The sequence below is a fragment of the Malus domestica genome, chromosome 03 (assembly GCF_042453785.1).
Source record: "Malus domestica chromosome 03, GDT2T_hap1".
Taxonomy (NCBI): Eukaryota; Viridiplantae; Streptophyta; class Magnoliopsida; order Rosales; family Rosaceae; genus Malus; species Malus domestica.
In genome coordinates this window covers 36,009,560-36,077,682 of record NC_091663.1, presented here as the reverse complement: position 1 = coordinate 36,077,682, position 68,123 = coordinate 36,009,560, and the positions used below count along the sequence as shown (strand labels likewise).

Below are 68,123 nucleotides of genomic sequence, written 5' to 3'. Positions count from 1 at the left end.
ACATCTTTGCTATGACTGGGCCAATTACACACTAAACCTTAATGAAAACACATAAAATGCAACAAGGTTAAATTACACACTAAACCTTAATGAAAACACATAAAATGCAACAAGGTTAACATAACTGACGAGATAAATTTTTAAACATTTTGCATCTTTATGTGCCAAGTAAATGACACTTATGTACCCTTTTTTCACTAACTTTTCACTATTAAGGACGAAAAAGTACCTGAGTATAATGCTCAACACAGTGGGCATTTGTCAAGAGTTTCCCGTCACCAATCATAAAAGCACTGCATAGAAAGGTTCAGATTATAAGTTCTTTAGAACACACAGGCTAGTGAAAAGGGTGATAGGATAAAAGTTCAAAACTTGCCTGCCTGTACTTGTATATTGTCTTTGTTTTTGCCATGGAAGGGAGTAGTCAGGCGCGGTATGGGTGCAGTAAACCTAAATAAATAATTGTTAGCGACCAACCAAATCTGCAGATTTTGATATTAAAAGTGATAAAATAGATGAACACCAAACTCCCATGGAACAACACTATAACAATGGAGAGCAAATGGTTTGTTTGACAAAAACAAGTACAATTCATTCCGGAGCTTCTATTAGAACCGACATCCCAAACAAACGCAAAGTGGTAGAATAGCTCAATAACACTGAAGAGAGGATAGTAACAATACTTGGAAAAGCTCAGCACCTAAGTGACATAACATGCACCACGAAGCTCGTACACGGATATAAACTACTCCAAATATAAACTTATGAAGAAACTAGAACTTTCTCAAAGACACAATGCATTACAAATTCAATAACCAAATCTGGAAGAAGGGTAAACAACATTCACCTTGACAACGGCATTGAGAAAATCAGCATCCTGGAGACTTTTCGGTTCAACCTGAAACGAAAATCAACACAATTTTCAAATCCAATCAGTGAGCATTTTTCCAAACCCGAAACTGAATCATCACGAAACGAATTCAGTGCAACAATTATCAAACCTGCTGCTCTTTCTGATCAACTACGGACTCCTTCCTCTCTTTTCGTTGCGTTCCGAACGCTCTGTACGCCACCGATTGGGACTTCCCCTTCTTCCCTCTCTCATTTCCGCTAAACTTACTGGGAACGCCTTCTCTCTGCATTTCCCAAACCAAACACAATCACAAACTACTTAATTACAAATACAAAAACGCACAAACGACGCCGTATAGCGGTTAGGATTTTACCTCCGGTTGGTATTTATCAGCGGACGGCGGCGACGACGACTGCGAGCCTTTTCTCGAACTGGAAGCTCTTTCTCTGTTGCTTTGGCCGACGGGCTTAAGAGCGTGGTACTGGTAGCTGCCGGAACAGAGCCACGTGGCGAAGAAAGGTTGGACGGAGACGGAGGAGCGGAGTTTAACGGTGGAGGTGACCGCAGAGAAGCAGCAGTTGCCGACCGCAACGGCCATTTGAAAAATGGAAGCTCGGAGCTCGCTGCTGAAAGAAGGAGGTTTTTGGAAGACGAAGTTACTGTTTTGTAGGACCACGTTTCATTTCCTTATCCGTAAATAGTTCGACTTTTTTTCGGGCGTGGATAATTTTGTCAGGAAAATGACAATAACTTGAAAACTTTGCGTTTTAGCGAAAATAATAAAAAAAATGTTGTAAGCGAATAATACTAAAAGTGACTTATTGAAATAAAAATATTTTTAACGTTAAAAATAAAAATTACTATAAGTGTTTGATTAAGACTCTCAATTTTGACGCTGTGGGTACGGAGAATTCCGGCCTGTTTATCTTTGGGTTGGTTTAGATACAAATGGGCTTTGAGCTTGTGGTTATTTGTGTTTTCGAATTGGGTCTAAAAATATTATGTCGTAACAACACTCTCTCTTGGGGTTGGCATAATTCGGTTTAGATTAGTTGCAGACACAAATTGTGGTCATATTATGCCATATACGAATTTGATCGGGTTTTAACTCGCACTATGAGTAAACACCGAGCCAAATTGAACTATTGTTATGCAGTTCGATTCCCCCAGCTTTATGGTGTTCGATGCACAAGACTTGGCATTAGGCTTGGCATTTTGGACCCAACCCGTTAACCCGACCGGACCCAACCCGTTAATATTTATATTTGGATGGATGCTTAACGGGTCGGGTCGCTAACGGGTGAACCCGTTAACAACCCGTTAAATAACGGGTCACTTTGGGTCAACCCGTTAGGACCCGTTAACACCCGTTAGCACCCGTTAGTTAAGGATATTTTAGTAATTTTAGTAAAGTCTTAATAACAAAAAATAAACTTTATGCAAAAAAATAATAATAATAATTGTTCACGGGTGTTAACCGGTGAAATAGGTCGGGTTCGGGTGACCCGTTAGCTTAACGGGTTGGGTTTGGATGACCCGTTAACTTAACGAGTCGGGTTGAACCCGACCCGTTTACAGGTCTACTTGGCATCTATGCCATCCGCGATGCAAAGCGCGCATAAGGTTATCATTTTCCCTCTATATTCCCAAAGGAGTTAGGGAGGGGAAGTGTAAGGATGTGCGACGCCCAGGCAAACGTGCCCTCAACCTAATAGCTTCGAGCAAACTTGCATTCATATAATCGATCTAGAGCTGGTAAATGGATCGTGTTTTTATCGTTTTTGTGTCATTCTCATTATTTTTATGGATCGTGTCGTGTCAAACTCATTATCTTAATGGATTTTTAATAGGTGAACTAATTGCGACTCGATTCATTATGAGTTGTGTCGTTTCATATTAAGTTAACCAGTCATACAAGAAATTGAAATGCCAAATGTCTAGACCTGACAAATAAGTCATACTTGTGTCATTCTCATGTTATATCCACTATTTTATGATAGGGGCGAAGCCATATGGGTTCCAGATGAGGCCTAGGCCTATCCTAAAATTTTACTAATATATATTTATTGTCTGCTAAGTTTGACAATAAAGAGCTTGTGGTGCATTGGTTACTAAGATATATTTATTGGGTGCACAAGATTTGGCTTCTTCCACCATCTCATGGGTTTGAAAGTTGTTGTCAATAGCTTTTTGTTTCACCGTATAAAAGCTAATTCCTTTTTCCGTCTCTTCGTATAAGACAGTTCTATACAAGTTAAAGTAAAGTTCAATTAATTATGTTGAAATTAATATCTCATGGTAGTAGTTTTAAGTTATGATCTTATATTTTTGTTCGAATCTTGGTTTTTTATTAAAGCTCGTAAAAAGTTTTATCCTTATGATATAATTATCAATATTTTTTGTTAAAATTTTGAAGCCTCGTCACTCTTGTTTCATAAATTTTCCATGCAATAAAAAAAAAAACCTTAAAATTTCTCCAATTAATTATTTGCTATATTTGATGTAAATTCTTTTATATATCTTAAAGACTCATTCTGAGACGAATTTCTAGCTCTGCCACTAATTTTATCGGATTTTCAACAGATGACCCAATAATGATTCGACTCGTCAAACGATTATTACTGAGTAACTCAACAATGACTTGAATCGTTAATAAATTAGCTCAAAACTTATTATTTTTATATCGTTTTATATCAAATTAACGAGACATGGACTAACTTTCAAGCGTATTAACATAGTAATGGTTATTTTTAGGGTTGCGTCTCGCATAGCCCAACCGATACGTATATGGACATTACACACGTGTCTACTACTGAACTGCCTAGTGTTGTCGTGGGGTTTGGTTCATCTGCAGGTGGTCGGTGGGGTGTGGGGCCACTGGCTGGTAATTTCAAATACGACACGATACAGACGTTGACGATTAACGGAGTAATGGAGCCGACATTTCCATTAATGCCCCGCATGCTTAGAGGACATGTTCTTATGAGTTATGACCGATTCATCGTGTTAATTTCTCCTGTCTCTTCCCGTCATTTTACACGGCCTCAAATATTTCTCATCTGCTCCGTTAACCTCCCTTTGCTCTGATTAGTAAGTTACTTCGGCCATCTCCAATCGATGGTTAGTCTTCTGGTTCTTCAAGATTCTTCAAAATATTAATATTTTAGTAAATAGTATAGGGTCATATTTGCCTTCGTCTTCAACTGAGGGTCAGAGGGTCAAATGGCTCGTTTTAGCCATTTCACAAAAAAACCGTCTTCAAGCCAAAGGACAAATAGTTCAAGAAATTTTTAAGAGAGTTCTATTAACATTTCTAAAAAATACAATAAAAAGGAAACATACGACACGTTGAAACCAAGCAGCCGGTCTAATTACTGACGCTTAATCTTCATGCAAAAGAAACACACTATTTAATTGATTAAATAGTGTACGAAAATCTGTAACCTCCGCGACGGCCAGGATTGCGACACGCAAGCGAGTAAAAGGCGACGGGGAGGGAGCATGCAAAAAGAAGCGCATCGGACTCATCGGCGCAGATTAGCAAACATCGCCAGCCAGCACAGCACCGACAGGAACGATTCGTGGCTAATACGAGTGTAGAACTGTGAGAGAGAGAGAGAGCGAGTATAGAGAGAGGGTGAGTGAGGAGAGAAGGAGAGAGAAGCGGCGTGAAACGACTGGGTTGTGTGGTGCTGTGAAGTGTGATATAGCAGTGGAGGAAGAGAGAGTGTGATCAGAGAGGGAGGCGGTTAAAGGAAGCAGGACACATTTCGGTGGACGCGATCCTTTTACTAATTTCTCACCATCTTTCCAACTATCTGCAACTTTTAGTTTTTTTTAGACGGCTGGAGAGAAATATTTTATAAATAGATATGGCGCTGAGGACTGCTGGAGTGGAAGGGTTGCCGTACACCACCTCCGTGAATGCTAGAGAAAGCAGCGGGTGTACGGACGCCGCCGCGGCGCCGGCAGCTAACAACAACCAAGGTGTGAGAGTTTTAACGATTAAATGTGATGCACGTTGACCATGATTAAATTTTAGGGAAGTTTAACGAAAAGCACCTGGTACTGTTCACTTTAATGAAAAACCACATGTTTACACTAAAAAGTTAATCCTGGTACTATTCACTTTACCCTTTATTTTGTCCTTATCATTAAAACTCAAAGTTTTCAAGCCTTTTTCATTAGTTTTCCTTAAATTTTAATGATTGGTTTTAGTTTTCAGCATGAATGTGTGTGTGTGTGTTTTTTTTTTATTGAACAAAAATATGTTTGTTGTTATGATTCTAATTTTTAATTATTGAAATTTGAATCAAAAGCGCAAAACTTCAATAGGGTTCTCATGGTTTGAGAGTTTTGGCCTAATTAGATTATTAGTCTTTGGTGACAGGGTAGTCGAAAGATAGTTTTGTGGTAAAAAACTTAATATTTAAAACTATGTAGTGAAGTTCGTTAGGATTTAAGTCCAAAATTAAAAGTTCATCAACTCTTCACTAATTTTTATCATGTGAGCCTTACATGTGTGATGCTAAAACGGAACTCTCCGCTAATTGTTAGCGTGTGTGGCTTCATAAGGGGTTTAAATCCTAACTTTTTACCACAACACTATCTTCCGACTACCCCATCACCACGAGACTATTAATCCAATTAAGCAATTTTCATTTTATTATAAATATTAACTTTTTTGTATTTGTTGTTGTGATTTTTCTGTTGAAGCAGAATGTGATTTGAATTTTTATGTTAGGTGAGAAAGATGATTTATACCATCAGCTATGGCTTTCATGTGCCGGGGCGAATGTTTACATTTCCCGCCCCGGCGAGAAGGTTTTCTACTTTCTTCAAGGTCACATGGAACAGGTTCTTTTCATCTCTCCGTGACCCTTGATACCTTCTTTTGTGGCGGTTCCACTGTCCCTTAAGGCCATCTCTAACCGAAGGGTCCAGAGGGCCAGAAGGCCGAAAATAACCCTAAAACCGTCTCCAACTGAGGGCTAGGCCAGAGGGCTCTGGAATCTGGGAGGGCCCCACAGGATCGGAGCGGGCTGGAGGGCTGGCTGGCTAGCTATTTTTTTTTTTTAATGTTTTCCTATTGCTGTCGGTTATAACCGACAACATTAAAGAAAGAATTTTTAATACTGTCGGTTATAACCGACAGTAATAGTTATTCAAAGGCAAATTTTTTTTTTAATTACTATTAGTGTCGGTTATAACCAACACTAATAGTTTGAATTTTTTTTAATATAACGGCTAGTAGCCGTTGTATTAACTTTTTTTTTATATATATATATGAATTTAAACTTCTTTTTTTCCCTTTTTTTTCCTTTTCATATGAATCAAATTTTGTTTCATATTTTTTTTCAATTCTATTTTACAAAATTTGTTTCATATTTTTTTTAAATTCCATTTTTTTCCTATAACTTCTATTTCACAAAATTTGTTTCAATTTTTTTTAAATTCCATTTTTTTCCTATAACTTCTATTTCACAAAATTTGTTTCAATTTTTTTTAAATTCTATTTTTTTCCTATAACTTCTATTTTACAAAATTTGATTCATATATTTTTTTGATATAACTTCTATTTTACAAAATTTGTTTCATATTTTTTTAAATTTCATTTTTTTTCCTATAACTTCTATTTCACAAAATTTGTTTCATATTTTTTTTCAATTATATTTTTTTCCTATAACTTCCTAGGCCATTTATACAACATTAAATTAAATTAAGTAACATGAAACAACATTAAACAATATGAAACAACATTAAATAACATTAACCAACATATAAATTATACAACATAAAAAAACATTTAGCCGTTAGATTTGAATTTAAATTGTAGTTTTTAAATAAGAAATTATGTTTGGCCCTATGGCCCTTTGGCCCTCGGTTGGAGATGGTTTTTTGTGACAGGGCTAAAACGAGCCCTCTGGCTCTTTGGCCCTCGGTTGGAGACGGAGGCCAATATGGCCCTGTACTGTTCATTTAAATATTAATATCTTGGGGAATCTTGGAGGGCCAGAGGGCTAAAACGAGCCCTCTAGCCAGCCTTCGGTTAGAGATGGCCTAACCAGTTTTTACCTAGCCAATGGTGAAAACTTTCAGTTATAGTGTTATCTTTAATGTACATAAGCTTCTTTGGCATCGTTATAGTTTCGTTACGAATTATAAATTTCAATCAATCCTTTCGATTTTTTGAATGAGGAGGTCCAAAGAGATGACATGTTTGCTTGTTGATCTGGAATAGGTCGAGGCATATGCAAACCAAGACGGTAAATTGGAAATGCCAAGATACAATTTGCCTTCCAAGATCCTCTGCAATGTTGTTAGTGTACAGCTAAAGGTAAATCATTTCTCTCTTCATGTGTTCAACAAAATGCGCAATTGAAAATCCTAAGGCTCGCGATTGATCTGAATTTGGTTGTTGTTGTACGATAACACGACTCATTTGCAGGCTGAAGCTCACACAGACGAAGTGTATGCTCGAATTACCTTGCTTCCTGTGATTGAGGTTAGCTAATGAGTGCTCCGATGACTTTATTTAGGACCTCGTAGGAGATTTACATTATTTATCCGCTTTGGAACTTCTTCCTCTGACGTTTTGAATGTATAACATATGTGTACTGTTCTGGCACCTTGCAGGAAGACCAGCTAAGTGTAGAGGAAGAAAATACTCCAACCTTGCCTCGGCGAACCAGTACACGCTCCTTTAGCAAGACACTCACCCCGTCAGACACAAGCACCCATGGTGGATTCTCTGTTCCAAAACGAATAGCTGATGAGTGCTTTCCACCTCTGGTCGGTATCCTTGTCTTTCCATCTAAGTAATACCCATTTGAAATGATATGATACACATCTGATAAGAAATAAAGTCACCAATTAAACCTTTGCTACCAGTTCATCCACATGTTACAAATGTTTTTGCAGGACATGTCTCAGCAACCACCGGTACAAGATCTGGTAGCAAAGGACTTGCAGGGATATGAATGGCACTTTCGCCATGTATATCGAGGTATCTTTACTACTCATGCATGGTTTTCGCTTAACCTTCTCAACTGGATTCATCATATAAGACTAATCTTAAACTTACAATGCATGCCCCATAATGTAGGTCAGCCAAAGAGGCACCTGCTTACTAATGATTGGAGTACGTTTGTGGCTGCAAAAAGACTTGTCGCTGGGGATGCATGTATCTTTGCGAGGTATGCTCTCTCTCTCTCCCTCAGTTAAAAGGTTAATTGGTCATCAGTTCCAGTTACGTAATGAATGGATTCTTGCTTCACAGATGAGAAAATGGAGAACTGCGTGTTGGCATACGCCGTGCAACCATAACACAACACACTGCGTCAACTTCTCTTATTTCTGGCCGTGCAACCATACTTGCCGACGCTTTCCATGCAGTTTCTACCGGCACCGTGTTTACTGTGTACTACCGCCCATGGTAAGCTGTTTGATCCTATGAGCTAATAATTTTTAGCTTGAATGCGTACAAGTATCATTTGGTATATACTAGTATACACATTTTCTTGGGTTTTAAGCATGAATCTTTTTATGTATCTGCAGGACGAGTCCTGCTGCATTCATACTTCCTTTTGATCAATACATGGAATCAGCCGAAATTGACAATTCCATTGGAATGAGATTCAAAATGCTTAATTTGTTGTAGAATATTTAATTTGTTGGGACACATGTTTAAGTACAAATGTGATATGAATATTTATGTGCTAGAGATCATGTAATAATGAATGTTCTAATGATTTTGGATTTGTCTAAATTTTTTGCAAGAGATGATCTATGAATGATGTTCTAAAAGATACATGAATCGAATTAAAATACATTACAAAGTAAACCCTATAAAAACATGTTTATAGTTGTGTAAAAAAAATAATATCACTGATCCGCCTTGTAGGCCATCTCCAGTGAGAGAGCTAAATGTCTAAAAGCCAAAAAAATGACCTAATTTGTCCAAAAAGTCATCTCTAACCAATGGCTAGGGTATAATTCTATTAAGCCCACTAGACCATTATTTGGCCTAAAGGGTATCAGTATGACCAAATGTAGCCCTTATGTAGCCATTATTTGGCCAACCGAACGAGGGTCAGAGGGCTCGTTTTAGCTCTCTGGGCCTCCAAAATATTAATATTTTAATGAACAGTACATGACTATATTTGCCTCCATCTCCAACCGAAGGTCATATGGCTCATTTTAGCACTGTCACAAAAAATCATCTTCAACCAAGGACCAAACATAATTTATTATTTAAATTTAAAAACTACAATAACTTAACTTTATAGGAAAAAAATGATAATTTATTATTTTTTTTTTTTACAAATTTTGGCCGAAAAAAACTGTTAAAAAATAAAAAATAAAAAATAACAGCTAGCTGACGTTAGCTAGCCATTGTATTTGAAAATTTGGCCTACCATTCCTATTAGATATAACCGACAGGAATAAGTATAATGTTGTCGGAAATAATCGACAGGAATAATGAAAATTATGGCTCGGCCCAGGGCTAGATGGTTGGCTGAGTTAGGCCAGTCGGTTGGCCTTTTGGCCATTTTTTGTCTAGTGGGGCCCATAAGCCCTTTGGCTTAGCCCTCGATTAAATACGGTTTTCGGGCTATTTTCAGCCCTCTAGACTCTTTGGTTGGAGATTGTGTTAGCCCCTTTTTGGGGGCTTAACTCATCAGTTGCAATAATTGATTCAAATTTAACAGATAGATTTGAAAACATCAAATGGTAGTTTAATTAAATTAATTTATAAATGTAAAATATAAACTTATAACTAATAACTTATTGAGGAGACCATATTTAGTCATTAGGTTAGAGATGGTATGTGAGTATGACCTGACATTCTTTATTTAAAAATAATTTCACGGGCACGCCCTCATGGTTTTGTTTATGAGAACTCACGCAAGCAGAACTTCTTAGTGGGTCACCCATCCTATGAATGCTCTGGTCCATTTCTCGCTTAACTTCGGAGTTTCTACAGAACCCGAAACTATTGAGCTCCCAAAAGGTTTCGTGCTATATGGAGATGAGCATGTACATATAAGGTCTAGAAGATCTACTCCCCTGGAGGATATGAGATCTAACACAAATAGTAACTGATGAAAACTGACTGCATGATGTACGATAAACAGTTAAGATGTGAGGATTATTAGAATCCTACAAAATGGATCCGAAAAAGAGCCTGGTCCATGTTAAGATGGCCTTAAAATATATGAAACCTAGATTGAATGCAACTATATATTGAAATTTGCAGTTATTGGACCGCCTGCCACAACAAAAGTCGTACGACATCCAAATACTCATTTTCAAGATCCCCTCAAATGTTTAAATGCCGCGTAAAATAAGTCAATCGAATTAGAAATAGTCTAACTATTTGACATTTAGCATCATCATTTTTTATGTATTTTTTGGGGAATGTATTGTGATTACATTTTTAGGATAACTAATGAAAATGATTCGAAAATTTTGAGTTTTAACGATAATGACAAAATAAAGGGTAAAATGAAATAGTACCAGGATTGACTTTTTAGTGTAAACAATTGGTTTTTCGTTAAAGCAATACCGAGAGCTTTTTGTTAAAATTCCCTAAATTTTTTGGTCGTAATATGCAAATAAAATGTTTGCCACTTTGTTGTTTCATCCAGTTAGTGATAGGTCAATTACGAGATCAAATCTTCTACATTCATTTTGTATATGTTTCTACGTGGCCTCTATCTTTGATGTTAAGTTTATGACAACAACGTAATAGAAGATAAATTTATTAACATGTGTTACTCAATAATAGAGATCACAAAGAAATCACACAGAAAATAAATGCATAAATTTTGATCATACCACGACGTTTACCAAAAAATAAAAAGGAAACGTACAACACATTGAAACCAACCAGCCGGTCTAATTACGCCAAATCCCCGCGATTAACTGACGCTTAATCTTCATGCAAAAGAAACATGCTATTTAATTGATGAATAATGTTAGGCAGATCAAAATTTTAAACTAAATTTGTAATCTAAATGAAATGTCACTAATAAAAATAAACACAATAATCTACAATTAATTAATGATTAAATCATCTACAACCATATTATTCGATTTGTAAATTTAGTTTAAAAAATTTGATATTCCTAACATTACTGTTGATTAATCAACTAATTAATCAAGGAAAGGACAATATAATTATTTCTAGATACACGGTGATTCTCTAGACGGCAGGGCTACTTCCTGGCTTTTACGAGACAAGGGGGACCCACGCGTACGAAGATCTGTAACTTCCGCGAAGCGACGGTCAGGATTGCGACACGCAAACGTGTAAAGGGCGACGGAGAGAGATGCATGAGAGATGAGGGGGGCATGCAAAAGAAGCGCATCGGACTCACCGGCGCAGATTAGCAAACATCGCCAGCCAGCACAGCACGGACAGAGAACGACTCGTGGCTAATACGACTGCAGAACTCTGAGGAGAGAGAGAGGGTGAGGAGAGAGAGAGAGAGAGGGAGGGGCACACAAGGCCTGGCAGGTGCAGGTGTACGAATCGCACAGGCACTTGAGAGAGAGAGAGAGAGAGAGAGAGAGAGAGAGAGGGAGGGAGGGAGGGAGGGAGGGGCAAAAAGTGCAGGTGCAGTTGTACCGAATCGCACAGTCACAGGCAGTAGAGAGAGAAAGTGTATAGAGAGAGAAAGCCGAAAGCCGAAAGCTTCTCTCTCCTCTCTTGCTGCTGCAGCCATTAAGCGTTACAAGGAACCGAAAAATCAACGCCTCTCTAACGCCGTCAGCGTTTTTCCAGAGAGAGAAGGAGAGGAGAGAGAGAAGCGGCGTGAAACGGCCGGGCTGCGTGGTGGTGTGAAGTGTGATATAGCAGTGGAGGAAGAGAAAGTGTGATCAGAGAGAGAGAGAGAGGAGGTTAAAGGAAGCAGGACATTACGGTGGACGCGGGTACACCCGATTCTCAACGCCTATTTGTCTTCTTTCTCTCGAGCTCCTTCTACTAATTAATTTCTCACCAATTTCCCAATTTTCTGCGTTTTTTCTTCGCAACTTGTGCTTTTTCTAGACGGCCGGAGAGAAATATTTGATAAATAGAGATGGCGCGGAGGACTGCTGCTGGAGTGGAAGGGTTGCCGTCCACCGCCTCCGTGAATGCTGTAGAAAGCAGCGGATGTACGGACGCCGCCGTGCCGGCAGCTAACAACAACCAAGGTGTGGAGCTGAACCGGTGACCTCTTGCGTTGTTTTTACTGTTTTAGTCTTAGATTTTTAAAGTTAATTACTAATTTTAATTTTAATTTTTCTTAGATTTTTAAAGTTAATTACTAATTTTAATTTTATTTCCTTTTGTAAATGTGATGCACGTTGACCGTGATTAGATTTTAATGATTGTTTTTAGTTTTTAGTATGAATATGTTTTTTTTTTATTTTTTTTTATTTGTGATTCTAATTCTTAATTATTGAAATTTGAATCAAAAGCGCAAATCTTCAAAAGGGTTCTCATGGTTTGATTTTCCTTAATTTTCTTTGGCCTAATTGGATTATTAATCCCCTGGTGATAAGGAAGTCGGAAGATAATTTCGTGGTAAAAAAATGGGATTTAAACCCTGTAGTGAAGGATTTAGGTTCAAAATTAAAGTTCAGTCAACTATCAGCTAATTTTTTGCAGGCTTACCTCACATGTGAGGCTAAAACGGAACTATACGTTAATTGTTAACATGTGAAGCTCCACATGGGCTTAAATCTTAACTTTTTTATTACAAGACTATCTTACAACTACTCTATCACCACCGGACTATTAATTGAATTAAGCCATTTTCTTTTTATTATTTATATATATTAACTTTTTTTGTATTTGTTGTTATGATTTTTCTGTTGAACCAGAATGTGATTTGAATTTTGATGTTAGGTGAGAAAGATGATTTGTACCATCAGCTATGGCATGCGTGTGCCGGGGCGAATGTTTACGTTCCCCGCCCTGGCGAGAAGGTTTTCTACTTCCTTCAAGGTCACATGGAACAGGTTCTTTTCTTCTCCCGTGACCCTTACCACCTTTCTTTTGTGGCAGCTCGATTGTCCCTTACTCTGTTTTTTCCCAGTCAATGGTGAAAAACTTTCACGCAACCCGGATGTTACTATGCTAGTATACCGTTTCTCTAATGTACATAAGCTTCGTTCCCATCATTACAGTTTTGTTACGAATTATAAAATTTCAATCAATCCTTTCGAATTTTCGAATGACGAGCTCCAAGTAGATGACATGTTTGCTTGTTGATCTAGAATAGGTGGAGGCATATGCAAACCAAGACTGTAAAATGGAAATGCCAAGATACAATTTGCCTTCCAAGATCCTCTGCAATGTTGTATGTGTTCAGCTAAAGGTAAACCATTTCTCTCTTCATGTGTTTAACAAAGTGTGCAATTGAAAATTCAACGGCTCATGATTGATCTGAAGTTGGTTGTTGTCAAACGATAACACGATTCATTTGCAGGCTGAAGCTCACACAGACGAAGTGTATGCTCAAATCACCTTGCTTCCTGTGACCGAGGTTAGCTAATGAGTGCTCAGATGACTTTATTAGGGCCTCGTTGGAGATTTACATTATTTATCCGCTTTTAGAACTTCTTCCCTTGACATTTTGAATGTATAACATATGTGTACTGTTCTGGCACATTGCAGGAAGACCAGGTAAGGGCAGAGGAAGAAAATACTCCACCCTTGCCTCGGCGAACCAGTACACGCTCCTTTAGCAAGATACTCACCCCATCGGACACAAGCACCCACGGTGGATTCTCTGTTCCCAAACGACAAGCTGATGAGTGCCTTCCACCTCTGGTTGGTATCCTTGTCTTTCCATCTAAATAACACCCATTTGAAATTATATGATACACGTAACACATCTGATTAGAAATAAAGTAACCAATTCAATCTTTGCTACCAGTTGATCCACATGTTACAAATGTTTTTGCAGGACATGTCTCAGCAACCACCGGTTCAAGATCTGGTAGCAAAGGACTTGCAGGGATATGAATGGTGCTTTCGCCATATATTTCGAGGTATCTTTAAATTCAGACGCTCTTAAACATCCATCTGTGAAACTAACTTGTGTAATTATTAGTAGTTCTTATAAAACCGGAAATCAAATGCACAAGTTTGGTTGTTATTGAACTGATGTTGCTTTAAAAAATTTAGAAATTCCTCTCATCACGCCAAGGGAGAAAAATGCAATTTCCATGGTTGGCTGATTCTATGTAACACACAATAGTCCAACCTACAAACAAGTTTCTGCCCATGTAATCGCCTTTACAGTTACTATATTTTTTTACCTGATTAACTTCTTAGGTTTTCGGAATGTGGTTTACTACTCGTGCATGTTTTCCGCTTAACCTTCTTCACTGGATTCATCATATAAGACTAATCTTAAACTATGCATGCCCCATAATGTAGGTCAGCCAAAGAGGCACTTGCTTACTAGTGGCTGGAGTACGTTTGTGACTACAAAAAGACTTGTTGCTGGGGATGCATGTATCTTTGCAAGGTATGCTCTCTCTCTCTGTGTTGAAAGGTTAATTAATTATTCTATAGGAATTTCCTTTTAGTTATTGGTCTTCAGTTCCAGTTACCTAATGAAAGTAATTCTTGCTTCACAGAGGAGAAAATGGAGAACTGTGTGTTGGCATACGCCGTGCGACCAAAACACAAGACACTGCATCAACGTCTCTCATTTCTGGCCACAGCATGCAACATGGCATACTTGCCAGTGCTTTCCATGCCATTTCTACTGGTACCATGTTTACCGTGTACTACCACCCATGGTAAGCTATTTGATCCTATGAGCTAATAATTGTGAATGTGTAGAAGTATCATTTGGTATGCTAGTATACACGTTCCCTTAGGCTTTAAGCATGAATCTTTTCATATATCCGCAGGACGAGTCCTGCTGCATTCATAATTCCTTTTGATCAATACATGAAATCAGCCGAAAATGACTATTCCATTGGAATGAGATTCAGAATGTGTTCCGAAGGTGAAGAATGTGCAGAGAAGAAGAGGTAATCAAGCCATGACTCGCAAATGCAAGAATGGACGGATAAAAGTTACAGTAGACATTGTTGATAATATATCTACATTTCCCCCATTAAACAGCCGTTATCTTTTGACCAAACATGTTATTGTCTGAAACAGGTTGGAAGGTACTATAATAGATATCGAAGATAACGATTGCTTGAGGTGGCCCATTTCAGAATGGAGGTGTCTGAAGGTACCCAAGTTCCATTTTCTGACCATTTCAATCTGAAACTTAAATAACTCTCTCTTAGCATCTTTTTCTGGTTATTCCATTGTTTAATGTGTCCTTCCAGGTGCGATTGGATACTACATTAGATACATGCTTGCATTCCGAAAGGCTTTCTCCTTGGAATATCATACCTCTCCAACCTAAGAAGAGGGCACGTTTACCTGATCCGCCATCCCCTGGGGTTTCTAGCTTGGGCAGGAAAGGTCAGTAACTCTCATATATCTCTTTGTGGAAAGTTTGTCTAGATTTCAGAAATGCTTCATTCTTCAATTCAGTTTTAATGGAATTTAGCTCAGGATTCATCAACTTATCTCTCTTTTTCTCTTATTAGGTTCATTGGTGATTTCAATTGAGTCCACACCTCCAAGGAAAAAAAAGGTCTTTCAAGGTCAAGAAACTAGTGATCCACCTGCTCATGAACCAGTTACACCAAAACAGATATTACTGCCACAGTTCATCCCACCCCCAAATCCTGACTGGGACCACACAGATTTGGGATTGGAAAACAATCTCAACGTTCCAATGAACGACCCATTTTACCAATGTCCTGGCTATCCAAAAGCTCCAGGCCTTACTAACCAATGGCCACCAATGTTTGGTTTTGGAGTCTTTGACAGTGGCACGTATAAAAGAAGCATGTCAGTTCCAAATATCAGCTCCTCGGATTCCCAGAATTTGAGAGCCTTCGAACTGAGGAGTGAGACTCAATCGCCACTTGTCGAACAAAAGAGTACAATGCTTTTTGGAGTCAATATAGTTACCAGTCACCCCGAGCTCCCTTCACCACAAGTTGCCAATTCTATTGAACTTTGTAGTCCTTGTTCTATTCCTCCAATATCTCATTCAAGTGTTTCTGAAACAGTCCAGCTGTCAGAGACATCGAAGAGTATCTCTGGCGTTTGTTCTGAGAAACAATGCAAGAAATGTAGCTCCGTCAATAACAGGAGTTGCATAAAGGTAAATGATGTGTAGAACTTCTTCTCAGTTGTCTTTCCAAACAAGTTGAAGAAAAAATTGAGCTAATTGAATTGTATTTATTGTTTCACATTCTAAATTATTCAGTCAAATTATACTTTGGTGATTGCACTAAAGATGTATTTGTATGTTTACTTAACAAGCAAGCATCCACATAGGGTGGAGTTGATTGCTGAAGGCTAGCTAATCTTGCCAAGATTTCGACGTTCTTTCAGGTGCTCAAATATGGAGCTCCTGTTGGAAGATCGATTGACCTCACGCGCTTTGATGGGTACAACGAACTCATTTGTGAGCTTGACCAGATGTTCGATTTCAAAGGAAGCCTGATCGATGGAAGCAGTGGATGCCAGGTAACCTACATGGATGACGAAGGAGACAGGATGCTGATAGGAGATTACCTGTGGCAGTTAAGAACTAGTACTCATGCTGTGACTTTAAGTTTGCCATATCTGTTGTGCTTTACCGTCTGATCTGTTACTAATTTCATAATCACGCTACATATGCAGCGAATTCCAGTCCATGGCGCAGCGATTGTTCATCTGTCCGAAAAATGAAATGCCGAATCCAGGCTCCCCAAATGCAGTATCCATCTAAGTCTTCGCCAAGAGGTCACATGTGTTTATCTGTTCATATCAGAGCGTGCAGCGCGAGAGAGAGACATGGTATCGACAAACATGTCTACTTGAAACATCAATGCGCGCATTGCGGTATGTATGCCAATGCAGCCGCGACAATTTACTGTTCAAGTGTAGGTATGCAGTATCAGTATGCATATTGTTTAAGTTAAACCAAAAGCTTAAAACTGTAGTTTTTTGCTGTTTGAAGAATGCCTAAGATTGTTGTGATGTAAAAGTTCCAGGCAAATGCTCAGAACAACTGTGGAACTATATGAAAAGTACCATATTTTACCATTAGATGATTGTTATTTTTTACTGCATAAGCACCTTCAGTTTTTAATTTAATTTACCTAAATTTTTTTAGAGGTATTTGTTGACTTCTCCGATGAACTTTAATTTTAACCAATTACTCTCCTAAACTTTTATAATTGGCCAACATTTATCCCCTCTAAATTTTTATAATTAACCAATTTTGCCCTTGAAGTTTAATTTTATAATTGCAAAAAGGTAATTTTATCCCTAATGTGGACAACATATTATTTTTTTCTTTCTTCTCTTTCGTTGGTTCACTCCGTACACTTTTTGCCTGAATTTTAGGGTTTAGGTGGAAGCTAAAGTTCAAGACGGAAATTGCCCAATAATAAAAATTCAGGGAAAAAATTAGTCAATTATAAAATATTAAGATGATAATCAGGTAAAATTAAAGTTAGGAGAGAAATTGACGATTCTTTACAAGTTTACGGTAGAAATCGGCCCAATATCCCAAATATGTCACTCAGTGTGAACTGAGAAATGATATTGATTTCAAGTTATCATATTTCAAATATTTGTATTGAGTACGTATTCATACTATATGTTGGGGCCAATACCCCAATAACCAGACTCTTATTTAACATATTGGGGCCGGGTTTGGCCCACCGGCCCTACCATAATCCAAAAAGGATCAAAACGAGCCGCCAACCATTTTCTCACCACAAAATCCAACACAAAAGGAGGAAAGAAAATAACCCAAACCCAACCTCCCTCCCCCCCCAACCCAAAATCTAAAACCATGAAATCTGTGTCTCCAGCCCGACCAATCACATCCCTTCGAAAACTCCCTCCCACCTCTACCTCTTGCTCGAAAATCTCCGCTCTAGCCAATGTCGCTACGCCTGCGCTCAATTTCCGGGTTCCACGACACCCGATTCACCGGCGGAATGATATCCGGAAGCCCCAAACTGCTGTAAGATCTCAGTTTTCTTCAAACCCACAGAGCAATGAAGACCCAGACGCCCAAGTTCAAGACCTTGTGGTCCCACAACATTGGTTGACCCCCTCAAGGGCCTTGGAGGTATTACTTTCTATTTTTTAGGTGCTTGGTGGTACCTTAATTTATCGCTCAGTTAGTTTAGTCTCATGACAAATGATACTGTTAGCGACAAATTCTTCACCTAGTAGTGTAAGTGCAATAGTCGAGAATAATAACAGTCAGGTGCAATAACGATTGTAAGTATGCTCTCGAAGCGCGCATTAGTTTGTTTACTTTCCTGACAAGTGATAATGTTAGAGAGAAACTCTTCATCTATTAGCACAACTATGCTCAATAATAGCTGTATAATAATAGGGTTCGTTTGAAGGTACTTATAAAACGACTGAAAAAAGTATGCTCTCGAAGTGCGCATTAGTTTGTTTACTTTCCTAACAAGTTATAATGTTAGCAAGTGCAATAGTCGAGAATAATAACAATCGGGTGCAATAACGATTGTAAGTATGCTCTCGAAGCGCGCATTAGTTTGTTTACTTTTCTAACAAGTTATAATGTTGGCGAACAACTCTACGCCTATTGGCGCAACTGCGCAATAACCGCCTTATAATAGTAGGGCTTGTTTGAAAGTGCTTTGAAAATTATTAAAAACGCTTTTGATAAAATTGTTTTTTTTTTTTTTTAACAATTCTTAATAAAAATGCAAATGAATCCTGAAAAAAACACTTAAAGTGATTTTGGGAAGTGCTGAACCAAAAACGCTTTCAGTTATTTTAAAAGCACTTTCAATTTTCCAAACGAGCCCATAATCAAGTGCATTAATGGTTGGATACATGGTTTTGATTCAAAACGAACTTTTAAGTAATTTCTTATGAAAGTGAGTTTGGTGGGACTTATGTGTGCTAACCATTTTATTTACATGAATGAAAATTCAGGAATCAGAGTGGCTGAGGGTTACTTTGCACAAGTGGTTGGACGACGAGTACTGCCCGGAACCAACCAATGTCGAAATCAGCAAGATTGCTGCTCAATCATTCTACAAATCTTTACTCCAAAAACAGACGGATTTGGGTGAGATTTTGTTGAAGATGGCCATAGAATTGGAATCCATTTCGTACCAGGAAAGCTTCCACGGCGCGTTCTCGTCAGCCAACACGGCCGTGAATTTGATTTCCCAACGGATAGAGCAGGCCTAATTGTCACTCAGTCCAGTTCAAGGTTTTCAAAATTTATCTTGCCCTGCATTTCCTATGTAATGGTAGTAATGTTTTCTCGAAACGTCTGTCCTTTTAAGCAGTAAGTTTTCTGTAAAGAACGGACATCCCGCAGAGAGAATCTTCGATATAATGAATATATGTGTATCTCCTTGCAAATAAGTAGTGACAATGGATGAATGCTTAATGCACCTGATCTGGTGCAGGAAATTGCAATATCTTGAAAGATGTAAAACCTCCATCCACAACTAAATTATGGCCACTGACGTATTTAGCCTCGTCGGAAGCTAGGTAAAGTGCAGCGTTAGCGACGTCGTTGGGTTCACATTTTGCGCCAGCCAAGACGCCTGCTTTGTGCGTTAGTTCTATCAGCCGTTGTCTATCAACCCCCGGGAAAATTTGAGTCATTTCCTCGATCACAAACGGGGTTGGAATCGCAAATGGCGATATGCAATTGACTCGGATTCCATGCTTGCATAGCTCTGCAGCCACGGACTTGACAATGCCAATGACGGCAGACTTGGACACGGAGTATGTGTGCTGCGCCAGTCCTCCCATCAGTCCCGTCACGCTGGCTGTGCAAAGAATGGAGCCAGTTTTGCGCGGGATCATCACGCGCGACGCGTGCTTGATTCCTGCCACGACTCCTCGCACGTTGATGCTCATGACGCGGTCGAATGCTGTAAGATCGAGGTCCACGATGCTCGGGGGAGTGTAGCAGGGCACCCCGGCATTGCTGTACATAATGTCAAGCTGGCTATGTTCGGAGACGGTGAAATCAATGGCGTTGGAAATGTCGGATTCTTTCGTGACATCGCAGGCAATGAATGCCGCGTTTGGACCGAGCTCTTTCGCTGCGAGCTGCCCGAGCTGCTGTTGGATATCGGCAATGACAACTTTGGCGCCGTTGCTGATGAACTTTGACGCGGTTGCCTTCCCTATGCCGCTTGCTGCTCCGGTAATCAGCGCCACTTTGCCTTCAAGCCTGCTATGTCACACATAGAACCAAATCAACGGAAGGGCATGCATACGAGAAATGTAATCAAATCGAAAAAAGGGTATTCGGGAATTCGAATAATTCATCCAAATATTCCCGAATACCTACTCGATTTTTTGCCTACCTTGTAGGCTGGGATGAAAATCCCTTCTTGAAGGTCTGAGAAGCCAAAGGAGCTCTTGAAATGGCGACATTTTTCCTTTTCAAACTTCAAACAGTTAGCAACATAAATCCAGCACACCAAATTTCATTCAATGGAAATAGAAAACCTCAGCCACAAAAAAAGAAAAATCAACTTTAAACAAAGGAGGGATAAACAGTAGTAATTTTGGAAATCCTGGTGTCGTTGGCTAGAGCAGTATGCACTCGTTATATACTTCAATTTGAATTCCCGTCTCCATAATAAAGATTAGATTAATTAAAATGTCGCTCGAACTTATAAGGAAAAGGGAAGAGAAGCTTACCTGAAGGCAACCCTGAGCATATTTTCTTTTTTCTTGAAGAATTAAGATGGGGTTTATGTGATACTTTGAGATCAACTGGTTCAACTTCTTCCTTTCACTGAATTCCTACCTTTCTTCAAGTCATGTCCAGCTGTTGATTTTATATGCTTTTGGTTGTGGTTGGAACGAAAAGTGGACGAGTCATGAATGTAAGGAAGACTCAAAGAAAAGCAAAGAATTCTAATGGATTCGTCCACATGTGCACACGTGGTCCAATAGCGGCGTTTCATCTGACCGTGACACATGCATTTTGTCTCTTTGTTTTTGGGATAAAACTTTGTAATATATATGATTTTGTCATTATAAATTTTTCTCATTGTTTTTTCTTTTTTGTTTGTACACTCGACTTATTCTGAGCTCATGTTTACTTATAAGAAATGGAGTTAAGTAACACATTTATAAGCAAGAGAGCTTTTTTGTGCCATTTAGTATTACGGTTTAGTGGTATTTCTCTTCACTAGTAAGTAAGAGGTTTTAGGTTCGATTCTCGTCAAAGGCGAATTTGAACCATATTATTGATAGCCTCGTTGTGAGGCTTAGCCCTCTTTCTTACTTCCTTAATATAGATTATATCGTTTGTTAGAAGAAAAAAAAAAAAGAGTAACCGGATTTATAAGGAAAAGTATTATTCTCATTCTTGTGTTTACTATAAATCAAAGATTTTAAAAGAACATGATTACCATTTATGCGTTTTCTAAGGTAACGGATGAAAAATAAGCGGTCCACATTAGTTTTGAACTCACGCCTAAAAAATTCTAAGAACGAAATATCCAAGGGCGTTGATTAACTTGATTATCCCATACACACCCAATCATTTATTGGAAAATATTAGTATTTTTTGGTATTTTATGATCTGGGTAGTTTAGTTTTGAGCCCGGCTTGTTAATATTAGAGTTAGGTTTGTTTTCTATAAATATAATGTTTTGTAGCGCTATGAAGATAAGCAGTCACAAAGTAGTCCTAAACTTATAGCCGTCTTGGCTCTTGTTTATTTGATTCAAATTGATAGAATAATATCGTAGTTTGGATTCATTTGTTGGTCATGCTCAATATTCAACCTCCTTTATATCTATATTATTTCTCGTAGTAAGTAAACATGTCCAAATCATGCATATCAAACACCCAAAAATCTTTACTCGAAAAACAGACGGATTTGGGTGAGGTTTAGTTGAAGATTGCCATAGAATTATCTTGCTTAGTTATTTGTAACAAATTCTGTGTAAAAACGATGTGGAAATTTTGTACGTGATTTGCCGATATTGGTTGAACATTTTTTTTACTGGAAAACGATCAATATTGAGTGATAAATAAAATAATATGCCACCTTATCATTATTATACAAGAATATGGAATAAAACGTTATACAATATTTATCAATTCTCGTGTTAATAACGCTTTGGGTTAGCTCACGTGGTAAGGTATATATCAGAGCTAAGAAGAAATAAGAGGTAATTATTTATGGTGTAGGTGCTTGATATGGTGAAGTTTCTTCACGAGGGAGATATAGGTTACGTTGTGTTTATTCCGTGAACTTGTAAGCAAGTATTGTGGCAAAAAAGGGCCATGCATGGTCCAATCTTTCTTCTGAACTTGTGTTAGACATAAAAGAGCACCTTGGTATATTCGAGTTTTTGAGTTTCCGCTGTGTCTGCAACGTCTGGATTGTGAAATCATATGAAAAATGTGGATCAAGTGAGATTGAGAGTCATAAAAAGGATCCCAGTTGCAGTATATAGGCTGGCGGGGGTATTTGTGTCCTTTTGATTCAGCTAAATAAAAAGGAAAAAAAAAACGATGAAGGGGCATTCCGAGAATTGAACTCGGGACCTCTCGCACCCTAAGCGAGAATCATACCACTAGACCAAATGCCCACATGCTGCTGGTTCTCAGTTTTATTTTTTTTATTCACCGAAACCCTTTGCTTAAATCCGCCACTTGCGCATGGTTTAGGGTGAGTTAGTCAAGACGGTGGGTTTATCTTACTCACTCGAGTTCGAATGGTTGTCTGTGATTATGATTAGGCGATGCATAGTTTGTGGGAAATTAGTCTATCGAGTCCTTGTTTCTCTAATACTTTGCTTCGTGGACATCAGCTCTTCAGAACTTCTGTCAAGAGGAGTCGGTCCTCCGGCCTTGGGCCCTTCCATGTGATGAAGAAAACTCTGTAACAAGCAGCTAACTTCGAGACAACTAAGGGCAAACTTCGAGCTAGAACTAATGGATTAGCATTAATAGTAATCTTTCACCATTTTCGTTCGAAACTTTCAAAGATTATGAACCTTTTTGGGGTGTAGAGTTTGGATTTGTTGGGATTTCCGTGGCGATTTGAATGGTAGTTTGTGATTAACTCTAGTTGTTTGGTAGTCCTTGTTTTGAACAGAATTTAGGCCAGGAATTGATACTTTTATCGTCGTTCTCTTTTATAAACGATTAAACGTGGGAAGGAACTATACGAATAATAGTATTATTACAAGTTCAGGGAGTAAATTTTCAACAAATCGCTCTTATAAACACAACTAGGTTCAAATAAGATGTGCAAGTTTAAAGAGGATACAATCATACAAGGGGTCTACAAAAATGTTAAATTGCACGACCTTTTCATAACAAAGGACAATCACCTGGTTTGCATCACATGATGAAAGCCCCATTAGACCAAGTTATGGCAGAAGACTTCTCCGATGAAGGTGCTGCAACATGAGTCATTTTCCGGGTTACTATTGACTGCCTGTAACGAGAAATACCATGAAAGTCCAATGAGAAAACCAGGAACCACAAGCATCAAAATGTAACAGTTGATGAAAATGAGAGGCGTTTCTGTTCTTTAGGTTCGGGAGTGAACTTAAAAAGAAATCAAACAATTTCTCTTGTGCTCTACAGTTTCAATCGATTAATCCCGCGTATAGGCTTCTTTTATTACTTGTGCAAGCATAAGAACCACATGCCACCGAGGGAAAAATAACAATTTCTAACACCAAATTCTTGACAATATGCATATACTCCAATAACTCTGCACCGCATTTTGTTAAAACATCGTGCATACATCATGAACTTCACATGCTCGTAATACTGAAATGCCTAACATATTGGCGAAAGATGTTTCATTTTTCCAAAGTATAGAAATAATACGTACCGATTTAACCACATTACTGACTAGAATCAGGAGGCTGAGTATTCGGATTGAAACTTTCATAGCCTCCACTTGTTGGTGCTGTTGGATTGGGTTGATACATCGGAGGTGCAGCCATAGGAGGGGGACCATTTGAAGCATTTGGTGCTGTGCTGCCAGGAACTGCTGGTGGAGGATTCAAAGCGGGAGGAGGCCTCATGGGGGCACTTAATTGACCAGGCATGCCGGGAGCACCAGGCGGAGCCATCATCGGGAACATGTGTGGAGCAGAGCTGTAACCTACCACCACCAAGAAAAAAAAAATTATATATCATTAGTATTAGATAGTAACATTCTGCGGCCAATGGTATATTGCTGTGTGTCTGACCAGAAAAAAATAATAATCAATACAATATAGCAGCTATTGGATCTAGAATATAGCTGCATACCAGGGTGACACACCAGCGCTAATGTCCATAGCCATGGACAAAAGGGATGCTAATTGATAGCATAGAGAAAATAAAAATAAAAAGATCACGTCATGCAGAAGACTACGGGGCAATAATTAACCAAGCAAGAAATACGCATTCCATTTTCCCTGCCTTCTAGTAGCAGTAGTCTCATAAAAAATAGGTAGCATTATTAGCAACACAGCAAGTTGATAAGAACAGAATTCGATATACCAGACACCCAGAATGAAAAATTCCAGAACATTAATGCAAACATCGGTTTGGTCAAGCAGCGAAAAACTCAATACGTCAACATGCAAAGAAACGTGCACAAATAAATGACATAAACAGCAATACAACGGAATGCCAACGAAAAATAAAGATTTTAGAATAAACATTCCTGATTACCTGGAGCATTGAGTATAGGAGGTCTTGGCAAAACAGGTGGCCTAATCCCGGGGAGCATTTGTGGCATGCCAGGAAGACGGGGCTGAGCCATTAGATGTTGATTGTAAGCAGCACCAATTTGCCCGTAAGGCTGACCACCGTAAGCTGCAGAATTGCCAAGGTGCTCCTTGATCCTTTGGTCAATCAAACTTTGGGTTTGTTCCTGCTCAAATTGCTGATAGTATTCGCGCACGTTCGCCTGAATTCACGCACAAAATCAGCAAAAGGGAAAGCCAAAAAGAAGCGGTAACTTACTATAGCAACACAGAAACACAAAATAACCCAGTAATACCTTGTGTTTATAACCAGCATTGTGTTGCTTTCTCACTGAAGGCTGATAAAATAGGAAAAAGAAAAACTTGTCAGTAACCGAGATGATCCCGAACTCTAACTTACCGTGGCACAGTTAACCCAATATAAAAATCCCAATTTTTTTCCTTCTCAGTGTGATTAAACTTTTGAAATTTAGCAACAAACTTATCAACCAAAATCGAAAAGGACTGTTAATGGCACTCCGAAAATCTCATTGTGCACTCCTCATAAGCTTATTTTTCTTTCTAAAAATATAAAATTTGGAGTGCACGAGATTTTTGGAGTATAAATAACAGTTCTGAATCGAAATCTCTAACAGAAAACAAAAACATAATCGAAAATACGATCCGAGAACTAAAAACATTAGAGTAGAGAGAGGTTACCGAATCGTGGGTCAAATAAGTATCGCAGTAATCACAGTAATACCTGAAAAATTGGAACAAGAAATCGATTAAAGATTACAAATTTCATGAAAATGGGAAACGAATCGCATAATATTGAATGAATGAGATAAATTCGATACCTGGGCATTGCTCTGAATCGCTGGAATTAGGGTTTGGAATTGGGGATATATTGAAACTGAAGTAATTCAAAAACCCTAGGGGACTGAACGATAGAAGACGCTTCTAGCTACCCGCCGATGCTGCTGGGAGAATAAGGCTGGTTTGGTATTGCATTGAAAAAAAACTGCTGTGGGAATAAGCGGTTATGCTGTGAGAATAAGCGGTTGTGAAATAAATCAGCAGAGTGTTTGGTAAACTTTTTTGTAAAAGTACTTTTGGAAAAGAAAAAAAAGCAGTTTGATAGTGAATCTTTTCATTAAAGGAGCACTGTAGCTCCGTGTACTTTGAAAAAAAACTAGTTTTCCAAAGCTGCAAATAGCAGCTTCAGCTTATTCCTTTGATTTTAGCTTATTCTCACAGCAGCTTCCAAAATAAGCCTTTTTTTTTTCAGTTTACCAAACACCTAAAACCCTCACAGCTTTTTTTCATATATACTTTTTTTTTAAGCACTTCACTCCCAAACTACCCCTAAGAATTGAAGGTTCTGGACTTGGTGAGCTTTGGGCCTAACTTAATAGATTTGGTGGTCTTCTAATTTGAGCATTTAGGCTCATAGCCCACCATGTTTCATGCTCTCTGTCTCTTCCTATTTTTAGTTCCTTCTCTCTCTTTCTCTCGCCTCCAATTTCAGAAACAGAAGTAAAACTTTCACACACTTTGAATCAAAGTGGGAATGAGAATCATCTTTGGATTCTCTAATCATATATGTTCATCGTATATTATACGATTAGTTTTCAGCATGTATTGTTTATATTCAATTTTAAATAAAAAAATTACAATAATTTCTGACTGCACAATGTACAATAAACGAACATGATTGGAGGATCTCCGAGATCGTCACAAAGAGGATCCTCATTCTTGGAAATGGATCATCTCCGGATTCCTTCCACCAAGCCCACTCATCCGGGCCATTGAAATTTGATTCAACGACTACAAACATGAAACCACTTTAAAAGTTATAATAACTTTAACTATTTGATTAAATTTCAATGATTCAAATTAGTGAAATTGGTTGACCTAGTGGAAGGGATCCGCCTCATTCTTAAGGAGGGATGTCGTTTATTGGGTTAAAGAGGAAGAATCTTGTTAATCCGACGCGTCGTTTCCACATCCTACAGAGTCCTTCCCGTTTCGACATAAGCAAACCGCGGGTCAAACCTCGAAAGTCGGAACGGACGGCAAAATCCGCTCCCGAAAACTCTGGCTTTCAGGTTCCGTTACCTCCTCGCACCTTAATTTTCTGTTTGTTTCCCGAGAAAACTGAGGAAAAGAAAATCACAGAATGCATATCCGTGTTTTGTTTTCATGAAAATGGAAGCTGAACAGCCAAAATAGTTTAAGGTTTTTAGTCAAAAGCTTCAATTTCCTCGGATCCCAAACATTTCTGAATCCTCGGAGTCCCCGAATAAAGATCTTTGCTTGGTTTTTTGTAATTTTTGTAATGTTTTGATTGAAATATTCAGGGAGGATGAAAGTAAAGAATGAGAAGCAGAGTTGGTCGGCGGTGTCGCCGTCCGAGGTTGCCTATCATTTCGGCACCAGTGGACTTTCCGTTGCGGCGGCTACGGCAGTGACTCATCCCCTCGGTAATTTCTGACACCAAAATATTTACTCTTTTCACTTTTTTACAGCTTCCAAAATGTAAAATTTTGACCTTTTCACCTTAATGCTGTAGAAGAATGATTTAGTATTGGTAAGGAAAACTCCGGTAATGCTTAATTTAACGAAAAATCATATTTTTACTCTAAAAAGTCGATCCGGTACCATTTACTTACAACATATTTTTGTCATTTTCCTTAAAACTTAAATTTTTCAAGCCATTTTCATTAGTTTCCTATTGTTTGATTCATGGCTTGTTCACATTATGTTTTGGTTGGTTCTGCATCGATTTCGCTTTGTTCCGAGTTTCGTAGAGATTATGGTATTAAGATTTGGTACTTGATAAGATTTAGAGATCAAAGAAATTTTCAGTGAGACGGCCACACTAACCTGCCTTCTTACAATGCACGACATGGTTGATATGTTTGTATGCTATGAACATGAGTGAATTAGTACCATGTGTGACTGTCACACTCAAAAATTTCTCAGCATCAAGAGGCTGCAAAGATTTTTAATTTATCTCAACTTGTGGGATGCAGATGTTCTCAAAGTTAGGTTGCAAATGCAACTTGTTGGTCAGAAAGGTCCTCTCACTGGAATGGTATTTTCCCCACCACTTTTCCTAGGCGCATATCTTGATCCAATTAATCGGCGCTGAATGTGATAAAGATTTGATGTGCAGGGACGGTTATTTCTCCGTACTTTTAAAAGGGAAGGACCGAGGTTTTTGTACCTGGGATTGACACCGGCATTGACAAGGTCTGTTCTTTATGGGGGTCTCCGTTTAGGCTTGTATGAACCTTCAAAGTATACCTGCAATTGGGCTTCTGGATCCGCCAATCTTTTTGCTAAGATCGGGTCTGCAGGATTTGGCGGGGCAATTGCAACTGCGTTGACGAATCCAGTTGAGGTTTTGAAGGTAATGCCATCGTGCAGGGCCTTGTTGAACTTTTTTGCTTTCTATTTCTTGAGACTTGACTTCAAGATCATTTCATTTGCTTCCTTCCATTAGGTGCGGTTACAGATGAATCCAAACTTGAGTCCAGCGGGAGAACTGCGTAGAATTGTTACCGAAGAGGGAGTGAAAGCTCTTTGGAAGGGGGTTGGCCCTGCTATGGCCAGAGCTGCTACGTTGACTGCATCACAACTAGCTACATATGATGAAACCAAGCGGGTCAAGTTCTAACCACGAAGTAATTTCCACTGTTTCTAAATCATCAATGTTTGATTGGCAATACGAAAGTGTTCGTCTTGATTTTTCTTTGAATCTGCCCGTCTTCAAATTTGGTCCCAACTTTATTTGAATGCAGATACTGATTAGGTTGACATCACTGGAAGAAGGATTCCATCTTCATCTCATGTAAGACACTGTTGCCTATGTTCTTATCTGTCTAAGGTCTCTCCATTTCTTCAACCAAAGTAGATTAACTTGGTGTTCCATATAGCTGTCGTAAAAAGTCTGAAATTCTTAGTAATATCAAACATATTTATCAAAACTAACTATATTTTGCACCTTGTGTAGCTCAAGCACAGTTGCGGGCATGGTGTGTACGCTCATAACTGCACCCGTGGACATGATAAAAACCCGTCTCATGTTACAACAGGAATCTAGAAAGGCTGGAAACTACAAAAATGGGTTCCACTGTGCGTACCAGGTATAGATTATATGTGCTTTCTTCTCTAGTGTTTTTGCTTGGTCTTCTATTTCTTTTACATTGATTCGTTGTAGACTTTATATTTGTTACATTGAATCTCGGGTCCCAGAAATTAATTCCTTGCCCGTATTTCTTATCCGAAGTGATTTGTTTGTTGTTCCAGGTTATGCTTACGGAAGGTCCCAGGGGTCTTTACAAAGGGTGAGTGTCTCTTCAACCCCGAACACTCATGCTTTTCCAGATACACCTTCAAACTTTCCGCTATTATAGTCTTTAGGTTTAATAGAAAGGAAAACTAATGAAAAGAGCTTGAAAACTTTGAGTTTTAACGATAAGGACAAAATAAAGACGCGTACGTTGAGTAACTACAGCAGAAACTTTTACACCATCTGTCTGTGTGCCTACATTATTGATAAGGTGTTAAAACTTTTCAGGAGCCTTGCAACGTTTGCAAGACTGGGTCCACAAACTACAATCACCTTCATACTCTGCGAGAAGTTGCGTGAGCTTGCCGGATTGAACGCAATCTAAGCCTTGGGATTGGCAGTCTGCAATCGCTCCCGCTTCTGGCCGTAGTGAGAATTCTTTCGAAGTCGCAGATAACTCACATCACACTCCCTGCAAATCCCATTTAGGGGAAGGGAATTACGTGTTTCGTGCACCGTCCTCCCACATTTTTTCGCTCGAATCTGGTTGTATCCAGTTGAACAGCATCTACAATAACTGTTGAGCTCATACATTGGTATTGTGTGACAGTAAGAGAAATGGTGATTCATTTCATGGTTATTTTCTCTTTCGGAACAAGGAAATCTCCGCCTCGCTCTATCATCGGTACAAGTTTTTAAACTAAACTCCAGATACATACAATCACTCGCATGATAGTTTTCCGCTCACGTCGTTTTCCCTTTTCTATCTACTGCTTGAACCTTGAAGTGTTTCCAAAAATTGCTTGAGTTGGTATTTAGAAGCCTGTCAAGCGACAATACTTGTATGTGTTTGATCAACAGAGTCATCGATTAGAAATTTAGGTACAACTGACTTGTATGTTGACTTTAGGGAGAGTTAATAAACAGCCCCTCATGTAGCGTCAATCCTTCATCCTTTGTGGTAAAAAGGAGTTGTGGGACGGGTATAGGCTGCGGGTTGTTTTTGTCGTGCTCATGTCGTTTTTGCCATATCCGTTATTTGGACGAACTGTATCGTGTTAAATTTGTTCTTTTAACAGGTCCTTAACAGATATATGATAACGACTTGATTTGTTAACGGATCGTTCCGAATTAACGGGTCATGTAAGAAAGTGTCATGCTTAATACCTAGATATGGCCAGCGATATTTTATCGGTTCTTACGGTGACACGATAACAACCCACTTGTTAACAGGCGACCCAATAATAACCCAACTCATTAGCAGGTTGGCCCAAAACTTGTTTTTTGTGTCGTTTTTTGTTTGATTAACAAATAGTGCAAGAAATTGTCAGCGTACATGAGTACATTGCTACGGTAATTTTCATACAAATAAATAAGACGTGTGTAATTTTTTGTTCACACATCTTTCTTTTATTGATGTAGGACGACACGTAACAGTGTAATCATGTTGTCAAATTATTTTAATGATAAAGACGTCAAAATTGTATAGCCTCTCAAATTATTGGAAAACAGAGGCTAAAGTCTCCGTGGGCCCGCTTTTAGCATATTTTGACCGGGGGAGATATTCCAACGTGGAACGCAAGGATTCGGGTCCCACTAACGTGTGAGCTGGTTCTTGTTGTCGTCTAATTAATATTTTTCCTAATCATTATCCAAAAGTGGATATTTTAAAATACTTTCTCTCTCTTGATCAAAAATATTTTATTTGCTTTATAGGAAATTACCCTTTTGGTCCGAGGAAATAAAGGAGAGTAATTTAGAAATAAACTTATACAAAAGAGAGACAAGATCCTTATTTTTGCAAGATCCCACATCGTCGAGGGGTGAAGATCTTATAAGCCTTATATGTATATTATCATCTCTACCTAATACGAAGTCTTTTGGGAGCTTACTAGTTTCGAGTTCCATCGGAACTCGAAGTTAAGCGAGTTCGCGCGATAGCAATCTCAGGATGGATGATCCACTGAGAAGTTCTTATCTGAGTTCCCATAAACAAAATCGTGAGGGCGTGTTCGGGGCTCAAAGCGGACAATATCGTGCTACGGTAGAGTCGAACCCGCGATGTAGTGAGGGCTCGGCTGGGATATGACAATTATCATGACATTTTAATTCAACAATACAATGTAACGTGAAGAGTTATATATAATATAATATTATTAAATTAGAGAAAGTCGCACTTGCTCTTATCTATTTAGCAAGGAGGCTTCGATTTGTGTTTAATTCAGATCTATTCTCAACGCATTCAACAAGAGTGATCGCAAAATATGCACTAAAGAGCATCCTCGGCAAGACCGACTTGCCTAGAAGAGTAGCAAGCTAAGCAAGTTCGCCATTCAATCTAAGCCACGAACATTATGTGATTGTGGTAAACCCGTTTTATGTAAGTCATTCATTTAGACAAACTTCTTAGCCATGTTCCATGTCAACTCAATGAATAAGTCTCATTCAAGGAGTAATCTGGTCATGTCACCAGTTAGTGACAATCGTCTATTAAACGATGATATCATTGAGACTAAAAGTTGGATGTATAAGAAGACTTAGCCAACACAATGAGAGATTTAGTTCAATAGATGTTTATTGCATGTTCAAAAAATACATGATCTGTTTAATAAATACTTATCAAATGTTGTCTTCAGTTACATATAATATCTCTTGGTAAACACACACAAAGAGAACATCTGAATTCACTTCCATAAGGTCTATTTCCGCAAAATTTTCTTGTAAGTGAACAAATGACGTGACACGAAAATCTTTATCAAAAATATTTTAGCAAGAGTGGAAAGAAGTAAAAACCAAAACCATGCATGCCTAATTTTAAGTGAGGGTCAGAATTTGCCAGTTTTAACGTAGGGGGAGCAGTCAGCAGCCAGCAGTGCAACACCTGCAATTTGCAACGTTAAGATAGTGACGTGGCAGTGTAACTGTTGGACAACCTTATGGACCAACAGTATCCTCCCCTATGATCCTTTTTGTGAGCATCATGAGGATCCGTGAATCGTGTTCGTTTATTATACGGTTAGTTTTTATCAAGTAATGTTTGTGTTTAATTTTAAATAAAAATATTTAAAATAATTATTGATCTCATGATGTACAATGAACCTACATGATTGACGGATCATCGGAATTAGAGGATCCGGATTCCTTGCTGGAGCCTTGGAGAGGAGAAGCAGCTATGGCGGGACAGTCTGGCGGGCTTATCCTTCTGCCACCGTTTCCGCGTTAAACTACACTCCTACCCTTTTAATTTTGGTCCAAACTACCCTCCCATCCTTCATTCTTTATTTACCATCCTACCCCTTGCCTTGCTAAATTCTCACCAGCCATTTTCTTTCAAAACACGGCAAATGCCCGTATTCCTCTGCGAAAACGACCTCTCTCATTTACTCAAACCACTCGATACGCAGCTAACCCTTGTTGATTTAATATTTCATACTTTTTACACGTTGATTGCCTTTCAACATGGTTACGTATGAATGGATCAGGATCCTCTGGAGAGGATCCTCCTGACCAGGCTTATCGGGCTGTTCAAATTTTATCCAACGGTTACAAATAAAGGATTCATCTAAAAGTTATAATAATTGTAACCGTTTGATAAAATTTGAACGGTCCGATAAACCTGATCAGGAGGATCTTCTCCATTTGTTCAGGAGAGGATCCTGATCCCGTGTGAATCGCCCATAATTTTTTTGACCGAAATAATAAATCCAAATTTCAATTGAAGTAGTAATTGACACATTGCAACAAAGCATATGATCCAAGTGTCATGAACATACTTACAATAGATTCTTTCGTATGGTCCCCGGCATGTGGCGTTCTTGACATGGGTGGGACCACGAGATGGTTTTCTATGATAAACAAAAAAAATGCAAAAGCTCATTTATTTCATGGAGGTGGATTGTCTGTCCTTCAATTCCTGTACTTTTCACATCTTTTTCTGTTTGTGTGGTCACGGTTAAGCCACATCAATTTTTTATATTGATTTTTTTATAAAAATAATAAAACAAAAAGTAATATGAATATAAAATATTGACGTGGCTTAACCGTGATCACACAAAATAGGAGGAGATGAGAAGAGTATGAAAATGGGAGGGCAGACAATCCACCTCCTTATTTCATATGTTAACCATACAGACAGTGATATGTTCCTCAAATAATAATGTAAGTTTGAGCTCTGACTTATTATGATCAAGTATTCATTTTGAGCAATGTCACGAGCATGTGCTTGAACACACACCATACCTTTCATGTTTTGCATATGGTTCTGGAATTTGACTTAATACGAGAAAAGGTGAAACATGAAGGGGCCAAAACATAGATGGACATTGGCATGTGGAATTTACAAATTTTTTTCTTTGGAATATAATTAGCATGTTAGGACCATGTTTCTGTCTTTGAAAAGGTGTCTACATGTTCTTAGGAAGATAAATATATATACAAAATGTTATATTTTCCAATATTTCTCTAGTTCAGGTTACACGAAAAAAAAAAATTGTGATTGCAAAACAATTTGGAGTTTAGGGACATGTGAGGGGCTTGTCAGATAAATGCAATATTATTTGAGTATTCTTAAATAATAACATTATCTAGCAATATCTGAGTACAGTGAAAAATTTTGGACTTTTAGTAGAAACAGTTTTTTCTCACAGCACTCAACTTCTTTATTTTATAACTGTTTATTCTCACAGCACAGCAAATGTAGTTTTTTTTAAAAAAGCACAGCCCTTAATACAAGAAAAAGTGAAACATGAAAGGGCCAAAACATAGGACATTGGCATGTGGAATTTACAAAAAAAAATTCTTTGGAATATAATTAGCATGTTAGGACCATGTTTATGTCTTTGAAAAGGTGTCTACATGTTCTTAGGAAAAGAAATATATATACAAAATGGTAGTAAAGACATCACTCAGTACTATGATCTGGTGGTATTTCTCTTCACTTGGAAGTGAGAGGTTTTAGGTTCGAATCTCGTGAATGACGAATTCGATACCAAATTAGGCTGCTCATTCAATGTACTAAAAAAAAAATGGTAGTGAAGACAAAGTCCTTTTCACTATTACATGTTATAAAACATTTTAGGTGGTCAATTTTTATTCTTTTTTGGCTGGGCATGGTTTGAGGGCACATTGAGAGTGTTTCATTCTTTTTTGTTTGAGTGCTTTTAGTAATGTTTAATAGTGTTCAGTAAAGACTAAAGAGATAAGTTAAACAATTACCTTGCCCTCCTTAAAGTTGTGGTAGTGGAAGGGTTGACGCTTTTAGCTCTGCTTGCAGCTTTTGATTCATTTTCATCTCTTTCTATTACACGGTCTGATATTATGTTGCATGTCTCATTGTAGGCTTCATTATGTACTCCTGACATCTTTGTCCTGGTTATATTATATTTCCAGTTCACTAAAAAAAAAAAGAAAAAGGAGATAAGTTAAAACTTAAACCATTACTTTTTCACATGCGTTTTGATGACAATAACCGAGTTTAGCATCTCTTCACTAGAACCATGATTCTCGACTGAAGAAGCCATTTATTTTTCTTATTAATGTGAGAAAAGTTATATTTATTCTTTACGAGCAAACTTGCACTTGTGTGGTCTCAATCATCCTTTATGATCAACATGTGGGATTTAATCAGGAAGTCTGAACTGAATGCAACACAATAGGTTGCCCTAAATTCTTTGGGAACCATAACTACTAGCAATTTAAAAGTGAAAAAAAAAAAAACTGTGTTTTATTTTAGGAGTATGATATCTACACATTCATTTTTACTTCTCATATAACTTTTTAATTTTCGGTTATTGAATCAGATAAATTAAAAAAGATAAGATGACAAAAATTAACAAGGAGTGTGTGAGAAATAAAAAAATGTGTGTGGACAGTACACCCCTTGGTTTATAAGGCTATTTACAATTTAATAGTTAAAGTTATAAGGTTAATTTTAGAGTCAAATTTGACTTTAAAATCCCAAATGCACATCAAATAAGAGTCAAATATAATATTTGAAGTCAATTTTGTAGCCAAAATTGACTTTAAATGTTATATTTTCCAATATTTCTCTAGTTCAGGGTACACGAAAAAAAAATTGTGATTGGAAAACAATTTGCATGAAAAGAGTTCAGGAACATGTGAGAGACCTATCAAATAAACGCAATATTATTTAAATATTCTTAAATAATAACATTATCTAGCAATATTCGGAGTACATCGAAAATTTTCAATACTCTTAGTAGAAGAAAATTTTCAATACGAGAACTTAATTAGCTGGTGGTCATACTACCATTTATTTTTCTTATTATTGTGACAAAAGTTGTTATATTTATTCTTTACAAGAAATATTTTAGAAGAGCAACTTAACTATGTGACAGAACGATCCGCTCTTTCGAAAAGCATAATAAAAAAAATTGTATTTGATCATATCCCGAGTGATGCTGGTTTCATCCGTAGTAAGAGATGCTCTAACCAGACAACCCTACTCAAGTTTCGGTCGTCTTGTAACTAGACTTGGTGGGTCTTTTATCCTTACTTGGGACAAATAATGCAAAGGGTACAAAGGTAAGTTCAGTGAAACACATTGCAACTGCTCTGAGGTGGCAATCCCGTAAATAAACCTTAAACGCGCGGGTAAATTCGAATCGCAATGAATCTAACGAAGATCGAACTTCGCCATCCTGGATATGCCCCAATTTTTCCCTCGACGACTCCACGCAGAAAAAAAAAAAGAAAAAAAAAAAATCCTTTTCACACAGGAAGAGAAAATCTAGAGAGAGAAAATCTTAGAGAGAGAGAGACACAAAACAAAGAAACCGGAGAAGTTAGAGAGAGAAAGTCGAAGACTGAGAGAGGGAAGGCAGGCATTAATGGCGGAAGGAGGGAAGGAGAGGAACTCGCACGGCGAAGACAGCGTGAAGCTGTTCGTCGGCCAAGTGCCGAAGCACATGACGGAGGCTCAGCTCCTCGTAATGTTCAAAGAGTTCGCTCTCGTCGACGAAGTCAACATCATCAAGGACAAGACCACGCGCGCTTCCAGAGGTCTCAAATCTCTCTCTCTCTCTCTCTTCCACTTTCTCTTCCACTTTCTCTCTCTACATTCTCTGTTTTACTTCACGATTTGGCTCTCTGTTGAAAAATGTGTGTATCTTGATTTGGTTAATATGTGTGTGTTTTTTGCGATTTGGACGATTTGTGGCGTTTCGAGTGGCTGAATTGGTAGTTGAAACCCTAATTTCGTGCTCGGATTTGTGTGTGTGTGTGTGTGTGTTTGCAGGGTGTTGCTTTGTGATATGTCCGTCGAGGGAGGAGGCGGATAAAGCGGTCAATGCGTGTCATAACCAGACGACTTTGCCCGGGGTTAGTGCAATTTGCAGCTCTGTCCACTGTACTTAAGTGTGCTTCTTTTGTTGTTTTAGTTTGTAGGCTCGCAGCTTCGAATTTCGGAGAATGTGATTCGAATCTAGGCTGCTAAAGTATGATTAGATGATTTCCCAAGTCATTCGAAACTGTATTCAATTAATAGTAGGAAGAGTAGCTGCGTAGTGTTTGACTATTTGTCGATCGCAGATCACGGTGATTTGAACTTTTAACAGTAACTAAACCATATCCACTGACTCAATTTGAGAATGTTGACACATGTGACCAAATGGTTCCGCAATTAATCTCCCATAGGAAAAGGTCCTTTGTTTTTTTTCCTAGTTAAATTGGAATAGGCTCCTTTTGGGATTTGCAGAGGGCTAGCAAATTCACCTTAGGTGCGAAATGGACATGTTGCCAATCCCAAGAGAGTGTTGTAGGATGGAGTTGATGAAATGCGTGTTGTAATTTGCAAATGGTAATGCAGATTATCCCACGTCTACTAAAAGTAGAGAGTATCAGAGCATGACCATGCATGAGAAATCAGCTACATTGCCCACAAAATAAAATTGGGGTTTTGGGGTTAGGATATAGTTGGGGCAAGCTTAAATATGGTTATGGTATCAATTTACAAAATAGTTAAATGAAGAAGGTTGTATGTTTGTTCCAGAAGATATGAATATCAGTGACCGGGATTAGATGATGTGAGTAAAACATTGAATTTGGCTGACATTGCAGGCAATCTTCTTTTGGTACAGTAGATCCACTGGAATGCATGATTGGCAGATTGATTGACAACTTTATATAAAATGTGTGCTTATGCAACTTGGCATTTTCCTGGCATAGGTCTTAGAGCGACTGGGAGAGCCAATGTAGGCCTTGCTGGACCTTCAAGTGGTTACCCTGCAAGATTCTCAGTTGGGCTCTTGCCTATGCCTGCTAATGCGACTTTAAACATGTATTACTTGATGAAAAACATAAAGTCAAATAAAACCTTGTTGGCTGTCCACTATCCCTAGGGCTGGTGCTAACTTTTCACAGTTTGTGCTTTTACTTCCTCTTCTTGTGTTTTTATTCTCAGTCTGATTGGAAGCTACCCTGTTCTTTCTGTTTAATCCAGGCATCTAGTCCGTTGCAAGTGAAGTATGCTGATGGCGAGCTGGAAAGACTAGGTATGATTTAATTACTGATTTGTCTTCTTCCTATGAAGTTTTGTTGAAACAATGCTTATTGGTTTTTTTTTTTTTTTGTCCATCCCATTTGTTTATTTGGTATTATATACGGACCCTGATTAATAATCGTTGCCCTCCCCTGCAATCCAGAACACAAGCTCTTTATTGGTATGCTTCCAAAGAATGTTTCCGAAGTTGAAGTCTCTGATCTTTTCTCTAAATATGGGACAGTTAAGGACCTACAGATATTAAGAGGTTCTCAGCAAACGAGCAAAGGTAAGTCCCACCACCCCACCCCACCCCACATAAGGAACCACTAAATATACTGATTCTCAACTAATAAATGAATTTTCCATGTACCCTTCTTTTGGCAGGCTGTGCATTCTTAAAGTATGAGACAAAAGACCAAGCTCTTGCTGCCCTTGAAGCCATCAACGGAAAGCATAAGATGGAGGTTTGTGTGACTACTATACATGTTTTGGTGGCTGGAAATGTATATTGAAAGCTTTTAATATGCATGTAGCATTGGATATCTGTATTTTCTTTCATTGGGAGAAACACATTTTTTTTGGGTTACTGATAGAGGGGGTCCATAATGATGGATGATAAGTCAGTCACCAAAGACTTGTCTAATTATCCTAGTGTATCAAGTTAATTAAAAGGCTTGTATGCTTACTCATTGACGCAATTATTTGAATTTGTTCTTGACATTTGCTTATGATAATGACGACTTGGAAGTAGCATGGATCTATTGGTACAAGGCTCTAACCCACTCTTATGGCTTGTTTATCAGGGTTCAAGTGTTCCTTTAGTTGTCAAATGGGCAGACACAGAAAAGGAAAGGCTAGCTCGGAGAGCTCAGAAAGCTTATTCCCAGGCTGCTAACGGGCCAAATGGTGATTCACAACATCCTTCATTATTTGGAGCCTTACCTATGGGTTATGTTCCCTCATATAATGGTTATGGTTATCAGGTCAGTTTTTTTTTATGTCTTTGTAAACTACTTTTTTTCTTTGTTTCTTTTTTCATGGTGAGGAAACCATTGGCACTTTTGTAGTTGTTTTGACATGTGAGTCATGACCTACCCTATATATGTTCATGACTTTATCCATATATTGTCGTATATAGTAGTGGAGTAATGTCATTTCATTTCCTCTATAGGCTCCTGGGACTTATGGACTCATGCCATACCGCCTACCTGGACTGCAGAATCAACAAGGTTTCCAAAATATGATCCCACCCATAAACCAAGGAAATGCTTTGCATAGAATCCCGCCCCGCAATATTGCCCCTAGAAATTTTCCTATGTCTCCTACGAGTTATATGGGCTCTGCTTATCCTGCAGTTCCAGGTCTTCGGCATCCGATGGTGTATCCTGGAGGAATAATGAGCCACCAGCCATTGAGTTCACCTGGTTCAGTGTCACCTACAGTTGTGAATATTAACCCAGCAACATCGCCAGGCACTAGTAAAAGTTCTGGGGGTCAGGTTGAAGGTAGTTATCTACATGTATATTTATATTTTTCAAATTAAAAATAAAGTTCTTGGTGGTGGTATTTTTTCAGTTATTCTTATCTTCTTTGATTAGGTCCACCTGGTGCTAATTTGTTTATCTATCACATACCTCAAGAATTTGGAGATCCAGAGCTTGCCAATGCTTTTCAACCATATGGTAGGGTTTTGAGTGCCAAGGTTTTTGTCGATAAAGCAACCGGCGTCAGCAAATGTTTTGGTGAGAACATTCTCTACTTACTTTTGATTGCCATGTGTGCTATGTGAAAATCTTTACCTCTAATCGGTCTTTGTTTTCAGGATTTGTAAGTTACGATTTACCAGAGTCTGCTGAATCTGCTATCAATATGATGAATGGATGCCAATTAGGGGGAAAGAAATTAAAGGTTCAGCTTAAGAGAGACAACAAACAGAACAAACCATATTGATTTGAAGGTGAGTTATGCAAGGACGCGAGTCCTCTGGTCTTATGCAAACCGGATGTATGGGAGTCACTTCATCAACATCGTAGGGTGGATTTAGCTGATCTGCAATTATATTGGTTATTCCATCCTTTTTGTAACTTCCTCAAGGGAATGAAAGCCCTCAAACTTGTAATTCGTGGTGCATACTGTGCCAATACAATCTGTAATTTGGGTATCATGAAAGTTCATTTAGGCAGTAACTATCAATTTATTCATTCTTCCCCTCATGAACATCTGGCTGTATACTTGATCTCTGATTCTTTTGTTTCACAGTTCACAGACATTATTTCGCATTTTCATTTATTTGTAATCTCATTTGCTGTATTCTGGTGACTTAATTAAATGTAAAGCTTGCTACCTCATATGCATTCTCGTTGTTAGAGGTTATTTTCCAAATTATGTGGCATGTGTTGAAGTAGCTAATGAACAAGCATTATTCTATCTGAAAAGATGTGTTGTTTAGGCGTGCTGGAATCACTTGTTAGGTAGAGTGGTTGTCTATGCCATTTCTGAATTATCATTTGAATGTTGTGCATTTGATTTATATGTTGATGCTATTCCGTGTTCTTCTTTGCCTCTTTGGGTGTTTTTTTTTCCATATTCGCTGTTTAGGAGCACTTGCTAATAATTATCTCTTTCCGTGTATGTAGAAAGTCGAATACATAAGTTTGTAGTGTACCAATTAATATATACTTGTCTCCCTATAGTTAATATTTCATGGCCTTTACTGCTGCAATGCTTGTGATTTAAGATGTTCTTTTCCAAGTCTCATCTGGTAATATGTTTTGAAATGTTGGAGATTTCCCTGGGCTCATTTTGTCGCAGATGTAGGTACGTTGGACTGAAGTTTAAGCATGTTTATGTCTCTTCTTAGTTGCATTCAAGAGTACTATACTGCTTAAACATCGCTGTTGTTGTAGGGTAAATGTAGACTCTGCACCTGTGTTCTCAGTTTTTGCTCCTTTGCTATTAACTATCAAATTACCAGGTAAGATTGAGGCGTTTTTAGGGGCAGATGAAAGACTTTGCGGCACCAGTATTACAGTCCAGATTGTCGCTGATAAAGGTATGCCATAACCTTGGACACATCATTTTGAAGTTTTGATTGACTTGACTATTATTATTTTTCCAAAGAAGAACTCTTTATCTTGTGTTATGGGATATCATCTCTCTCTCTCTCTCTTTTGTTTACTCCTGTTGTACCCTTTCATGCCAAGTCTCTTGAATGTTATGTTCCTTGGTCTACGTAGTCAGGAGTCGTGGTTTTATATAGATTGAACGATTGACTTGTTGCATGCTGTGGGTTGACAAATAACTTGCAATGGATTATATTCTTCAAGTTGAAGACTTTGGAAAGGAATAATAAGAATGCCGAAACTTAGATCCACTTGGATTGAATATTGAGTAGGGTTCAGGATGAGCAAAGTGGAATTAAGTTGCTTAGGGTGAAAGTATATGTCGAAGAAACTGGATTGAGATCATTTGTCGTCTGTCGTGAATGTAATTATTTGTTGATGTTTTTAAAATGCATACATTTATCATTATGACATTGGCTTGCCCTACAGTCGGCCAAAATCACGCTGGTGTGCTTTATGTTCAAATCTAACCAATCATATAAATCAAGTAATTATGTAGTTAATCCTGACATTGGTATGCCATATGAAGTAGACTGCCGTAATTATTTCATGAACATTTTATGTATCTTTTCTGCTTAAATCTAAACTAGATCTTGGTTGATGCGATCAAATAACTGACATTAACAGTTTTGAATGCTCGTAGGCTTGTAAACCTCTTGAAGTATCATCATGCTTGGATGTGGACCTCTGTATCTGTCCTGCTATACTCGGTAACTTTCTGCCCCCTTCCGTTGGATCCTCTACTGAAATTTTGAAATGACGATGTATGGGGGTCTACTGAATCGTGAATAGATGATTTGACGTGGATTTCTGACTGTTCTTTGTCTGTAGTTTGATATCTGCAGCTAGCAAAGCTTCATGGTGCTTCAGCTCGATGCTGCATCCCACCAGCTTTCCATGCTTAACGATTGGTGCATCTCCGAGGCCCATCGATGAATTCTGACTCTGTCGTCCCAATGTATTACTTTTTGTTTCATTTTGTTGTAAGTTTCATACCATATGGAAATCCAGCAGTGTTATCTTCTGATACAATATGTAGAAATTAATGCAGTGAGATCAATTGTATCTCGACATTTTTCAACGTGAATCCATAATATTTTGTTTGTTCGAGCTTCCTCAAAATCTTTCCCACGATCCTCAAATTGCAACGAGAATTGATCTCGGGTTTCATGATGCATAAAGAACATCACTTGCAGGGATGAAAGGTTTTGAATGCTGTTACGCAGAGAATGCAGAAAGGATACAGATAACAAATCAAATTTTCAAGTTCAAGCGATGTTTTTTCGCACGTCGGAGATGAACAGTAACGACGATTTCAGACTTAGACACAGATTACCCACTAACATTCTAATGAAATGTTAAGGTTAGACGTCCTAATCCTACAACAAACCAAACCATATAAGTTCAGCCCAAAGCTGAACCCTGATAGCTCACAAGCCACAAAACAACCACAAAGCAAACATTCCCTAGTTTGCTTGGTTCAACTAAATCCTCTCACAAACCATCACACACATTTACACAAAACAAACAACGCTGTAAGCACGAAACCTAAAATCCGCGGAGAAAAGTATGTCTAAGCACCGGAAAATTGAAACGTTGGTCAGATTGATCCACTGGATGCCACAAACGGAGTAGGTGAAGCCGAAACAGGCTCTATGAATTTGGCCTCCTCCTCCATTTCATCCGTGTTTACACAGGCTGTTGAAGAGCTCTCCGCGTCTATGTCCTGTTCTTCCTCAGATATCATACATTTTCTTGAGACCTCGTCCCCTTCGCTTGAGCTAAAGCCCGAATTCACATCCTTGCTATCAGAAAATGATGTGCCGGATTCTGCGTTGAAGCCCGAGCAACTTTGAGGACTCTGACACTCCCCACCCAGCTCACCTGTTGGTTGATCCAACATTACCAAACAACTTGTGACAGTTTTGATCTCATCCAATTGTCTCAAAAAGCATTCTTCTATCTCACTTAGTGACCGAGTTTCATCTCCATTTTCGCTTCTGCGGCTGTTGTGGGTGTTTTCATCACAATCTGATGTTGGTCCACTCAACTCAGAGCTACTTTCCATCTCTTGCTGGCTATCAAAGTCTCCATCCGTTAGATGATCAGACGAACGAGATGACATTGGTGAATAGGATCCAGTATCGGTCTCTTCACGCTCTCTTAGCGTTTTCATGATCAGGGTCTTAAGCAGATTCATAACTTGAACAGCATGCATCAAGGCCGTTAGAGGATCCGACATCTGCTAGGGAAAAAGTGTTCAAAAAGAAATTAACCACTCAATCTTAATTGTTCACAAATGCTGATTAACGAATTGTTTTTTGGGGCTTTTTTAGATTACCTGAGTCATGTTTGGAGAGAAAACCATGGCGATGTTTCGCGGGTTCATTTTGTTGAACTCTTCTTCTTCGACAACATCAGCCATCAGATCAACAGCCCAATTGAGCAATGCAGCCTCAGTTGGCTTCAGCTGCTTCACAAGCTCGACATAATCCTCTTCTGTTTCGCATTGCAGAACTTGTTCGGGGGACAGTCCATCTAGCACCCCGGAAGGAAGCTCTCGAAACCAGGCCTTAATCAGACCTGACAAGCAATGAACATCAACGTCATCCGGCACCATGCCCCGGTTCAGTTGGCTTCTCACAATCTCCTCTTGGCTGTTCTCGGGGTTTATACGAAATATTCCTTCTGCCTGCAAAACTTCCAAAAGGACTAGTTAGCAGACTGATACGGAAACAAGAACTCAAATGAAAGAGATTCACAAATGCACACAAAAGATGGCATTGATATTGAAAGTTCGGAACGAAAAGAACTTGTACCTTCAATCCTCCTTGTGAGTATAATCTCTCCTGCATCAACAAGAGAATGGTAGGAACACTATTTCCTTTCAAATCAAAAGACAACTGCATCGAGTCCACTGAGACACCGAAAACGCTTGCACTGCAAAATTATATCGATTTACAAGTTAAATTACACAAAAAAAACATAGGAAAATGAACCAATTAGAGCATCTAATCTCCTATGTTAACCTAAATTAACCAAACATGCAGTGATGAGCAAATTTCAACCTCATAAATCCCATGTTGGGAGCTTAAAGAGATAAATAAGTTCAAATGCAGTTCACCCTCATAAATCCACACTCATCAATCAGCTTAGTTTTAACTCTCAAAGATTCCTCAGACGTGGGCGTAGCCACATTAACTAGAGCAAATGCTTCCTTTGCATGAATTTATATCAGTTTAAATTATAGTATCGCTGGTATATAAAAAATTAAAAAAAAATTATCTCGGAGATTCAGAAACAGCCTAAATAACAGTAATTCAAGCATTCTAAGCAAAACCCATTTCGAATTTCGTAAATCTAAGACTACCCAGGAAGTAAAAATTTGAACTTTTTACTCACCTAGCACTCGGAACTCGACCCGGAATCTCAACCTCGAACTCGACAGGAAGACCCAGAAACCCGTTGAATCGGTCGAATGTGACATGGGTAATATGGCGGACGTTCGAGGGCCACCCGATCTCCATTTGTTGGACGGCGGATATGAGTTCTTCACTGCCTCGCTCGACATGGCAGGCCACCATGGATTTCCTTACAGCAGCTAAGAGAACTGCTACTAGAGAGAGCTGGCTTTGATTTTTTTCTTCAAGCTCCGAGCTCTTGCTGCTTCCCTTTGCTGCTCCTTTCACATTTCCACCACCGCACCCGCCGCCCCTTGTCACCATTACAAGCCCTGTCATCCTCTGTTGGTAGTGAGGAGAGAGAGAGAGAGAGTAAGAGGGAGAGAGAGAGTGAGAGAGAGAGAGAGTTTAAATCTGAGCGTGGATGGAATGGTTGAAACTTTTAATGCATTTGTTGGTTTCGCATCGAAGAAGGGGTTGCTGTTTTTGAAGTTCCAACTTCTTCCTTCCAAGTTCAAAAGGGCCAACGGCCACCCGTTTTTCAAATTTTACTTTATCTTCCATCTTTGTAACTTGACCTCCTACTTGGTGGTAATAACAAATGTGCCATTCTAAGTGTAACACAAAATATGTTCTTTTATTGTAACATATATTATGTGCTCAATCTAACTCTTAAAATCATATTATTTGTTATAATTTAGTACATTATTGCAGTTTTCACAATCCACTTTGGTGGTGGGGGAAATGTTATAGTTATAACGGTTCTGTAATGTTCTTTATGCCTATCTTATTTTGTGACTGACTGATCATCACGTGATGAATGATGCATAAAGAAGTGAAATACAAAATACATTATACACAAGTTATTCTATTCTTTAAGAGCTAAACCATACTCAGATCCAAAAGATTTTATTTGTTGAATGGAAATAGTTACCAACAACACAGAATAATTTAAGAAAATGAGTACCGAATTTTATATATTATGATCATCAAGTAAGTATGAAGTTGTGACTTTCATTTTCATGCTAGGTAGACCAAGTTGTGACTTTCATTTTCATTTTTATTGGTTATTTTAAATACTACTTTAAGGCTAAATTTTTCATTTTCAACCATATAGAGCTATATTTTATTTTTCTTGACATTTTATTATCTTTTAAGACCAAACTTGCCTACCCTGAGACCAAGGTATAAAATATTGATGATATCGGAAATATGGGTAGTCCAAAAACATGGAAATTTCAATGGAAATATCGGGATATTATCAATATCGATAAAAATTGAATAAAAACCACGGAAATTGTAAGAAAAACTTGGAAATTTTTATTGAAACTTTGCAGGATGTTTATTTAGTCAATTATCTATTAGTTTATCACAAAAAATTGGAATGTGTTTGTACCATACTTGACCAATCCCGAAACTACCGAACACCGGCCAACGCTATACTGTCAAGGACCCAGAAGAGTTCCCCTCCGACCAGGAGGCCAATCACTACTCGACACGTGTCAAGATTAGAAGCCAATCAGAGCGCAGCACGTGTCGACATCAAGAACCAATCATAACATGACACATGTCAATGTGACAAAGCTACGAGTTTTTCTATAAATAGGGGTCATTCCCCCACAATATTGGCTAATGCCATTTGTGTTAAATCATTCACAAGAACTCACTAAATTGAGAGCTTGATCCTTTGTACTTGTGTAAGCCCTTCACTACTAATAAGAACTCCTCTACTCCGTGGACGTAGCCAATCTGGGTGAACCACGTACATCTTGTGTTTGCTTCTCTGTCTCTATTCATTTACGTACTTATCCTCACTAGTGACCGAAGCAACCAAGCGAAGGTCACAAAACCTGACACTTTCTGTTGTACCAAAGTCTTCGCTGATTTTGTGCATCAACATTTGGCGCCGTCTGTGGGAAACGACACTTATTCCTACTCTCTTCAGCTGTGTCAAGCTGGTTTCTATCATTCGTACACTTTCTTTTGATCAGGCATCCCTCTCCAACATGGGAAGCGAAGGAAGCCACAGCACACAGAATGACACCCCCCTTGCACATAGTGCGAAACAACGAAAGAAGGAAGGAAAACGAGTTCTTCTTCAAGCTAAAGTCGATGAGTTGGAAGCTCAGAACAACAAGATAGCAATGAGGAATGAGGTCCTCCAGGAGCAATATGAGAAGCTCTTCGAGACACTCCACGAAGCTAGGCAAGCTCAGACACGCGAGCTTGTTGCCCCCGTGGAAGTCAACCATCAACTGGGTGCCCTCCAACATGGAGGGTCACATGCATTCGACATAGATATCCCTGATAGGGAACAGATTACCCCTCGACTTGATAATCAACATGAGGCTTCTCTTAACCCAGTTGCTTCGACCCGAACCATGAGAAGTGGAGGGAGACACCTCTTTGCTGAAGGGGCAGAAGGATCGAAAGCCGTCTTTCGCGATTGTCGGGATTTCCTGAAGCAACGTCGAGAGAATTCCATCCATATAAGCTCAAAGATTAATGACCCAAGGATTTCTGAGAGACTCGGTCCCCTGCCACGGCCCAAGCCGGCCACCAATTTGGGGAAGGGGCAACAAGTCCTAGAGAGACATGAGGGTACAGGGGACTCAGAGGTGTTCCGACAGACATACCCTGGAAGCCAGTACAGCGAGTCCAGGGAAAAATCACATGCCCTTGATCAAACCTTCCTAATTCCAATAGGAGATGGAGATTTACGAAAGAAAGCTCCAGTGACACATAACTCCGCTCAGGACCCCCTTGTCCTACAACTTCTTGAGGAAGTAAACAAGTTGAAGGCTGAACGTCAGGCTGAAATACCTGACTGGAACCAACCCAGGCCTGGCCCTCTTACAAGGAGGATCCTCAACACCCCCCTTCAAGCAAAGACAAAGCAAAAGCTTGGCTTGCAACTTTATACTGGAAAAGAGGACCCGATTGAGCACCTTAACCTCTTTGAGTCCACCATGGCATACCGGATGCACACCGACGAAGAGCGATGTCTTCTCTTCCCCTCCACCCTCTCTGGTGGAGCTCTAAATTGGTATTGTCGTCTTACACCTGAGACGGTAGACTCATTTGAGGAATTGAGGAAACTATTTGTTTCCCAACACATTTTCCAAACCGATCGCTTGCACTCTGCAGATGACTTGTACACTATCCGCCAGAAGCCAGACGAGTCATTACGTATGTATGCTGGCCGCTTCAGCCATGAATACTTCCGGTGTGCCGAGGCAGACGACAAGACTGCCCTCAAAGCCTTCACGGCAGGCCTACGTGATTGTTTCTTTAAATACATGATCAATGCCAATACTTGGAAGACTTACTCTGAGGTGATGGCGCAGACTTATAACCATGCCTCCGCCGAGGCAAAGACATATCAGGAGAAACCCCCTACAACCATCCTTTATCAACAAGTGGGAGGTGGAAGCCAGACTCACCTAAATGAGAAGACCTCGACTTTCCAAACAGCAGTGGCACCTCCCCATGCCTTGCATAATGCTTCGCCGAATCAACAGACATATCAATTTCAAGGCAAGAGGAATGATTTCCATCCTCACCACTCTCATTTCAGTAAAAAGAGTAAGGGACACTATCCCGATAACCAAGGGTATCGCCACAATAACGCTCGCCCCCAGGCAGTCAATGCAGTGGGTCAAACCCGCGTCAAGATACCCCCTACCCCAAGGTATGAGACATACACGCCCTTGAATGCCACATGCGCGGCCATTTACCCCAGCATAGCTCACCTGATACCAAAGCCAAAGCCGAGGCACCCAGATTACACGCCCCCGAATAACGCGGGCATGTTTTGTTGCTACCATGAGCATAACGGCCATGATAGCGAGAAATGTATCATCCTCCGTGATCGTATTGAAGCTTTGGCACGAGAAGGAAAAATTGATCAATTCCTCATTCACCCTCAAAGGGATAACCGTAACCAACGCCAGGTGAATGTCATATATTCCATAAGCGGCGGCACACCCATATCTGAATCTTCCAATAGGGCCATGAAAAACAGTGAACGAATTCTGAGGCCTGGTCACCAAGTGTTTCACGTGGAAGACATCAGGGGAGGGAAGTATCAAAAGCCTAACTGGGATCCGATATGTTTCTACCCTGAGGAAGAAAGAGGCATCATCTACCCTCATAACGACCCATTGATCGTGGAGGCTCACATAGCCAACTTTGATGTTCGACGAATCCTCGTAGACACAGGGGCTTCGGTCAATATCATGTTTGCCGAAGCTTTCAGGGCACTCAGTGTAGCTGAACACTTGCTCGATCGCTCGATTTCTCCTCTGATAAGCTTCTCCGGTGATATCGTGCAACCCTTAGGGAGCATACATTTACCCTTTACTATTGGTACAGGCCCTTACACGGCTACCATTACCACTAACTTCCTAGTGGTTGACTGCCCAACGACATACAATGTCATCTTTGGGCGCACAGGCATCAATGATCTCAAGGCTATGGTATCCACGCATATGCTGTTGATGAAATTTCCAACCCCCCATGGCAACGGCTACATCAGAGGAGATTAGCTTAGTGCACGATCATGTTACAACACTTCAGTTAAGCAACAACACTTGCCCGGACCCAAGGAAACCCTGTCTGTACATGACCAAGTCACAAAGACCAGCCTAGATGAAGCGAACTTGGATCTTCCTGATAGCAACAATCAACCCGATGATCCTCGAGATGACTCTTTCACCCAGCAAGCCCAACCTGCTGAAGAGTTGGAGAAGGTACCTATCTCAAGAGATTATCCAGATCGCATGGTGAAGATTGGCACCACATTGTCACCACCCCTTCGGTTAGCATTGATATCTTTTTTGAAAGAGAACACTGAAGTCTTCGCCTGGTCATACGAGGACATGCCAGGCATCTCTCCCGATGTCATCTGTCATCGTTTGAGTATTGACCCCAAGATCAAGCCGGTGAGACAGAAGCGAAGATCTTATGACGCTGAACGATACGAGGCAATGAAAGCAGAAGTTGAAAAACTCAAAGGCATAGGCTTTGTCCGCGAAGTCAATTACCCGACATGGGTAGCAAATGTGGTCCTTGTTAAGAAAAATCCGACCAAAGAAAGTCTTTTGCTTCAAAAGGTCTTGTGGAGAATGTGTGTTGACTACACCGACCTAAACAAAGGGTGTCCGAAAGATAGCTTCCCTCTTCCTCTTATTGACAGACTTATAGACTCTACGGCCGGGTGTGAACTCCTGAGCTTCATGGATGCTTACTCAGGATACAACCAAATCCTCATGAACCCTTCGGATCAAGAACACACAGCCTTCACTACCGACAGAGGACTATACTGCTATAAAGTCATGCCTTTCGGCCTAAAGAATGCAGGAGCGACTTATCAGAGACTAGTCAACTCAATGTTCGCTGAGCAGATTGGGAAGAGCATGGAAGTTTACGTTGATGATATGTTAGTCAAGAGCAAACATGCTGACCAACACATCACCAACCTATCTGAAACTTTCACTATTTTGAAGAGGTATCGAATGAGGTTAAACCCCAACAAATGTGCCTTCGGCGTAGGCTCTGGCAAATTCTTAGGTTTCATGATTAGCCAACGAGGCATTGAAGCTAATCCCGAGAAGATCAAAGCAATCCTCGACATGAAGGAACCGGTAACTTCAAAGGACATCCAGAGCCTTACTGGCAAGGTGGCAGCCTTAACCAGGTTCATTTCTAAGGCCACAGACAAATGTGCTCCCTTTTTTAAAGCACTTAAGGGAAGTAGGAAGTACATTACATGGACTGATGAATGTGCCGAGGCATTCAAAAACCTCAAGGAGTACATGAGTAAAGCCCCTCTACTCTCCAAGCCCGAGGTAGGAGACATTCTCATTATCTACCTATCGGTATCAGCTTCAGCCGTAAGTTCCGTTCTCATTCGAAAGGATGGGAATATTGAGCGACCTGTCTACTACGCTAGCAAAGCCTTACAAGATGCGGAGACACGGTACTCTAACATTGAGAAATTGGCTCTGGCATTGGTCATGTCTGCTCGAAAACTCTGCCCTTACTTCCAAGCGCACTCCATCATCGTGCTTACCAATTATCCTCTTCGACAGATACTCCAAAGTCCTGACACTTCAGGGCGAATGATCAAATGGGCAATAACGTTGGGTGAGTTTGACATCTCCTACCAACCAAAGCCAGCTGAGAAGGGCCAAGCAGTGGCAGACTTCATTGCCGACTTCACATATCCGGTTGACATTGCTTCTACAACTGAAGCAGTGGCTTCATTACCCTCGGAAGCTCAGAAAGTATAATCAACGACCTCAGCATGGAGTCTGTATGTTGATGGCTCATCCAACCAACAGGGCTGTGGAGCGGGACTAGTCTTGACTACGCCCGACAAAGTAGCAATGGAGTATGCTCTTCGTTTCAAATTCAAGGCATCAAACAATGAGGCCGAGTATGAAGCCCTTCTAGCAGGATTACGTTTGGCCAAACACCTCGGGGTTAAACAAATTGATATTTTCAGTGACTCCCAATTAGTGGTCAACCAGGTTACCAACAACTTTGATGCTAAGGACAGCTCCATGGCAGCATATCTTGCGCAAACACAACTTTTGCTCAAGCACTTCCACTACCAGATCACCCAAGTTCCTCGAGCGGCAAACAGTCATGCAGATGCCCTGGCTCGCCTCGCCTCAGCTGTGGAAGACAAGATTGGAAGAAAAATTCATGTTAAACTGTTGGCAACACCAAGCACCATGGCCGCAGAAGTATGCAACTTACAACAGGGGGATAGTTGGATCACCCCGATCTATAATTTCCTTGCTCATGGCACCCTCCCAAATGATAAAGTCCAGGCTAAGCAAATTCGATACAAGTCTACCTGCTACCTCAACTCTATAAGCGAGGTTTTAGCTTGCCATACTTAAGGTGTCTTACGCCTGCCGAGGAGGAAATCGTCCTTCGGGAAATACATGAGGGAGTCTGTGGAGATCATGCTGGATCTCGATCCCTAGCACACAAGACTTTTCGCCAAGGATATTACTGGCCAACACTCCACCAGGATGCCATCAAAGTATCCCGCTCATGTGACAAATGTCAACGATATGCGACTATTCCTCATTCCCCTCCAGAGCCTCTTACTCCTATGATCAGCCCTTGGCCCTTCGCCCAGTGGGGACTTGATTTGATCGGCCCAATGCCGGCAGGGAAGGGCAAAGTCTGTTACGCAGTCGTTGCAGTGGACTACTTCACAAAGTGGGCCGAAGTAGAACCCTTGGCAACCATTATTGAGGCAAAGATAGAAGACTTCGTGTGGAAGAACATCCTTTGTAGATTCGGCATTCCCAATGCGATAGTCACTGACAATGGGCGACAGTTTGACAACAAGAGGTTCAGGTTGTTCTGCTCTAAGTTCAACATCAACTTATGCTTTGCCTCTCCAGCTCATCCCCAGTCTAATGGACAAGTTGAGGCCATCAACAAAATAATCAAGCGCACTTTGAAAACCAGCTTGGACAAAGCTAAAGGCTGTTGGCCAGAATTTGTACCCCAAGTTCTTTGGTCATATCGCACTTCATATCGAACTTCAACAGGAGAAACTCCATTCTCACTTGCCTTTGGCACAGAGGCGGTTGTCCCTGTTGAGCTCGAGCAAGCAACATTCCGAGTCCAGAACTACATTCAAAGTGAAAATGACAAACAACTCACCCTCAACTTGGATTTAGTCGAGGAACACAGAAACCAAGCTCACTTGAGGAATGTCGCCTACAAGCAGCGCATCTCCAACTATTATGACTCTAGGGTCAAGCCTCGTTCTTTCAAAATAGGAGACTGGGTCTTAAAGAAAAGATTACTCTGCGACAGAGTCCCGAGTGAAGGCACACTTAGTCCAAACTGGGATGGACCGTATGAAGTCATTGGCATCAGTCGCCCTGGCTCTTACACACTTAGAAGCTCCGATGGCAAGACCCTTGGCCATCCATGGAACGCTGATCACTTGAAGTACTACTACAAATAGACTCACGATGTACAAGTGTTGAGCTATAGCCGTTCGGCATCCTATGTAATGAAGGCCATTTGGCAATGAATTCAATAAAGAGGTAATTTAGCCAACTCAGCCCTCACTCTTTTACATTCATAGCAAGCGATGCCGGAACCCTTCTCAATCAGAAAGCAATCCGTCTTCCACAGTCACTACAAAACAAGCAAATGAAGACCGTGTCAAGCGCCAAAAAAAAAAAAAAAAAAAAAAAAAAACAGCTTCATCCAAAAAGCTTCACCCGAAAAGCTTCACCTCCAAAGCTTCACCCACAAAGCTTCACCTAAAAAGCTTCACCCAAAAAGTTTCACCCGAAAAGCTTCACCTCCAAAGCTTCACCTAAAAAGCTTCACCCACAAAGCTTCACCCAAAAAAAAACTTCACCCGAAAAGCTTCACTTAAAAAAGCTTCACCTACAAAGCTTCACCTAAAAAAGCTTCACCTAGAAAGCTCCCTCTACATACTTTCACCATCAAAGCTTCACCATCAAAGCTTCACCTAGAAAGCTTCATCTACAAAGCTTCATCTACAAAGCTTCACCATCAAAGCTTCACCTAGAAAGCTTCAACACCAAAGCTTCACCTACAAAGCTTCAACACAAAACCTTGCTCCAAATAAACAAATTTTGTTCACAAAAACCAAGATGCCCTTGAACTTGTACAAAAACACTTGGGTAAACATAAACATTTTTTGTTTTACACCCACAAGGGCCCAAAATTTTCCTTCTTATTTATTCACTTATATATGTTCCCAAACATATTATAATAGATCCAACAACAAGCCAAAGTCCCAAGTTTCATAATGGACAAAAGTACAAGCAATTCATCAATAATGAAGGTGCTACAAAAATTGGAATCTGCCCCAAAATAGAAATCCAACCCAAGAGACTTTTTCTCTCTCTCCCTCTTCCGCCTCCTTTCATCTATCAAATTTCTGCAACCTCTGCTCTTCTCCAATGGAGCTGAATTTTAGACACCCTATAGTTCTTGAGCATATGAACAACTTTCAAGAAGGAACCATTTCTGTTTGAGCGACGGAAATTACAGTGTTGAAGCTCCAAACATGATAGTCGGCTTCTTGCAGATTTCGAAGCTGTTGTGATGTTTCGAAGATCTGGAAATATTTAACCGTTAGTTCATCCTGAATTTTTGATATGTTATGAAAGAGTCGATGAGGAACAACTTCAATGAAGAAAGCATACCGATCTGAACAAGAGAAAATGGAGTTTCGAAGCTCACAACAAATCTGACGGGTTGACAGAAAAATAATAACCAGTCATTCATCATACCTGGATTTCTGGAGTTATACTGCTCCGAGGGATCTCAAATTTGGATATGTTGTAGTTCACAAGCTGAGGAACAACTTCAATGAAGAAAGCATGCTGATCTGAGCAAGAGAAAATAGAGTTTCAAAGCTCACAACAAATCTGACGGGTTGACAGACAAATGATAAACAGTCACTCATCATACCTGGATTTCTGGAGTTATACTGCTCCGAGGGACCTCAAATTTGGATATGTTGTAGTTCACAAGTTAAGGAACAACTTCGATGAAGAAAGTATGTTGATCTGAACAAGAGAAAATGGAGTTTCGAAGCTCACAACAAGTCTGACGGATTAACAGAACATTGATGAACAGTTACTCATCATACTTGAATTTCTGAAGTTGTACTACTCCGATGGATCTCAAATTTGGATATGTTGTAGTTCACAAGATAAGGAAAAACTTTCATGAAGACGACTTTGCAATCTGAGCTATAGAGAAAGGTGTTATCTTGCATCCACTCAGGCTGATTAGTGGAAACGAAAAGCAATTCCACCAAAGAAAAGATGAAAAAGAGAGAAAAGCTACTAATTGCACTTGATCTTGTCTAGTCAATAGCATGCAGCATCAAACACACAAAGGTTGGAAATATTTTTAGATAAAGCATATACGAATGTGTGACATCGAAACAAGGATTCGTTACTTTGACAAATTAGTAACACGCGAGACACCTCATTCGGCAACTCTCTTCGCCTGAAGACTTGGGGGACTCCCACCATATGCTACTGCACCTTGATACTCGGCAGTCTCACAACCACTCAGTGACTTGGATTTTTCAAGTCTCCAACCGAGAAGTTTTCCTCACTCGGGAAATTAAGGGAACACTACCTCAAACTACATGCTTCATTCACAAAGCTTCAACAATACAGGTTTCAACAAAAGCAAAAATTCAAAGAACTTTATGAAGAAGGCTTTGGTGTATTTAACACAATATGTTGAAATGAAGCAAAGCTTATTTATTAATATTTTCGATAAGCCACAAATATGTACATATGCATGAGTCAAAATAAACAAACAAAAGGGAGCCTTCACAAAGGTTGCTTAGGGGAAGTCTCAGCAGTCGGTAAAGCCCCAGAAAGAGAAAGCACCGGAGGGTGGTTATCCGGAGCCTCAGTACTTGACAAAACCCCAGAAGGAGGAGGCATTGGAGATTCATCATTTGAAGCTTCATTACCAGGTACAACCCTAGAGGACGAAGGCAATAAATGCCTTTGGAACAAACCCACAAACCGCTGATGATCAAGTAAAACCTTACCATCAGATTCCTTCATCTGGTCAAGCTTCCTCTTCATGTTTGTAGCATAGTCATGGGCGAGCCGGTGCAACTGCTTATTCTCATGCTTGAGCCCTCTAATCTCCTGTTTGAGACTCATCACTTCAGCAGCCAATGATTCAACTTGGCGGGTTCTAGCAAATAGGCGTTGGGCCATATTAGACATAGAACCTGCACACTGAACACTAAGAGCCAGAGAGTCCTTAACAGCCAACTCATCAGACCGTTTGGAAAGTAGTCTGTTATCTTTGGGAGTGAGAAGGTTCCTGGCCACCACTGCAGCGGTCATATCATTCTTCATCACAGAATCCCCAACGGTAAGAGGACCAGTAGGGGATATGAAGGATGGGCGCCATATGTTGTCTGGAGAAGGCGTGGCTGTCTCTTCTCCAAGGTTCAAGTCAAAACGACGGTCGGAGGGTCCAGACATTTTCAAATGTGTTGAAGAAGGAAGAGGTCAGACAAATCAAGATCTTAGAAGTGCAAGAAATGAGCTTCTACTGGTAGAGATTCAAGTGTGCTGTGGAACTTAATGCCAGCCTCTATAAAAATCTGCACTCGACGGAGCTTCAGAAATCGAAGAGGCGTTTGCTTTCTTAAAAGCTGGGCTGCTCAGAGACCACGAGGGCCGATCTCAGAAATCGAAGAGGCGTTTGCTTTCTCAAAAGCTGGGATGCTCAGAGACCACGAGGGCCGATCTCAGAAATCGAAGAAGCACCTGCTTTTTCAGCCTCGTCAGCACCTGTCACATGCACACTCAGCTTTGCGGAAATTACGGGCAATCTGTCGAAGATTTCTGGTGAAGTAGAAAGCACGTGAATCTTACTGTTCAATCACCGCTCTCCATATGCACCATCAACTCCTCGGGTACCACATATAACTTTGTCAAAGATCTCTGACAAAGTTTAGGCACGAGAATTTCGAAGTTCCAGCTACCCTACTATTACCCATAAGGGTAAAGGAACAGCACCACTGCTTGACAACTGGAAAGTCCCTATGTGTGTCGACCTCCGTGTTTTGCGGCAAGACAGGTTGGCAAGAACGTCCAACCTTTACTCACATTCGAGAAAAGACTCCCAACATAATTACTTTCTCAAAAACCGGAGTAGCACCGCTTTCCGAATCTCGAGAGTCAGATCCTCGACGGGATTGCTTGTTCGAAAACCGAAGAGGCACAACTCTCAGAACTTCGAGAGCCAGATTTCCTTAGATAAAGCTTGTCTGTAATCTTCACACGTAATATCAGCTTTCCAGATACCACATACCACTTTTTCAAAGTGCTCTGACAAAATTAAAACACGTGAAGCTGGCAGCTCCCACTACATTGCTGTGACCAAGAAGGGTAAAGGAATAACATTACTACTTGTTATTGGGAAATCCCTATATACATTGACCTCCCTCCTCAACGGACAGGCAAACCTGCAAAAATGCTCAACCCTTTCTCGCATTCGAAAAGGCACCCTCAACATAACCTCTCGAAATACTCAGCTTTATTTCCCCCCGATAATACCTCAGCAAATAAGCCACACCAAGAACAAGAGTATCTCATATCATCAGGGTCGAAAGCAAGAGTATCCCATATCATGCTTTCTCCCTGTTTTTGTCTTTGTCCTTGTCCACACCTGCAGGACAAGGAGAAAGAGAGCAGTCAGTCGGAACCTGAAATCAAACCTCCAATTTGGAACTGACTGCCTGGAGCCTTTGCCTGGTTGCTTACTTAGCATTGCTCTCGAGTACTCATCCTCAACTGCAGTCAAGGTCACGAATTCCACCGGCAAATACCTCATGACAGTTGATTAGATATTGGCTCTTTACACTGAAGCTGCCAAGCGTGGATGAGTCACTATGAAGGAATGTTCTGAAGGACCATTTAAATGCAAAGGTTGTACACCACTTCTGCCATGCAAAAGATTGAAGCAGAAGGTTCAACGGTGAGCTGAAACAGATCACTACAGCACGACACCTTTCCATACCACATTCATTATTCCGTCAACAGCAAAAGTATCCCATATCATCAAGGTCGAACGTACTCTAGATTTGATGGACTTGTTTTGACCCTCAAATTTTTGAGTCGGCCTTATACTCTGAAGGGCACCAGAAAACCCTCCAGCACAGTTCAAGAATAAGCCTGTGGAAAGTTACTTCTTCAAAAGCAAAAGTATCTCATATCATCTCTTATCCATTTGCTTCTCCTTATCCTGGCAGTTGAATGAGAGACAAGGAGAAGGAGAACAATCAACCGGAAGCCGAAGTCAAACCTCTGATCCTGGGTTGCTTACTTGGAAGTTTGACTGCTTACCTTGTCTGTCACCTCTTTCGGCAGATCTCCTAGCTCGGCGACTTGGGGGACTCCTACTATAGGGTTTGTATCGCACTTGACCAAGCCCGAAACTACAAGTAAGCTTCAAAGTGAAATTGATACATTACCTTGTGCATCTTCATCAGCTAAATACACCATTCCCGGATGGAGGAAAGGTACTTCCAGAGAAGGGCAGATGAAGATCAGACCACACTTCGGTACTTAGAAGTTTCGTGATTACTCAAGGGATTGGATCTTGCAAGTCCCCAACCGAGGAGTTTCCCTCACTCGGGAACTTAGGGGAGCACTGTTTGTACCATACTTGACCAATCCCGAAACTACCGAACACCGGCCAACGCTATACTGTCAAGGACCCAGAAGAGTTCCCCTCCGACCAGGAGGCCAATCACTACTCGACACGTGTCAAGATTAGAAGCCAATCAGAGCGCAGCACGTGTCGACATCAAGAACCAATCATAACATGACACATGTCAATGTGACAAAGCTACAAGTTTTTCTATAAATAGGGGTCATTCCCCCACAATATTGGCTAATGCCATTTGTGTTAAATCATTCACAAGAACTCACTAAATTGAGAGCTTGATCCTTTGTACTTGTGTAAGCCCTTCACTACTAATAAGAACTCCTCTACTCCATGGACGTAGCCAATCTGGGTGAACCACGTACATCCTGTGTTTGCTTCTCTGTCTCTATTCATTTACGTACTTATCCTCACTAGTGACCGAAGCAACCAAGCGAAGGTCACAAAACCTGACACTTTCTGTTGTACCAAAGTCTTCGCTGATTTTGTGCATCAACAGAATGAAATGCATTGCATGATAGATATAACTAATTTAAGTTGATTATATAGCGAGTTGGCAAACATTGTGCGTGTAGAAAATATGTAGTAATTAATTAAAGAAATTTAAACACACCATAATCATTTATATATAATGAATTAGTATAATATTTTACACTTTATACATTGCATGGTAAGATACATGAGTGACTTAGCAAGGTCTAAAATATCGATGATATCAGAAATATCGGTAGTCCAAAAAAATATCGATAGTCCAAAAACACGAAAATTTCGATGGAAATTTCGGGATATTATGAATATTTTAGACCATACCTGAGACTACATGTTGTCTACCCTAAAACTAAACTTAGCATAATCATTTTAACGCGATTCTTTTTAGCTCTATAGTTAGAGACTGATTTTATCAATTTTAAGACTAGATGTAGCCTATAGCTATTGGGTGGAGATGTCCTAAGAATTCGAAAAGGGATCATCTCCGAATATCTTCCTCCTAATTCACCAAATCAGTGGATCCGTGTTATTGAAATTTAATTCAACGGTTGAAGTTATTATAACTTTTAAAGTGGATCTCTATTTGTAACCGTTAAATTAAATTTCAATGACACGGATCCACTAATTTAGTAAATTAGAAGGAAGGGATAATATTCATTGGAATTTGGAAACAAAGCATATTCCTCTTCTTTTTTCTAAGCAGAAACGGAAACCATTCGAATTCTTGAACACAGATCCTCTCCGGATCCGTGCAACCGGAGTTTGGGAATCAATAGATCCGGATTATTGAAATTTGATTTAACAGCTATCAGTATTATAATTTTTAGAAAAATTTCGTATTTGTAACCGTTGTATCAAATTTTAATGGTTCGAATCCATTTATCCGTGAACTTTCGTTTGCACAGATCCTCTCCGGATCTGTGTTCCGAATTCTTGAGAAGACCGTTGAAGATGATGATGGTGTCTTATCATGGTGTCTCATCATGTTTCTGGTCCTTTTAAAAAGGTCATTAGATTTATTTCTAATTTTTAGTTTCTGTGTCTTCGTTTTTTTTTTTCGAAGTTTCTATGCCTTAACTTTAACAAAAGGAGAACAACTAGCAGATTAACCGCTTTCGTGACGCTTCTAGCAAATAATGTAAATGTGCTAAACAAAAAAGACTTTTACATTTTGTTGTATCATGAACACGAAACAATACTGTGATTGGATACTGTATCATAAATTTTTCTTTCAATAGAGTACAGAGATTGGATCAAAGTTTTGTTTGTTTTTTTAATTTATATTATATTGCATATATTTTCTTTCTTTCCTAAACAAATCTGTCATCTTGTCTACGACACCGGGGACCCATGCAGAACTTGGTTCTTTTAGATTTGAGAGCTGGAAGATATCTCAGAATATTTGTTTGTGTTAAATTTGGATCCACAGATTCCACACCCGCCAATAGTTTTTGTTTTAAAACTTTGGGGGTGAGAGGAAAATTTTATTAATAATGAAAAAAGAAGTTACATTAAATTAGGAGATATACTTTATATAGATACGAAAATCCACCTTATCCCTTATAAAGTAAAGAAAAATATACATGAAAAATAAAGGGGACATAAACCTTATCCTTCGCAGGTGGCTCGTGCTGTTTTGTTTTCAGACTATATTGGTTTGCTTGACTTCCGCTTTTTAAATTAATGTGCATCTTGACATATCTGTTTATCTCACATTCTTTTCTTCCCCAATCTTGTGGTGTTGTTTGACTTATTTTGCAAATGTAGACCTTTTAAGTTTAGCTTGAGAGAGGATAAGTTTCATGTTTGATCCGCCAGTAGTATTGAAAATAATAAATTTTGTCCTATATATTACAATTAAGAAATTAGAAAGAAAAAAAGTTGCAACTTTGATTCTTTGTATTTATTATGTCACAATATTTTTGGAGCTTGCTGGTTTATAAAATTTATGAAAATGGTCACTAATGCATGATGATTCGTTTATTATTTAAATGTCTTTTGTGATGTTTGAATTGTTCCACATTAACATTATACGAAGATTTGATCCAATGTGTGTATGTTTGCAGTTGTTTTTTTCATAATTCGAGTTCAATCACAACGAAGGGCGGATCCACTAGGGGTCAAACTAGGTCAGTTGACCTCTGGACACCGGAAAGATGGTTGTGTAGAGCCTTGGATGACCCCGTGGTTGTCTAGCATGTTGACATAATTCTCGTTCCAACATCATAAAAATTGTGCCTAAAATATGAGATGGCGGAATGTTCAAGTCTTATTTTGTGAGAATCTCCTTAATATTTTTCTGTAATATTTATTGTGTGCTAGAGGATTGAACCAGTTGAATCTTTGTTGGATCTGTTTCCCTCGTGAAAAGTAGAGTAATATTCAGCATCGTCTCCGACCATATTGGGTCCCTCCACCGGTGATTCTACTTATATTCGAATTTCAAAAATTGAGACATGTGATTGTTTTTTCTTCTTTTTATGTACCAAAATCTTATTAACTTATTTAATTTACTGATCTTTATGTACTTTTTAGGAGCGTATACAAACAGTGAGTTTAGTGGGTTTGTGCGGGCCCGTTAGGTGTAATTTCCGTTATAATACGCAGAACGACTCGAACGACGTGAACCACGATATTACAATTGAATTTATATGTTTAAGAAGCACTTATAAAGTATAAGTTTTGTGCAAGGACTTGTAGATGAAACATTAAAATGAGCATACAGTACGAGCGAGTCAAAAGTGATTCGCTACAATTCACGGAATGACTCGCTTATACTGTATCGCGATCGAACATTAATGTTATATATGCAACGTCGTATTGACGTATTGATACTAAATATCGATATTGTGTCAATGATATCTACCAAATATAGTTGACATATCAAAAACATCCACCGGATATCTTCTTAAGTTCTTTCTTCTTTTTTTCGTATCAAATTTCAGGCACTCTCTTCATGCCCAGTCCCCATTCTCTCAAGAGTCTCAATCTCCTTACTCGTGATTTCACCAGATCTTGAAGGTGAGGGAAAAAATGCCAGTCGATATTACAATTCTCAAACTCAAAAGCTTGATGTGGAATTTTGGTACTTTTAGTTACAGTTTTAATTACAGGATACATGACCAATATTCTTTATTTTTCTCATCCTTTGTCAAGTCATTGCAACCCCCCCCATTTCAAAGCTTTCAGCTCCTTCTAGTAACGTACGATGTCCTGTTGCTAATGCAAGAAAAACTTATTTACACTGTATATTAGATACCTTTTCTTTTCTTTTTTTCTCTCTAACATAAAACGAGAAATAAACAAAAACATCTCATCCCATGCAAGTTCTTTTCCTCATGCACATATACTATACTTAGAAAATGCTAATGGGACTCTATTAGGTTTTTGGCACAATAATTTATAATATTAACACGAAAATTGATCTTAAACTGTGAGGTGACAGATAATTCTTAAAATTCCACTTTTAAAAGTCTTCTTAGCATTCCTTGAGAAGCAACTTTCTTAAAAAAAAACTGTTGATGAAAGCATGAACTTATTGACAAATTAAATGAAATAATATAAATTGACTTCTTGCAAGGAAAATTTTATTGGTAGATTTACCAAATATGGATCACATTATTACTTTTTCTTTCTGAAATACTAGTAATGCATACAGTCATTCATTCAAAGGAATGGTCAATTTTTTTGCCAATAATTTCAGTCCATCCATAATCCATTAAGCATGGAAGCAAATCTCCCCACGGGTTACCATATTTTATTGGCTTTTTGACAAATTCCCCATTCGTTTTTGTTGAATTTAATCATTTCATGTATAAGATCACAAGCTATCTCTGCACCACCTTTACAAGATAGAGCAAAGCACATAATATATATCTAGTTAAGTGAAACTCTAATTTAATTTAAACAATGAAAGGAGATAAATTCGAATTTGAGTGTAGATCACAGAAATAATTGTCTCAAAAAGAAGAACGAGAGAGAAAGGGACTTATCCAAACTGGGGGTCTTGTCATTTCCATTTAAAACCAATGAAACAAGTCAGAATATGACAAGGATGTGTATTAATCGTAAAGACACAGTTGGCTTTTCGTGATCACAATTTTGCTACATGATAACTAGGTTTTTGCTGCAGCCAGCTGCCACGAAAGTCAAACTTCATTTGCAGCAAGTCACAAAAGTCAAACTTCATTTGCTGCAAGTTTTAGACCAAATAACAAACATGCTTTCTCTTTACGTTCTCACGCCCACCCACCCGCCCGCCCGCCTAATAACAAAAAACTTGCAAATCTCAAACTTTGATTGAGTTTTTCTCTCCTATATTGCATGTATCTGTACACATGGGTTATGATTCGGGAACACACATTTTTGATATATATTTCGACATGCACTTTTGTAGAGTCCATTTTGTAATATGTATTTCAACGATTTGAACAGTTTATATTTTAGTACATGATTTATAGTTTGTCATTACAAAAGATTAGACGAATTCAAAACCAAAACTTAATCTAGTCATATGATTTTGGATTTAAATGACTTTTTACAAACATGAGCTTTGAGGTAAGATATTAAAATAGACGTTTGGATTATAGAAATACATTAAGCCTCACAAAAACGTCTGTTAATATGTGTGCCAAAAACATGCATCCAGAAACCTAGCCATATATTCTTATGAATGAAATTTATATATATAATTTGCGAAGGCTTTGCCGTAAAATTCACGTTTCAAATATGTAATGTAAATATTTATCATGACCGATCGAGCTCTCAACTTGGACCTATTCAAAGCCCTAATTCGTCTGCATTATTGTTCAAGGGAATATAAGATGTTGATGTCACACACTCCGACACTAAAAAACAAAGCAGATTTGTAAAAAAATATACAATCACAGCTGAGCAAAGAAGACTAAGTACTTCGACCAAAAAAACAAGGGAAAAAAAGACACAGATTAAGTATATACTAATCTTAATTTTAATCTAAAAATGCAAGCAATTGTTGTGTGGTCATGTGGAGGCCAACCATTATATTAAGTTTATTAACTAATGACCTATTTGAGTTTTCCTTGTTATAGTATATTATAATATTACTAGTAGGGACTTAAAATATTTCTTTCTTTTTTTTTTCAAAAAAGGACCAGCTAGTGGTTTCACAATGACAGTTCATCTTAATGGCAGTCCGGAAGAATCACAGAGGTGTTTCACCCACCTTCTAATCACCATCGTGTGATTCACCAAAAAACACAAAACGCTTTCCATGTTTTAAGTTGTGAGTTGGGTTCTTCTATTCCTTAGTTGGAAAGAAAATTTTACTACAATTTTTTAGGGAAATAAAATTTTGTCAGTAGCTTGTTTGTCAAATTCCCTTTTGTATAAAGATACTATTAACAAACTTGAATTTGAAATTATGCCTTAATTCCCAGTCATCAAATTTGCAAGTTTTGCATCAGATGAAAGACATTTTTAAGAATAATTGGTGTAATTAGCGGGATGAATTTTCAAGAGCTTGCATAGTCTCCTCCTTATTGAGTTCCAACTTTTTTTTAATGATTGCTTTGAAGCTGCTAAAGCTAGACTACTTGTTTCTTAGTGTTTTTTTTTCTTCCGTGTTACAGAAAAAGAAGAAGAAGATATATTTAAGATGCTTAGAAAGGCATTTTGGAATATTGTGGAAATAATAATAAAGTATTGATTGAATGTTAGGTTTTGTGAACATCAATGCGGCAAATGCCATGATGAAGGATCATGGGTGTTGTTCTGCTATGTTCCTTTCCCAGTAACATCAATTTGAAGAATAATCGTGCAGGAAATGGAAGAAAGGGTTTCGGTATACGTATTTATCTCTTGAAGAAGTTCATTTGAAAATGATCTGCATCATCAAGAAGAGTAATTTTCAATATATTTATTGTACAATTTTTCAGCTGTGTTATTTTATTCAAATTATAATACATAAATTTATTTTTATTAGCATGTTTTAAACGTGAGATGTCAATAAACCATGTCATTCACTGTTCTTATAATACGTGTACTAATACTATGTAACTTGTGTTTTTTAACCTGTATAAGTTTCTCTATAAAGATATGTAAAATATGGTCACCTAGACTTGATATATGTCAGTTTCAACAACCACCAACCTCATTTTTGTCCAAGAATATGACTAAATATAGAATTACAAGTAACATCAGATTAATCAATTAAGTGAATTAATTTGATAGTCCAAGAAGACCTCCTGTCTTAAAATTGACGCTTAATTTATGGAATATGGACACACGCACATATGTGTGTGTGTATATATATATATGAGAAAGAGAAATGTTATGAAGATTCTCTCAAAAGTTAAATTCTGCGTAAACTCTTTGTCACTTTACAGTTTAACATCAATTCGTGCACAAATATTACAAAACATTGTGTCAAAAACATAAAATGACAAAAAATTTATCGAGAGTTTTATTAGCATTTCTCATATACATACATGTTTTAATACTGTTGGATAGAGATGTTGGAAGTGTTAGTCATCACTCATAATTATCAGGCTACACGCTTTTCTTGGTCGACTTTCTTTGAACTGTACTGCTTTCCTATTTTCTCGGCCGCACACGTTTTCTTAACTAACTCGGAAAGTTCATCATCTATCCATATATTTGAGACGTCCAAACGTAGCCACCGAAATGTGTAGGTTTTGACCCATCTTTGTTGATTGTTCTACGGAATGACATGCGGTAAAGATAAAGTTATTAAACTCATGATTAGAAAGTTAAAGAAATTTGATACAAAAAATTTATATTTGATAAACAAGGCTCTGTATTTGCCATAAAAACTAGAAAATTAACATCCGACTAAATGGATTTTAAATGGGATGGATTTCTAACACTATTTTTTTACATAATTTTGACACACGTTTTTACAGAATCATTATGTAATGTCTTTCAACGATTTAAGCCGTTCACAGATCGTTCCCATTTTAAATAACTAGATGTAACACAATTTGTAAATGGATTTGAAATAATCAACTCTATGTAAACGAATCATTTTCTCTTATTCAATTTAAGCTTGATGTGTCTGAGTCGTAAACAATCAAATGCAAAAATTGTTTATCTTCCGCTAGATGATACAATATTCTTGACTTATTTATGAAGTCTTCCTTAAGTTTGTCAACTAAAAACTGTTAGCCAGAATGGTCCAGTCCTAACACGTCATAAAGAAAGAAACTTTGAGTCTTGACCATCAATTTCCTCGATAGTCTTTAGGGATTGTGTCAACTAACAATAGTAAGAAATGAATTTATAGTAAAAAGCAAAAAGAAACTTCACCAATAACCCACACAACCAGTAAAAGCAAATGAAGAGAAACAACGTGAATTTGGATTCTCTCCGGACTTTAGTATTCTGAATTTAAGGATTGAAAATTTTGGACTCTTTGATTTAAAAGAATCAGAGACCTTGACTTGTGTGAGGTGGACTAGCAGAATGAGTTAGTAGAGCACTGTCGGAGTCAGTTTGAATGGTCCGAATTGACTGGTCTTTGAACTCCGAATAGTGAGATTCGAAATATATCTCTGGTTTCAACACGTATTTGATACACATAACTATTGGTAGTCCCACATCGGTGGAGGAAATCAACAAGGGTGACTATAAATATGATTACCCTACTTTAACTAATACCAAAGCCTTTCGTGATAAAACCTCACACCTGACGGATTGGGCAGTGGTAAAGTTGGGGACAATATTAGTGTCGTTAGAGTGGGGCCTTCCCGGCTTGTCGATCTAAAAAAATTTCAACATGGTAATATTTTTTTAATGATCTAAGCAGTCTATCTTTTAGAACATCATTTATAGATTATTTTTATAAAAATTAGACAAATTCAAAGAAAATAGACAAATATAGTTTTAAGAAAGAAAGAAAAAAAAAAACTATAAACCCTTGATCCGACAATTATATGGTTTTAGACTTGGGGATTTTTAGTAGACATGATCTTTGAAAGATGACCCAAAAGATAGATGGTTCAGATTGCTGAATACATTACGAAGTGAATTCCACAAAAACGTGTTTAAAAAATGGTGTAAAACAAATAGTGCCACATATCGTTCCCATTTTAAATAACTAGATGTAACACAATTTGTAAATGGATTTGAAATAATCAACTCTATGTAAACGAATCGTTTTCTCCTATTCAATTTAAGCTTGACGTGTCTGAGTCGTAGACAAACAAATGCAAAAATTGGTTGTCTTCCGCTAGATGATACAATATTCTTGACTTATTTATGAAGTCTTCCTTAAGTTTGTTAACTAAAAACTGTTAGCCAGAATGGTCCAGTCCTAACACGTCATAAAGAAAGAAACTTTGAGTCTTGATCAGCAATTTCCTCGGTTGTCTTTAGGGATATTGTCGACTAACAATAGTAAGAAGTGAATCTATTGTAAAAGGAAACTTCACCAATAACCCACACTACCAGTAAAAGCAAACAAAGAGAAACAACACGAATTCGGATCTTCTCCGGACCTTAGTGTTTTGAGTCTAAAGATTAAAAAATTTAAGCTCTTTGATTTGAGTGAAAGAATCAGAACCCTTGATCTGTAATGAGGTAAACTAGTAGAATGAGTTAGTAGAAAACAGTTGGAGTCAGCTTGAATGGTCCGAATTGACTGATACTTGAACTTTGAATAGTGAAATTCGAAATATATCTCTAATTTCAACACGTATTTGATACACACAACATACTAGAGAATTTCTGGATCATGTATGTATGCATGGAGCACAGTAAATCAAGTTGATGAAATTAGGCAGAGCCCACGTTTCAAACACGTAGAACCAACTAAGGTTAAACTGTTCCCTCGTTTCTAGAAGATTAGGTAAATTCCTTTTAGCCATTTTTAGCAAACAAATGCTTAGTTGTATTTCCTTTTCTTCTAGAAGCCATCCAGCCAATTCACATGGTTTATAGTCTAGTATATATGCAGGTCTTTTCGAAAAATTATTCCCTTTTCCATTTATTTTTTTATTATTATTCTTTTTAATATTATATTTATAATTTTTCCATGATATTGATCGAGAAAACTTTAGTGACATAATTCCAAGGCGACCCAAATCGACCTGGGAAGATAGGGACTTTTGAGGGTATCAAAACAAGACAGCCTACGTCTCCTCACTAATATATATCAGGCCTTTACCCTATTTTTGCAAAGCCTTAACAAGAGTAAATTTACTCTTCATGTTTCGAAAATGATTCAGAATTCATGGTTTCATGTGGAGGCGAACGTGAAGGACGACATTATCGACGCGGCGACGCAGCAGCAGCTGAAGAGGAAGAAGAGCATTATGGATGTGTCTTCTTTCATGTTGTTTGAAGCAACTGGTGATTCTGAGGCTGATGCAATATCATCAGATGATCATCGTATTATTTGTGATGATGATCATCCCATGTTGTCTATGGCTGATGAAGACGATGCTCAATCGTGCAGCTGCGATTCGTTTGATCAAAACCCTAGTGCTGATGATGTGCTCAATGATCTTGATGATCGTGATGACGACCATCGTTACGATGACAGGGAGGACGAGGAAGAAGAAGAAGAAGAAGAAGAGGAAGAAGAATGTTCATCAGTTGACAATCATCATCAAAGATGGAGTGGGGAAACTGTTGGGATGCCGTTGATGGGGGGACACCAGCTGAAATCAACTGCGTCTGTTGATTCGACGAAAGAGTTTGAGTTGTTGAATGAGGTGGAGAAGAGCAGGCTATTTTGGGAAACTTGCTTGGCCTCTTGAGACTTTGTTTGATTTCTGAGTCACCAAAATTTTCATCTTTGTTTTGTCTTTTTTCTTCAAGAAGTGGAGTGGAAGGGTAAAACTAAGCTTGGATATAAAAAGCAGGTTTAAATTACAGAAGGATTTGTGTTTAAAAACTATTTCCTGTATTTCAAGTGTTATAGTTTGAGTTGAGGAAACAACCTCTTGCAAAGCAAGGGTAAGGTTGTGTACGCTACACGTTTCTCCTCCGATCCTTACAAAGCGTGGAGCCTTGTTAGCTTGGAGTCATTGTTTTAGCAATTGTACATAACAGATTCAGATATATGAATACATAATTGTTCTCATATCTCTCTCTTTCTCTCTTTCTCTCCATTTCTATCATAGTGGCAATAGATTTGTAGGTTCTTATTCTATTTTTATGACCATTTATTGTTTTTTCAGTTTTATTTTTATTTTGTTTGATTGACATATTCTTCTAACCACTTATGTTATGTGAATGTTAACACGAGAATATTTTTCTTAAAATTCGTAAAAGAAGGAATTCAGTATATTGAACGTATAATCGCCCTTACTTGGTTACTTTATTTTTATTTTATATTTAGTGTCCATTCATTTCTATTTTTATTTAGGTCGTAACATGTTCTGTTTGCACATATTTTCTT

At 38.8% G+C, this 68,123-nt stretch overlaps 9 protein-coding genes, 2 long non-coding RNA genes and 1 other non-coding gene across 17 annotated transcripts in view; 6 read left to right on the top strand and 6 right to left on the bottom strand.

Moving 5' to 3' along the window:
- Window positions 1-1,543, bottom strand: part of LOC103432491 (protease Do-like 2, chloroplastic) — a 6,819-nt gene extending 5,276 nt beyond the window's left edge. The window contains exons 1-5 of the mRNA XM_008370694.4: window positions 1,227-1,543; window positions 1,002-1,136; window positions 848-898; window positions 377-450; window positions 230-293 (exon numbers count right to left, since the gene is read on the bottom strand). Coding sequence (XP_008368916.3) covers window positions 230-293; window positions 377-450; window positions 848-898; window positions 1,002-1,136; window positions 1,227-1,451 — 549 coding nt within the window. The 5' untranslated portion in view covers window positions 1,452-1,543. The remainder of the gene's footprint in view (window positions 1-229; window positions 294-376; window positions 451-847; window positions 899-1,001; window positions 1,137-1,226) is intronic.
- Window positions 1,544-4,725: 3,182 nt separating this feature from the next.
- On the top strand, window positions 4,726-8,513 carry LOC108172640 (auxin response factor 2). Its single transcript, XM_070819786.1, has 8 exons — window positions 4,726-4,840; window positions 5,598-5,710; window positions 7,095-7,190; window positions 7,302-7,358; window positions 7,490-7,645; window positions 7,775-7,859; window positions 7,959-8,049; window positions 8,411-8,513. The coding sequence occupies exons 1-8, from the start codon at window positions 4,726-4,728 to the stop codon at window positions 8,511-8,513; spliced, it is 816 nt and encodes a 271-aa protein (XP_070675887.1).
- A 2,692-nt stretch (window positions 8,514-11,205) lies between these two features.
- LOC103432488 (auxin response factor 2-like) lies at window positions 11,206-17,030 on the top strand. 2 transcript variants are annotated; one of them, XM_029098913.2, is made up of 15 exons: window positions 11,206-11,791; window positions 11,910-12,055; window positions 12,753-12,865; window positions 13,129-13,224; window positions 13,336-13,392; window positions 13,524-13,679; window positions 13,816-13,900; window positions 14,292-14,382; window positions 14,495-14,659; window positions 14,774-14,896; window positions 15,030-15,105; window positions 15,206-15,344; window positions 15,473-16,098; window positions 16,332-16,522; window positions 16,623-17,030. In XM_029098913.2, exons 2-15 carry the CDS (start codon window positions 11,941-11,943, stop codon window positions 16,708-16,710), a joined length of 2,121 nt encoding a protein of 706 aa, XP_028954746.2. In that variant the 5' UTR covers window positions 11,206-11,791; window positions 11,910-11,940; the 3' UTR covers window positions 16,711-17,030. The 2 variants fall into 2 exon arrangements, with proteins under 2 accessions (XP_028954746.2, XP_070675540.1); XM_070819439.1 differs by lacking the exons at window positions 11,206-11,791; window positions 11,910-12,055; window positions 12,753-12,865 and adding an exon at window positions 12,899-13,004.
- Window positions 17,031-17,708: 678 nt separating this feature from the next.
- On the top strand, window positions 17,709-19,411 carry LOC114823398 (uncharacterized). Its single transcript, XM_029098917.2, has 2 exons — window positions 17,709-18,066; window positions 18,915-19,411. Exons 1-2 carry the CDS (start codon window positions 17,785-17,787, stop codon window positions 19,173-19,175), a joined length of 543 nt encoding a protein of 180 aa, XP_028954750.2. The 5' UTR covers window positions 17,709-17,784; the 3' UTR covers window positions 19,176-19,411.
- Window positions 19,301-20,838, bottom strand: LOC103432536 (secoisolariciresinol dehydrogenase). 2 transcript variants are annotated; one of them, XM_029098916.2, is made up of 3 exons: window positions 20,655-20,838; window positions 20,315-20,389; window positions 19,301-20,178 (listed from the first exon to the last, which is right to left on the bottom strand). In XM_029098916.2, the coding sequence occupies exons 1-3, from the start codon at window positions 20,672-20,674 to the stop codon at window positions 19,377-19,379; spliced, it is 897 nt and encodes a 298-aa protein (XP_028954749.2). In that variant the 5' UTR covers window positions 20,675-20,838; the 3' UTR covers window positions 19,301-19,376. The 2 variants fall into 2 exon arrangements, with proteins under 2 accessions (XP_028954749.2, XP_028954748.2); XM_029098915.2 differs by having other exon boundaries at window positions 19,301-20,181; window positions 20,655-20,831.
- Window positions 20,839-22,492: 1,654 nt separating this feature from the next.
- On the bottom strand, window positions 22,493-22,564 carry TRNAP-AGG (transfer RNA proline (anticodon AGG)). The gene has a single exon. It is a non-coding gene; the product is annotated as a tRNA-Pro (tRNA).
- A 612-nt stretch (window positions 22,565-23,176) lies between these two features.
- Window positions 23,177-25,768, bottom strand: LOC103432484 (U1 small nuclear ribonucleoprotein C-like). Its single transcript, XM_008370687.4, has 6 exons — window positions 25,531-25,768; window positions 25,391-25,433; window positions 24,988-25,029; window positions 24,657-24,894; window positions 23,824-24,099; window positions 23,177-23,418 (listed from the first exon to the last, which is right to left on the bottom strand). The coding sequence occupies exons 1-5, from the start codon at window positions 25,536-25,538 to the stop codon at window positions 23,837-23,839; spliced, it is 594 nt and encodes a 197-aa protein (XP_008368909.1). The 5' UTR covers window positions 25,539-25,768; the 3' UTR covers window positions 23,177-23,418; window positions 23,824-23,836.
- An 872-nt stretch (window positions 25,769-26,640) lies between these two features.
- LOC103432485 (uncharacterized) lies at window positions 26,641-29,633 on the top strand. Of its 3 annotated transcripts, none has more exons than XM_008370688.4 (9): window positions 26,641-26,781; window positions 27,034-27,156; window positions 27,709-27,770; window positions 27,852-28,088; window positions 28,182-28,343; window positions 28,480-28,529; window positions 28,692-28,824; window positions 28,988-29,025; window positions 29,259-29,633. In XM_008370688.4, the coding sequence occupies exons 2-9, from the start codon at window positions 27,039-27,041 to the stop codon at window positions 29,353-29,355; spliced, it is 897 nt and encodes a 298-aa protein (XP_008368910.3). In that variant the 5' UTR covers window positions 26,641-26,781; window positions 27,034-27,038; the 3' UTR covers window positions 29,356-29,633. The 3 variants fall into 3 exon arrangements, with proteins under 3 accessions (XP_008368910.3, XP_028956211.2, XP_028956210.2); XM_029100378.2 differs by having other exon boundaries at window positions 26,683-26,911; XM_029100377.2 differs by lacking the exon at window positions 26,641-26,781 and having other exon boundaries at window positions 26,890-27,156.
- A 5,637-nt stretch (window positions 29,634-35,270) lies between these two features.
- Window positions 35,271-39,818, top strand: LOC103432486 (RNA-binding protein BRN1). 2 transcript variants are annotated; one of them, XM_008370690.4, is made up of 9 exons: window positions 35,271-35,990; window positions 36,226-36,308; window positions 37,429-37,480; window positions 37,631-37,756; window positions 37,855-37,934; window positions 38,274-38,453; window positions 38,642-38,975; window positions 39,111-39,212; window positions 39,293-39,818. In XM_008370690.4, exons 1-9 carry the CDS (start codon window positions 35,819-35,821, stop codon window positions 39,418-39,420), a joined length of 1,257 nt encoding a protein of 418 aa, XP_008368912.3. In that variant the 5' UTR covers window positions 35,271-35,818; the 3' UTR covers window positions 39,421-39,818. The 2 variants fall into 2 exon arrangements, with proteins under 2 accessions (XP_008368912.3, XP_008368911.3); XM_008370689.4 differs by having other exon boundaries at window positions 35,598-35,990; window positions 39,069-39,212.
- A 1,346-nt stretch (window positions 39,819-41,164) lies between these two features.
- On the top strand, window positions 41,165-41,679 carry LOC139194580 (uncharacterized). Its single transcript, XR_011579554.1, has 2 exons — window positions 41,165-41,302; window positions 41,424-41,679. It is a non-coding gene; the product is annotated as an uncharacterized lncRNA (long non-coding RNA).
- A 143-nt stretch (window positions 41,680-41,822) lies between these two features.
- On the bottom strand, window positions 41,823-44,561 carry LOC103432487 (rho GTPase-activating protein 2-like). Its single transcript, XM_008370691.4, has 4 exons — window positions 43,995-44,561; window positions 43,412-43,532; window positions 42,934-43,284; window positions 41,823-42,834 (listed from the first exon to the last, which is right to left on the bottom strand). The coding sequence occupies exons 1-4, from the start codon at window positions 44,330-44,332 to the stop codon at window positions 42,193-42,195; spliced, it is 1,452 nt and encodes a 483-aa protein (XP_008368913.3). The 5' UTR covers window positions 44,333-44,561; the 3' UTR covers window positions 41,823-42,192.
- Window positions 44,562-52,724: 8,163 nt separating this feature from the next.
- On the bottom strand, window positions 52,725-53,797 carry LOC139194579 (uncharacterized). The gene is made up of 3 exons (XR_011579553.1): window positions 53,486-53,797; window positions 53,305-53,402; window positions 52,725-53,129 (listed from the first exon to the last, which is right to left on the bottom strand). It is a non-coding gene; the product is annotated as an uncharacterized lncRNA (long non-coding RNA).
- Window positions 53,798-68,123: the final 14,326 nt, after the last annotated feature.

Bases quoted from the DNA above. Each gene is read 5' to 3' on its own strand.
- LOC103432488 (XM_029098913.2), top strand. From the start codon at position 11,941: ATGGCGCGGAGGACTGCTGCTGGAGTGGAAGGGTTGCCGTCCACCGCC. The intron at 12,056-12,752 runs GTGTGGAGCTGA...TTTTGATGTTAG, and splicing joins GGCAGCTAACAACAACCAAG to GTGAGAAAGATGATTTGTAC. The intron at 14,383-14,494 runs GTATGCTCTCTC...CTTGCTTCACAG, and splicing joins GATGCATGTATCTTTGCAAG to AGGAGAAAATGGAGAACTGT.
- LOC103432486 (XM_008370689.4), top strand. From the start codon at position 35,819: ATGGCGGAAGGAGGGAAGGAGAGGAACTCGCACGGCGAAGACAGCGTG. The intron at 36,309-37,428 runs GTTAGTGCAATT...TGTTTAATCCAG, and splicing joins ACCAGACGACTTTGCCCGGG to GCATCTAGTCCGTTGCAAGT. The intron at 38,454-38,641 runs GTCAGTTTTTTT...TTTCCTCTATAG, and splicing joins ATAATGGTTATGGTTATCAG to GCTCCTGGGACTTATGGACT.
- LOC103432484 (XM_008370687.4), bottom strand. The intron at 24,895-24,987 runs GTATTACTGGGT...GCGTGAATTCAG, and splicing joins ATGCTGGTTATAAACACAAG to GCGAACGTGCGCGAATACTA. The intron at 24,100-24,656 runs GTAATCAGGAAT...TGGTGGTGGTAG, and splicing joins TCCTATACTCAATGCTCCAG to GTTACAGCTCTGCTCCACAC.
- LOC114823398 (XM_029098917.2), top strand. From the start codon at position 17,785: ATGAAATCTGTGTCTCCAGCCCGACCAATCACATCCCTTCGAAAACTC. The intron at 18,067-18,914 runs GTATTACTTTCT...ATGAAAATTCAG, and splicing joins CCCCCTCAAGGGCCTTGGAG to GAATCAGAGTGGCTGAGGGT.
- LOC103432536 (XM_029098915.2), bottom strand. From the start codon at position 20,674: ATGCTCAGGGTTGCCTTCAG. The intron at 20,390-20,654 runs GTAAGCTTCTCT...AAGTTTGAAAAG, and splicing joins ATGCTCAGGGTTGCCTTCAG to GAAAAATGTCGCCATTTCAA. The intron at 20,182-20,314 runs GTAGGCAAAAAA...TGTGTGACATAG, and splicing joins TTTTCATCCCAGCCTACAAG to CAGGCTTGAAGGCAAAGTGG.
- LOC103432485 (XM_008370688.4), top strand. From the start codon at position 27,039: ATGAAAGTAAAGAATGAGAAGCAGAGTTGGTCGGCGGTGTCGCCGTCC. The intron at 28,089-28,181 runs GTAATGCCATCG...TCCTTCCATTAG, and splicing joins ATCCAGTTGAGGTTTTGAAG to GTGCGGTTACAGATGAATCC. The intron at 28,344-28,479 runs GTCAAGTTCTAA...ATTTGAATGCAG, and splicing joins CATATGATGAAACCAAGCGG to ATACTGATTAGGTTGACATC.
- LOC108172640 (XM_070819786.1), top strand. From the start codon at position 4,726: ATGGCGCTGAGGACTGCTGGAGTGGAAGGGTTGCCGTACACCACCTCC. The intron at 4,841-5,597 runs GTGTGAGAGTTT...TTTTTATGTTAG, and splicing joins GGCAGCTAACAACAACCAAG to GTGAGAAAGATGATTTATAC. The intron at 5,711-7,094 runs GTTCTTTTCATC...GATCTGGAATAG, and splicing joins TTCAAGGTCACATGGAACAG to GTCGAGGCATATGCAAACCA.
- LOC103432487 (XM_008370691.4), bottom strand. From the start codon at position 44,332: ATGACAGGGCTTGTAATGGTGACAAGGGGCGGCGGGTGCGGTGGTGGA. The intron at 43,533-43,994 runs GTGAGTAAAAAG...ATAATTTTGCAG, and splicing joins GGTCGAGTTCCGAGTGCTAG to TGCAAGCGTTTTCGGTGTCT. The intron at 42,835-42,933 runs GTAATCTAAAAA...TTTCCCTAGCAG, and splicing joins TCTCTCCAAACATGACTCAG to ATGTCGGATCCTCTAACGGC.